General features: G+C 42.5%; 3 protein-coding genes and 1 pseudogene across 8 annotated transcripts in view; 1 reads left to right on the top strand and 3 right to left on the bottom strand.

The window, feature by feature from the left end:
• Nucleotides 1-15,079: 15,079 nt before the first annotated feature.
• On the bottom strand, nt 15,080-31,490 carry LOC110498982 (phosphatidylinositol 3,4,5-trisphosphate 3-phosphatase and dual-specificity protein phosphatase PTEN). Of its 4 annotated transcripts, none has more exons than XM_021575747.2 (10): nt 30,735-31,488; nt 27,849-27,933; nt 24,825-24,869; nt 23,389-23,432; nt 23,020-23,258; nt 22,515-22,656; nt 20,977-21,045; nt 20,406-20,572; nt 19,950-20,174; nt 15,080-19,737 (listed from the first exon to the last, which is right to left on the bottom strand). In XM_021575747.2, the coding sequence occupies exons 1-10, from the start codon at nt 30,811-30,813 to the stop codon at nt 19,552-19,554; spliced, it is 1,281 nt and encodes a 426-aa protein (XP_021431422.1). In that variant the 5' UTR covers nt 30,814-31,488; the 3' UTR covers nt 15,080-19,551. The 4 variants fall into 4 exon arrangements, with proteins under 4 accessions (XP_021431422.1, XP_021431423.1, XP_021431424.1 ...); XM_021575748.2 differs by having other exon boundaries at nt 19,959-20,174; nt 30,735-31,482; XM_021575749.2 differs by lacking the exon at nt 20,977-21,045 and having other exon boundaries at nt 30,735-31,490.
• Nucleotides 31,491-32,548: 1,058 nt separating this feature from the next.
• LOC110498983 (ATPase family AAA domain-containing protein 1-B) lies at nt 32,549-43,131 on the top strand. Of its 3 annotated transcripts, none has more exons than XM_021575754.2 (10): nt 32,549-32,632; nt 37,475-37,660; nt 37,825-37,890; nt 38,471-38,591; nt 38,718-38,918; nt 39,040-39,146; nt 40,825-40,914; nt 41,047-41,097; nt 41,183-41,319; nt 41,497-43,131. In XM_021575754.2, the coding sequence occupies exons 2-10, from the start codon at nt 37,487-37,489 to the stop codon at nt 41,615-41,617; spliced, it is 1,068 nt and encodes a 355-aa protein (XP_021431429.1). In that variant the 5' UTR covers nt 32,549-32,632; nt 37,475-37,486; the 3' UTR covers nt 41,618-43,131. The 3 variants fall into 3 exon arrangements, with proteins under 3 accessions (XP_021431429.1, XP_021431427.1, XP_021431428.1); XM_021575752.2 differs by having other exon boundaries at nt 32,550-32,632; nt 37,792-37,890; XM_021575753.2 differs by having other exon boundaries at nt 32,614-32,668; nt 37,792-37,890.
• Nucleotides 43,132-43,231: 100 nt separating this feature from the next.
• Nucleotides 43,232-49,231, bottom strand: LOC110498984 (annotated as a pseudogene).
• A 6,062-nt stretch (nt 49,232-55,293) lies between these two features.
• The window catches only part of LOC110498981 (multiple inositol polyphosphate phosphatase 1), an 8,703-nt gene continuing 6,583 nt past the window's right edge, over nt 55,294-57,413 (bottom strand). The window contains exon 5 of the mRNA XM_021575746.2: nt 55,294-56,470. Within this exon, the coding sequence (XP_021431421.1) occupies nt 56,095-56,470 (376 nt within the window). The 3' untranslated portion in view covers nt 55,294-56,094. The remainder of the gene's footprint in view (nt 56,471-57,413) is intronic.

The following is a 57,413-nucleotide window of genomic DNA, read 5'->3' as shown; positions in this document are numbered from 1 at the left end:
GAATAACTCATTTGGCAGCTCGGCATCATTTCAATCTTCCTCTGACCCTATAGGATTAATGTCAAAGTGCTTAACCATGTAGTGTAGTAACTACATAAACAGGACACAAAGCAGGGAAATGCAGGAGCGGGAAGTAGCTTAAGGGGTATTAACATTTAGCATCACACAGGGTGCTGTAATATGCACATTTGCAGAGGTTGTAGTAGTGCAGTGTCAACACATGGAGTGCAACCCCCCTCCTCTCATCTCCTTTCTCACAATCCTTCTGGTTTGGATCAGGAGCTCCAGTAGAGAGTGGGAAGCCATTTTGGGGCAGATGCCTAGTCAGTTTCCAATGTGCCAGTGATAAAACAAAACCATCTCACAGCAGTGAGGCCTGATGATACACAAAACAGTACATGAAGCAGACGTGTCCATTTTGTGTCAACCTGGGACACAGGGTTGAACAATGAGCCGAACTTGGCCCAAATACAGTGTATTTGGAAAGTATTCAGACCCCTTGACTTTTTATACATTTTGTTACGTTGCAGCCTTATTTTAAAATTGATTAAATTATAGTTTTTCCTCATCAATCTATACACAATACCCCATAATGACATAGTGAAAACAGGTTTGTAGAATGTTTGCAAATTTATAAAATCTGAAATACCTTATTTACATAAGTATTCAGACCCTTTGCTATGAGACTCGAAATTGAGCTCAGGTGCATCCTATTCTATTGATCATCCTTGAGATGTTTCTACAACTTGACTGGAGTCCACCTGTGGTAAATTCAACTGATTGGAAATTATTTGGAAAGGCACACATCTGTCTATATAAGGTCCCACAGTCGACAGTGCATGTCAGAGCAAAAACTAAGCCATGAGGTTGAAGGAATTGTCCTTAGAGCTCCGAGACAGGATTGTGTCAAGGAACAGATATGGCGAAGGGTACCAAAAATTGTCTGCAGCATAGAAGGTCCCCCAAAAAACAGTGGCCACCATCATTCTTAAATGGAAGAGGTTTGGAACCACCAAGACTCTTCCTAGAGCTGGCCGCCCAGCCAAACTGAGCAATCGGGGTAGAAGGGCCTTGGTCAGGGAGGTGACCAAGAACCCGATGATGGTCACTCTGACAAAGCAGAGTTCCTCTGTGGAGATGGGAGAACCTTCCAGAAGGACAACCATCTCTGCACCAATCAGGCCTTTATGGTAGAGTGGCCAGACGGAAGCCACTCCTCAATAATAGGCATATGACAGCCCGATTGGAGTTTGCCCAGATGTACAGTGCCTTGCGAAAGTATTCGGCCCCCTTGAACTTTGCGACCTTTTCCCACATTTCAGGCTTCAAACATAAAGATATAAAACTGTATTTTTTTGTGAAGAATCAACAACAAGTGGGACACAATCATGAAGTGGAACGACATTTATTGGATATTTCAAACTTTTTTAACAAATCAAAAACTGAAAAACTGGGCGTGCAAAATTATTCAGCCCCCTTAAGTTAATACTTTATAGCGCCACCTTTTGCTGCGATTACAGCTGTAAGTCGCTTGGGGTATGTCTCTATCAGTTTTGCACATCGAGAGACTGACATTTTTTCCCATTCCTCCTTGCAAAACAGCTCGAGCTCAGTGAGGTTGGATGGAGAGCATTTGTGAACAGCAGTTTTCAGTTCTTTCCACAGATTCTCGATTGGATTCAGGTCTGGACTTTGACTTGGCCATTCTAACACCTGGATATGTTTATTTTTGAACCATTCCATTGTAGATGTTGCTTTATGTTTTGGATCATTGTCGTGTTGGAAGACAAATCCCCGTCCCAGTCTCAGGTCTTTTGCAGACTCCATCAGGTTTTCTTCCAGAATGGTCCTGTATTTGGCTCCATCCATCTTCCCATCAATTTTAACCATCTTCCCTGTCACTGCTGAAGAAAAGCAGGCCCAAACCATGATGCTGCCACCACCATGTTTGACAGTGGGGATGGTGTGTTCAGAGTGATGAGCTGTGTTGCTTTTACGCCAAACATAACGTTTTGCATTGTTGCCAAAAAGTTAAATTTTGGTTTCATCTGACCAGAGCACCTTCTTCCACATGTTTGGTGTGTCTCCTAGGTGGCTTGTGGCAAACTTTAAACGACACTTTTTATGGATATCTTTAAGAAATGGCTTTCTTCTTGCCACTCTTCCATAAAGGCCAGATTTGTGCAATATACGACTGATTGTTGTCCTATGGACAGAGTCTCCCACCTCAGCTGTAGATCTCTGCAGTTCATCCAGAGTGATCATGGGCCTCTTGGCTGCATCTCTGATCAGTCTTCTCCTTGTATGAGCTGAAAGTTTAGAGGGACGGCCAGGTCTTGGTAGATTTGCAGTGGTCTGATACTCCTTCCATTTCAATATTATCGCTTGCACAGTGCTCCTTGGGATGTTTAAAGCTTGGGAAATCTTTTTGTTTCCAAATCCGGCTTTAAACTTCTTCACAACAGTATCTCGGACTTGCCTGGTGTGTTCCTTGTTCTTCGTGATGCTCTCTGCGCTTTTAACGGACCTCTGAGACTATCACAGTGCAGGTGCATTTATACGGAGACTTGATTACACACAGGTGGATTGTATTTATCATCATTAGTCATTTAGGTCAACATTGGATCATTCAGAGATCCTCACTGAACTTCTGGAGAGAGTTTGCTGCACTGAAAGTAAAGGGGCTGAATAATTTTGCACGCCCAATTTTTCAGTTTTTGATTTGTTAAAAAAGTTTGAAATATCCAATAAATGTCGTTCCACTTCATGATTGTGTCCCACTTGTTGTTGATTCTTCACAAAAAAATACAGTTTTATATCTTTATGTTTGAAGCCTGAAATGTGGCAAAAGGTCGCAAAGTTCAAGGGGGCCGAATACTTTCGCAAGGCACTGCACCTAAAGGACTCTGACCATGAAAAACAAGATTCTCTGGTCTGATGAAACCAAGATTCAACTCTTTGGCCTGAAGGCCAAGCGTCATGTCTGGAGGAAACCTGTCACCATCATGGCAGCGTCATACTGTGGGGATGTTTTTCAGTAGCAGGGACTGTGAGATTAGTCAGGATCGAGGGAAAGATGGTCGGAGCAAAGAACAGAGAGATCCTTGATGATATCTGCTCCAGAGTGCTCAGGACTTCGTCTGGGGCGACGGTTCACCTTCCAACAGGACAACAACCCTAAGCACACAACCAAGACAACGCAGGAGTGGCTTCGGGACAAGTCTCTGAATGTCCTTGAGTGGCCCAGCTAGAACCCGATCGAACATCTCTGGAGAGATCTGAAAATAGCTGTGCAGCGATACTCCCCATCCAACCTGACAGAGCTTGAGAGGATCTGCAGAGAAGAATGGGAGAAACTCCCCAAATACAGGTGTGCCAAGCTTGTAGCATCATACCTAAGAAGACTCGAGGCTGTAATCGCTGCCAAAGATGCTTCAACAAAGTACTGAGTAAAGTGTCTGAATACCTAGGTAAATGTGATATTTGTTTTTACATACATTTGCAAAAGAATTTACAAACATGTTTTTGTTTTCTCATTATGGGGTATTGTGTGTAGATTGATGAGGAAAAAACTATTTAATCCATTTTAGAATAAGGCTGTAACGTAACAAAATGTGGAAAAAGTCAAGGTGTCTGAATAGTTTCCGAATGCACTGTACCTGTGCTGTTAACCAATTTTCAGAGTGCTGAGATGATGGTAATGCCTAGAGGAACAGGGGCCAGAAATATCTGACAGCTGTTCCGAGCCTGTAATTGTTCTTTAATCTGCCTGGTTATGATGCATAGCTCTCCCCGGGCTTTAAACAAATGACATGGCTGCTTTTCCAGGCTACACAATCATCCTGGTACACTCCCCCAGATAAATAAATAATGGAAATTAATGTACACTGGCTGAGGCTACGGTACGACTGCTTGATTGCTCTCTCTCTCTTCTCTGTATTTCTTTTTTTGACAGTGTTTTGGCCCCGTGAAAATAGTATTTTCCACGAGCTGTCAGAAGACAGGTTCCTACATATTTGATAACTTACAGGACCCGTTTTTTCAGCCCCTTGTTTAATTTCCACTTCCTGCTTTATTCTTGGCTTAATCCAAACGCAAGACAGCTGTGCAGTGAGGCGGGAGGGTAGGGGAAGGGAGAGAGGAGGGAAGAGGGGGCGAGGAGGGCCGTCATGGGGGACGCTGGGCCGAGGAGCACGCTTCAACTGCTTTAACAGATTGTGGGAACCAGGGAGTCGTAGTGAGAAGAGCAGCACTCACACAGTGTGAGTGCTAGAGAACCGTGCACGCCATGCTACTGATACAGGCCCTGCCGCAAACACTCACCAGGTTAGAGCTAAGGGCCCAAGGGTTTTGTACTGCTCAGTCACCATATGTAGGCTGGCTGAATAGCCCACAAGGCTTTTTCACTGGCGTCTGAGGGGTCCATCTGGGCTACAGTGGTCTTAAAGATTTAGGGGACACTGATGTTAAATCATTTTGTGATCTAAAAGCAATACAGTATTTATATTTTAGATGTTATCTGCCGTTTCGCAATGTAGGGGTGAACTGATATTGTCTCATTTCACATAGACTTATCTATATTTTGAGACAATGTTTTATTCGTTTGAGTGGATAGATGATCTTGACACAAACCAATTCAATTGGTTGAGAATAATACAAAACCTTCTCCATGCTGTGACTGTTTCCCTGTTAAAGTCAACGTTCTCGCAGGGAATTCTCAGCCAATGACACAGAAACCAGTAGAGGGGAAATATATTACCAGGGACATAAAAAAAAAACGTTCAAAAAAATGACAAGGTCTTAAAGGCAGGGAGAACAATTGACTCATTGAAAAATTCAGCGACTAACACATTTCTGCTTGAAATACGAGCCTCCTGTCTGTTCCTATCTGCTCCGTCTCTCACAGAGCTTTTGATCCACTGCACTGCCAAGGTTATACGCATGTAGAAAAATAACGATAGAGAGTGGGGGGAGGGGGGAATGAGAAAAACACTGCCACACAAGTTTCCCCCTATTCATGTTTTCTATTCATAGCATGCCTTCATAGAAACAAACCAAGATAAATGGTCTCTTGCCGAGAAGTTAAAAGGACTGCTGTAGGACTCCCCAGAGGGAAGCTTCTGTGGAAAGTCTAGGATCCTCCTGCCCTCCATTGGCTGCAGCCGTACCCATTACCCTCTTCAGCCTCTTCCTCGGGTTACTGGGGCTGCTAGGGCTGGGGCAGGACCTGGTAGAGTTTTGGCCAGACAGGACTATCTCTCAGGGGCAGCACTAAGGGGCCTCCCCAGACCTTGGGATCCCATCACACTGATATATGGCCTACAGAGGAATCCAGCCCACTGGGCCTACAGCAGATGTTCCTGTTCTGGACAGAGATTCCTGAGCTCACAGCTCCTGGGCCACTAGAGGTCTGCATGGTCTTCATGGTCCTTATGATCAATCACAAGTCTCTTGGTCTCCTGGTTAAATAAAGATAACATTTAAAAAAATAAAAAAAAATCTAACAAGGATTTGCCAAGTAAGTAGCTGTGGTGAGAACCTGTAGAGGATCATAAACAACAGGCAGAAACACAGAATGCAACCATATGGCTCCAGCCGTTTGTTGGGGGAATGCATAGAACATGTGGCATTATCCTAACAAGTCAGTGTTGTAGGCTGCTTTCTGTAACCATAGCACCATCTAACAGGGAGTCTCAAGGCGTCACAGAGAACAGAAAGAACATCAAAACTAGTTATCGGATTCCTTTACATGTAATTACAAAAAGTTGCTGCACAAACACTCGGAGAAAGCAGATCAGGAGAGATTATTGCACAATCAATGTGCAATAATCAAATGGCCATTGTGCCTGATGAAGAATTGTCAATAAACAGACGTGGTGAACTTCAGCAGTCAGTCACAACAGCGTTGCCCTGCCTGCGCTCTTGTTGTGCAGTAAATGAGATTCATTGAGGCAGGGTAATGATCAGGATTGACTTTGACGTTGCTCGTCTGTCAATTTCGTGCATCGAGCTCCCCTCTGCTCATGAGGTGCAACGATTGGGCCAGTCAGGACAGTCAATAGCGCCCAGGGGCACACGCCTTCCACAATCCATACCCGAGCATGGCAGGCTTCTCAACAAAGCTGCCAGCAAGAATTGATCTCACTAGGACGCGCAGGCGGGCGTACAAAGTGATCTTAACCTGATTTGTGAACTCATACTCAATCGTCAGGCTCAGCATACAGCACATCTAAAGTGTTTCATCTCAGTATGAGATAGAAATGTTGTTTTGTAAATGCTACAGAGTGAGATGACTGAAGAAAACAGACATTGGAGAGCCGGTACATAGTGACTGTCTCCTGTCTAATGAAGTATAGTACCAGAGGCCCAGTGCTAGACTGTTCACCAACCTGTGTGTCTGTTTCTATGTGTGCGTTGCCAGAGCCCCTGTGAGCAGTATGTGTAGAACAGCTGTGTGTGTGTGTCTGTTTCTATGTGTGTGTTGCCAAGGCCCCTGTGAGCAGTTAGCAGTGTGTATAGAGCGGCACAGACGCCGGGCTCCCTCCCAGACTTCCGCCATGCTGGCAGCCGGGAACTCTGATGACTCGGCAATGTTCTTTCGACAGCAGGATAGGGGAACAGAGAGGGACTGTGACCTACCTGTGTGTGGTCTGGCGGGCACCTGACCCGCCCCTCTGCCAAGTTCTTCTACTGTGCCATAACACACACCATTAATCCTGGCCAACCATGCTAGGGGATGCAGGGGTGTTGACAAAAACACCAAGGTGCAGGTAAAATGGTTTACTTTAAATACATGGGTGAGCAATGACACACTGTCTAAAAACACACCCAGTCACATATGTGCATGGACACACACACACACACACACACACACACACACACACACACACACACACACACACACACACACACACACACACACACACACACACACACACACACACACAGAGAGAGAGGGGTTTAACCCCTAACACCACGGGAGGAGCATCATTAAGAAAAAGAAAGACAACATTGCCCATAAATGAATCTTCATTCTTAAAGGGAGCCCATACTGTACATACAGTAGGCTACACGTTTCATTGACAGTTGCTGGAATGGACCTCAGCAGATGCTTGGAGAATCAGGTCCACACGCAGCAGATGGCTTTAGCAGGCTCTCTGGATCTAGGCTTCTTCTGCATGTTCTCCCTTCCCCTCCCCCACTCTCTCTATTTATCTCTCCCCTCTTTTTCTCTCTGCATACATCTAGCTCTGTATCTCTCCCACTCTCTCTCTGAGCCTGTGGATGCTGGATCGAGCTAGGCGTGTGGGAGTCAGTTATGCCACAGGCCTCTCTGGGAGTTTACTTAGTTATGCTGCTGCTGCTTTCAGGGCCGGCCCTGGGGATAAGCAACATAGACTATTGAGAATTAGAATAGTATACACAAAGTGCAATTTCGAAATTTGGTTGTGCATCAGCAGTTCTTCTCTTGTTTTTCCTCTTATTATGTCAGTCACTCAATTAGTCATGTCAGCTAACACATTTTTGATTGGTAGTTAGTCTAGTCAGCTATCTAAACTTGTAGTAATCATGGCCAAATTACCAACCGGGAACGAAGGACATGTGCCCAGGGGCCCTGACCTCCAGCAGGCCACGATCGATTTTGTTGGTCACTCTCAATCAGATATCATATTAACATGGCATATGTCATGGCAAAATGTGTCGAATTTGGGGGAAATTAGCTGTAGAACTTCAACATTTTCTCTACGCCCCATGGCATAATGTGTAGAATTGCAGGAAATTCTATTTAAAACGTAAACATTTTCTCTCTGCCGTCAAGAGGTTGGCCACTAAAATGTTTTGCATGTGAGCTGCCCCCCCAACCAAATCTCACCTAGGGCCCCCAAAAGGCTAGAACCGGGCCTGGCTGCTGTGTTAGGCTAGGCTGAGTTACCTAACCAAACTCAGTCACCTCTCAAACCAAACATGCCTGACTGCATCGGCAGGCAACCAGGCCACATTTTATTCTGAGGCTGCAAAGCAGCATATACTGAAGACACCCTGCTCTGTTTTGAACTTGGTAGGAAACCATAGAAATATAGGGGGGAGACAACATTACCAGCCAGATTTCATGGAGGGTTAGGTTAATTGAAAGCTAATGTGCTGTGACATGGGGACTTCTGTTGTGTCCCTGTGTACCAGTGGCTTCCATTGTCATTCCCTTTCATCCTCCTCAGTCAAATCAAATGTTATTGGTCACATACACGTGATTAGCAGATGTTATTACGGGTGTAGCAAAATACTTGTGCTTCTAGCTCCGACAGTGCAGTAATATCTAACAAGTAATATCTAACAAATTACACAACATATACCCAGTACACACAAATCTAAGTAGGAATGAATTTAGACTATATACATATGAACGAGCGGTCAAAGCAGAACAGACAGTAGAATAGTATAGAAAACAATATATACTGTATATACATATGAAATGAGTAATGCCAGATATGTAAACATCAAGTAACTAAGATACCGTAGAATATTATAGAATACAGTATATACATTTGAGATGAGTAATGCTAGATATGTAAACATTATTAAGTGACTAGATACTGTAGAATAGTATAGCATACAGTATATACATGAGATGATTAAAACTAGATATGTAAACATTATTAAGTCACTAAGATACTGTAGAATAGTATAGAATACAGTATATACATATGAGATGAGTAATGCTAGATATGTAAACATTATTAAAGTGAATAGTATTCCATTCCTTAAAGTGGACAGGGATTTCTAGTCTATGCCTATAGGCAGCAGGCTCTGTGTTAGTGATTGGTGTTTAACAGTCTGAAGGCCTTGAGATAGAAGCTGTTTTTCAGTCTCTCGGTCCCAGCTTTGATGCACCTGTACTGACCTCGCCTTCTGGATGATAGCAGGGTGAACAGGCAGTGGTTCTGGTGGTTGTTGTCCTTGATGGTCTTTTTGGCCTTCCTGTGACATCGGGTTGTGTAGGTGTCCTGGAGGACGGGTAGTTTGCCCCCGGTAATGCGTTGGGCAGACCGCACCACCTTCTGGAGAGCCTGGCGGTTGTGGGCGGTGCAGTTGCCGTACCAGGCGGTGATACAGCCCGACAGGATGCTTTTAATTGTGCATCTGTAAAAGTTTGTGAGGGTTTTAGGTGACAAGCCAAATCTCTTTTGCCTCCTGAGGTTGAAGAGGCTCTGTTGCGCCTTCTTCACCACACTGTCTGTGTGGGTGGTCCATTTCAGTTTGTCAGTGATGTGTACGCCAAGGAACTTGAAGCTTTCCACCTTCTCCACTGTGGTCCCGTCAATGTAGATGGGGGGAGCATCCTCTGCTGTTTCCTGAAGTCCACGATCATCTCCGTTGTTTTGTTAAGTGAGAGGTTGTTTTCCAGGCTCCACACTCCAGAGCCCTCACCTCTTTGCTGTAGGCTGTCTCATCATCATTGGTAATCAAGCCCACTAATGTTGTGTCGTCTGCAAACTGGATGATTGAGTTGGAGGCGTGCTTGGCAATGCAGTCATGTGTGAACAGGGAGTACAGGAGGGGGCTGAGCACATACCCTTGTGTTGCCCCAGTGTTGAGGATCAGCGGAGTGGAGGTGATGTTTCCTACCTTCACCACGTGGGGGCGGCCCGTCAGGAAGTCCAGGACCCAGTTTCACAGGGTGGGATTCAGACCCAGGGCCTCGAGCTTAATGATGAGCTTGGAGGGTACTATGGCTTTGAATGCTGAGCTATAGTCAATAAACAGCATTCTTACATAGATATTCATCTTCTCCAGATGGGATAGGGCAGTGTGTAGAGTGATGGTGATTGCATCATCTGTGGATCTATTGGGGCGGTAAGCAAATTGAAGTGGGTCTAGGGTGGCAGGTAAGGTCGGGTGGCAACATGAGGGTGATTTGGGCATTCGCCAGAAACTCAGACACCATTCAGACAGGCACTGTCTGTGATTTCTGCTGAGACTTTGGAAGCGTTGCAGCTACAAAACTTTTTACGAGCTTCAACAGACATCAATAAACAGTCTTCGAACAATATTTAATTTACATTTTGTCCATATGGATTGTAAAGACACAGTCGTGGCCAAAAGTTTTGATGATGGCCTCAGTTTGTATGATGGCAATTTTCATATACTCCAGAATGTTATGAAGAGTGATCAGATGAATTGCAAATAATTGCAAAGTCCCTCTATGCCATGCAAATGAACTGAATCCCCCAAAAACATTTCCACCGCATTTCAGCCCTGCCACAAAAGGACCAGCTAACATCATGTCAGGGATTCTCTCATTAACACAGGTGTGAGTGTTGACGAGGACAAGGCTGGAGATCACTCTGTCATGCTGATTGAGTTCAAATAACAGACTGGAAGCTTCAAAAGGAGGGTGGTGCTTGGAATCATTGTTCTTCATCTGTCAACCATGGTTACCTGCATGGAAACATGTGCCGTCATCATTGCTTTGCACAAAAAGGGCTTCACATGCAAGGATATTGCTGCCAGTAAGATTGCACCTAAATCAACCATTTATCGGATCATCAAGACCTTCAAGGAGAGCGGTTCAATTGTTGTGAAGAAGGCTTCAGGGCGCCCAAGAAAGTCCAAGCAAGCGCCAGGACCGTCTCCTAAAGTTGATTCAGCTGCGGGATCAGGGCACCACCAATACAAAGCTTGCTCAGGAATGGCAGCAGGCAGGTGTGAGTGCATCTGCACGCACAGTGAGGCGAATACTTTTGGAGGATGGCCTGGTGTCAAGAAGGGCAGCAAAGAAGCCACTTCTCTCCAGGAAAAACATCAGGGATCAGACTGATATTCTGCAAAGGGTACAGGGATTGGACTGCTGAGGCCTGGGGTAAAGTCATTTTCTCTGATGAATCCCCTTTCCGATTGTTTGGGGCATCCGGAAAAAAGCTCTGAGAAGACAAGGTGAGTGCTACCATCAGTCCTGTGTCATGCTAACATTAAAGCATCCTGAGACCATTCATGTGTGGGGTTGCTTCTCAGCCAAGAGAGTGGGCTCACTCACAATTTTGCCTAAGAACACAGCCATGAATAAAGAATGGTACCAACACATCCTCCGAGAGAACTTCTCCCAACCATCCAGGAACAGTTTGGTGATGAACAATGCCTTTTCCAGCATGATGGAGCACCTTGCCACAAGGCAAAAGTGATAACTAAGTGGCTCGGGGAACAAAACATTGATATTTTGGGTCAATGGCGAGGAAACGCTGCAGATCTTAATCCCATTGAGAACTTACATTTTTTTTTAAAAACCTCAATGACAGCCTAGGAACAGTGGGTTAACTGCCTGTTCAGGGGCAGAACAACAGATTTGTACCTTGTCAGCTCGGGGGTTTGAACTTGCAACCTTCCGGCTACTAGTCTAACACTCTCAACACTAGGCTACCCTGCCGCCCCTGTGGTCAATCCTCAAGAGGCGGGTGGACAAACAAAAACCCACAAATTCTGACAAACTCCAAGCATTGATTATGCCGTCAGTCAGGATGTTGCCTAGAAGTTAATTGACAGCATGCCAGGGCAGATTGCAGAGGTCTTGAAAAACAAGGGTCAACACTGCAAATATTGATTCTTTGCATCAACTTCATGTAATTGTCAATAAAAGCCTTTGACACTTATGAAATGCTTGTAATTATACTTCAGTATTCCATAGTAACATCTGACAAAAATATCTAAAGACACTGAAGCAGCAAACTTTGTGGAAATTAATATTTGTGTCATTCTCAAAACTTTTGGCCACGACTGTACAGTTGAAGTCGGAAGTTTACATACACTTAGGTTGAAGTCATTAAAACTTGTTTTTCAACTACCACAAATTTCTTGTTAACAAATTTTAGTTTTGGCAAGTCGGTTAGGACATCTACTTTGTGCATGACAAGTAATTTTTCTAACAATTGTTTACAGACAGATTATTTTACTTATAATTCACTGTATCACAATTCCAGTGGATCAGAAGTTAACATACACTAAGTTGACTGAGCCTTTAAACAGCTTGGAAAATTCCAGAAAATTATGTCATGACTTTAGAAGCTTCTGATAGGCTAATTGACATAATTTGAGTCAATTGGAGGTAGACCTGTGGATGTATTTCAAGGCTTACCTTCAAACTCAGTGCCTCTTTGCTTGACATCATGGGAAAATCCAAAGAAATCAGCCAAGACGTCAGAAAAAAATTGTAGACTTCCACAAGTCTGGTTCCACCTTGGGAGCAATTTCCAAATGCCTGAAGGTACCACGTTCATCTGTACAAACAATAGTAATAAAGTATAAACACCATGGGACCACGCAGCCGTCATACCGCTCAGGAAGGAGACACGTTCTGTCTCCTAGAGATGAACGTACTTTAGTGCAAAAAGTGCAAATCAATCCCAGAACAATAGCAAAGAACCTTGTGAAGATGCTGGAGGAAACAGGTACAAAATGTCCACAGTAAAACGAGTCCTATATCGACATAACCTGAAAGGTCGCTCAGCAAGGAAGAAGCCACTGCTCCAAAACCGCCATAAAAAATCCAGACTATGGTTTGCAACTGCACATGGGGACAAAGATCGTACTTTTTGGAGAAATGTCCTCTGGTCTGATGAAACAAAAATAGAACTGTTTGGCCATAATGACCATCGTTATGTTTGGAGGAAAAGGGGGGCGCTCACAAGCCGAAGAACACCATCCCAACCGTGAAGCATGGGAGTGGCAGCATCATGTTTTGGGGGTGCTTTGCTGCAGGAGAGACTGGTGCACTTCACAAAATAGATGGCATCATGAGGAAGTAAAAGTATGTGGATATATTGAAGCAACATCTCAAGACATCAGTTAAAGCATGGTTGCAAATGGGTCTTCCAAATGGACAATTACCCCAAGCATACTTCCAAAGTTGTGGCAAAATGGCTTAAGGACAACAAAGTCAAGGTATTGGAGTGGCCATCACAGAGCCCTGACCTCAATCCCGTTGAAAATTTGTGGGCAGAACTGAAAAAGCGTGTGAGAGCAAGGAGGCCTACAAACCTAACTCAGTTACACCAACTCTGTCAGGAGGAATGGGCCAAAATTCACCCAATTTATTATGGGAAGCTTGTGGAAGGATACCCGAAACGTTTGACCCAAGTTGAACAATTTAAAAGGCATTGCTACCAAATACTAATTGAGTGTATAAAACTGCTGACCCACTGGGAATGTGATGAAAGAAATAAAAGCTGAAATAAATAATTTTCTACTATTATTTTGACATTTCACATTCTTAAAATAAAGTGGTGATCCTAACTGACATAAGACAGGGAATTTTTACTAGGATTTAATGTCAGGAATTTAAATGTATTTGGCTAAGGTGTATTTAAACTTCCGACTTCAACTGTATCTGATGCTAGAAGATAACCACAGACGCACACACATAACTCACATGAGCAATCCTTGGTTGCTGCCAACATGGATCAGTTGAAAAAACTGCATTGGGAAGAGAGGCAACAAAGAAAGGGGAACTGACTTGAGCTGAACTAGTGCAGTTGAGTTGAGGGGAGCTGCATGGGGAATTTAATTATCAACAGGCTAGAGAGAGAGATAGTCTCGTTCGTTAATGAGAGGCACACCACAATGCTCAAATCTCACTTCTTCTTTTTCATACTGCTGAAAATATCAGCTTCCACCGGGGCTGTGGTGGTGTTTGCTAACGACAAACGGACGCAGAGCAGTCAGTTATACAGGAGGGGAATGTTCATCTAATGACTGTCTGTATCAATGTCACTAACATCATTGGAGGGGGGGGGGGGGGGGGGGGGGGGGGGGGGGGGGGGTTCTGTTCACATGTACACTAGCAGGCAGCATGCACTTCACCACATACTTGGTTTTCACAAATCATGTTTGTACGGAAATGTCACAAATGGCAATTCCATAAGAGATGTCTGTCGTTACAAAAGATCAGGCCACACAATTCACTGTCATTTGTGGGAAAAACATAGTACAATTTCTGCCACATCACAGAACAAATACAAAATGGTGAATCCTTCACACTGACAATAGGAACCATCGAGGATATTAGCAAGCAATGAGAACACAGTTTCCTGTGTTAAAGAATCATTGAAGGACATTTGATCCATGCATTACCAAGCAATGAATGTGCTCAATATCCCAGCACTGTCCTTGAAGGCATCATGAAATGTCATCTGTATTCTATTATCAGATCATACTTAAAGTACGGTGATGGCACCATTCTTTTTTGGATAAGGAGTCTTAATGTTTCCAAAACAGAGGTCATTCAGATTTACAGGGCTTGCAGTCAGAGTATATACACCAATTCATTATCCCACTCATAGATTGACTAAGCGAGACCATCGACATGACTTCTCACAAACTTCTGGCATCTTAAAAGCAAGCTATTTACACACAGCAGTAAACATTTCCCAGCCTTGAGAGAATGTGACGCCACAATGACCATGTCTGTCCCAGCCCTGGGACCTAGAGGCTTTGCACACAAGCTCACACTCATGGTCATCCTACAACCCTCTTCTCCATAGCTAGTAGTACTGTTCATTATCCAGTTCAACTTGAATCAGAATGCATCAACATACTTAATGATCATTTGATGTGTCAAGGACCATAATAGGATACTTCTCTAATTAACACCTTTCATCTAAAAGCAAAGTTATGCTTGATACGAAAATCTGTCCGGAGTCTCCGTATGGAGGGTGTGATGCAATTGCACGGACCTCCTCCGTTGCCATGCAGAGGCCAAATTGAGCTCTGTACCGCGTCGCCGTGCGCCTCCCAAATTTTCCAACAATGCGGAAAGGCTACGTATAGCTCCGCATTGACATGATTGGTTGATTGTAGGTAGGGGGTGGGAAGTCCTGTATAAACACAAACTCCCTTCCTTGACAACAGCTCTGCTCAACGCCACGAAACATGAATGCCCTGCTATCTGCTGAGGCCGTATCACCGTAAACGCTGTCAATGCAGATGTCGGATTGACCATGCAGCACCTTTTAATAATGGAGATGAATAATTCTCATCTTACTGGTCAGCATAAGATAACGGTGGATCACAAATCAGGTATCTCACACAAACAGACAAGAATGAGACTTTATTGGACTTACGTGAAGTTTATAACACTAAGATAATGGGCAGTTTACACATACAATAACAAACAGACATCTGATTTGTATGAGCATAATTATAACCTGTACAAGTCTTTCCGTACATTGTTGGTTGTGTATTCTCAGTGCATAGCATTACACACAGAGCAACTGTTGCACAGCACAATAGTATCCGAACAGGCTGAAATGGAATAAGGCTATTTTTTTTTGTGTGTTTTTTTTTTTTTTAAGACTGAAAATAGAGTGAGTTAACATACCTTTGCACAAAATTAAACCCAGGGAGAAAAAAAATCCTAAAAATAAAAAAAATGGCGAGAGGCAGGAGCCAGGCAGCTAGCCCTGCCCACTTTTGCAGGTAAAGCCTATTTTGATTTATTGCACCCCTTTCATCTGCATGCATGACATGTCCTACAACAGTATTTAACAAGCACTTTTTTTTTTTAAACGTTTTTTTATTTATTTTTCTCAAATAGTAAACAAGAGGCACTTTGTGGCAACCACAGACAGGCATCATAACATATTGCACAAATCAGCTAAAAACGAGTGACATGAATCTTACACACTGGCACCTTTAAGATGATTTTAATTATTTTTTAGAGCTGAAACTTAATTTTTGATGCTGCCTGTGAACTCCACACAGGTTTTAGCCCGTGCCATATAAAAATGGTTCCCGTAGGTTTCCCCTTTACTATATTTGTACTTTATGTTAAGGTACTGTGGCAAAATGTTTTTCAAGTGGGGCTACAGATGTCTAGGGGATGGCTTATGGCCTTAACTTGAAGTAACTGTCCAGTGTTTCCAGATTTCTACGAATGATGTCCTATAATTATATTACAATGAGTGAAGTACTTTTCCTTACAAAAATGGTTGTTGGAATGGTGTGGGCGTACCCCAACAGAACGGTGTGGGCATATACCGGTCATTAAAAATATCAAATGAAAGTAGACAGCTGATTGGACAGCTCAGCCAATAAGGCAGGATGACATTCTCTATGAGGAAATGGCAAGCATTTTTTTAAACAGTCTGAGACAACTTTTAGGTGTTGAGTATTTTTTTCCTCCAATGTATGCTTTTGCCACAAATGAGTATAAGACAAGTCAACATTATATGGATAGGAGTTAACTTTTGAAAAAGTTTGAATTTCACTGGACAGTTACTTTAAAATAAGCTCGTTAACAGGGATGCCCTTGAATAGATTCATACATTTAAGCTGCTGAACATCCAAAATAGTAAGCATATGATCCAGATCTACTAATCGGGCTAAAAATAAATACCACCTGCAGAGTGTCTAACAGAATACTGTCATAAATAGTTTATTCATTTTTTTCCTCCAGATTGTTTTCATTTTTATATAATAAAAGGGTCAGGACATTTTTCATTCAAACACCTTTTGGTTTCTATGGGGGGATGCATGGATACAAGATTAAGGTACAACTAGCCATATTATTCCACCTTCTTTCACTGATTGCAAGGCATTTGTTTTACTGAGGGGAACAACGGAGGGGGGGGGGGGGGGGGGGGGGGGAAATACTGTGGACCACTGACTGAAACCCTGCAAAAACCTGTAACAGTGCAAAAGTCTAGTACAATATGTTGCTCTATTAATAGTAGCTTTAAATAAGTACTTGAACTATCAAGTCAGTGCTTGGGCAGAATGGTAGATTTCAAAGCAGTAGCAGAGTAAGCATTGTCAACTTCAAGTAAGGCAAAGAATACCTCCATAGGCCCCGCCTCCAAGAACAAAGAAAATGTTGAATAAAATAAGCTTACTTTTGGCAGGTTTTCAGTGAAGTAATAAAATGTAAACAAAAATATAACATCTAGATTAAGTGTTCCTGGGTTAGCTAGTGTACATTTTGCAATGAAGAAGTGTCTCCTTTCGACACCTAGGGAAAGTATTCTAAAAAAAACAAGTCGAGATAAAACAGAATGTGTGATGGGGTTGTGAAAAGAGGGAAGCCTTAATGTCAAAAGTACAAGAAAAGGCAGCTTACATCACTACCCACTGAAGATTCCTGCCCAAGAGACTGAAGATTTTTGGTCTGGCCCGTAGCATGCCACAGGACAGGTGTTACATTTTTTTTTTTTTGGCATGCTTAAAAGAAATTATGCATAATTAAATATGCTCATATAGTTTAGGGATTTGTATATATTTCTGAAGCAAAGCACAAGACTTTCTGTAAAATCTGTAGCTGCACTATTCTCATTCCTCCACGAAATGAAACCTGTTTGTAAAAAGGAAAAGAACAGAACAAAAAAACTGAAAAAGAACCCCAGCCAGGTAGGGACAGCGACTGCAGAAGTATGCACGTGGGCGTGCACGTTAACAGTTCTCACACACAGAAGTAGTGTGTGCCACTGAAATGACTTGCACCATATGATTGGAACAGATTCTTGGCTCTGTTGTTATTATTGATCTTAAGTATGCAGTTTGGCAGTTTGTAAGCACCTTTTGTTGGATATACAAGTGCAACTCCACGGTAACAGAGTGATGCAGAGTCTTAAGAGTTTTCACTTAGAATGTCAAACAAAAACCAATGATTGCAAAGTTAAACAAACAATACAAGTCTATGGACAAGGACTACTTCATTTCCACTGAATTTTACAAAAACACATTTACTTGAAGGAAAAGCTTGGTAACAGAATGATTTGTGATGTTGGTGCAATCATTCTGTTACCAAACTTTACATCTGCACTTGTCCTTCAAGTAAATGTGTTTTTGTAACATTTTCTGTGGAAATCGTTAAGTAGTCCTTGTGCATAGAGTTGTATGGTTTGTTGAACTTTCCAATCATTTGGTTTTTGTTTGACATATAAAGTGAACAATTTGAGTCTCAGCATCACTCGGTTTCTGTGGAATTGCCAACAAGTGATCCCGGATCTCATTGGACCAAGTACGATAAGGCTGCAAACAAGTCAGTCAAGGAGCCAAAGATCTGATTTCACAAGAGAAAGATACCTAGAGCGCCTAAGTTCACATATTATCCACTCCTGGGTTGATCAAAACCTGCATTAACACCCTTGGATCGGTTCAGAGACAACGCTTTACATTCAATACCTCTGCTCCCACGGTCTCTGACCAAGCATCATCTCTAAGCCTATGGGCCTTACTGAACTCAGAGTAGGTCACCATCACCACCACTTCTGGTGTGTCCAGACACATATTAAGATGACAAAAGTGCAGTTTGTCAACAACAACAACAAAAAACGACACTTTCTAGAGACTGAGGAGAAACCGACACAATCACTAATGCAGGTTTTGATACATGTTCTAGTACGGCATGTTAAAAGGTACACATTTGGAACAGCTTACCCCTCTATAAGCACATGACACACTGAAGTAGTCACCGATTCAAAACATGAACCATCAAGTCAGTCAGCACTCTATACTATTGTCTTCTGTGATGATCCCCAAAACTATCTGGTTACCATTAAAATGAGGGGAAACGCCATGTACTGTATCATAAAAACACAAGGCCATTCTAAATGGCTTGCCAAAAGACTGAAATCATGCCTGCAGATACCATGAGAATAAAGTATGTCATTTTTGACCTCCTGGCTAAATACAATCAGATCTTAAATGACTTTAGAAATCTTCGTTTTTTTGTTGTTGAAAAACATTGTATACAATTTATTAAACAAGATGGACATCGATTCCAATAACATGCACACTGTTTGTCGTTTAACTATAGTGTTAACGTTATTGCAACACTGGCTTCCCTGCAGTTCTCTGTTATATTATTTATCTTAACATAAAAACATCAACAATACACGGGATACTGCTTTTCTGCATACCTTGAACAGAAATGGTAGAAGGAATGGACATTGGTTAGATGTCATGTAGCTTAATAATAATGACAATAACAATAATCAAAATTCAACTGGAGAAATTCTAACATGCAGTTTATACTGCACAAACTCATGTGAGACAGCCTGCAAAAAGCACAAGGAGCATTCACAGTAGGTAGGATGAGGGGGGGGGGTAAGGGCGTGGTGGAGGACAATGGATGAAGGGGGAGAAAGTGACAGAAGCACTGGCCTTGGTTTCCACAAGGAGATGGAGCAGCCAAATGTAGATTTCCAATAAGCCTCTCCAATACCAGATCTCCCATCTCCTGATCGTGGAAATCTTCTCTAGTCTTTGACAACAAAAAAAAAGGTATATTACATTACAGCTACTGAACCTTTTTCCACTCAACAACGGTGTCAATACTTTTCGGATGAAAGAGTGGGGGCGGGGCAAAAAAGTAAAAAAATAAAATAAAATTGGTCAGCATTATTGTTCTTAAATTGGTGGCATTTTCCATGACGCAAATGTCTTGCTGCCATAGGTTGGTGAGGAAAAAAGTACTTGGTTTTCAGTTTATATTCAAGTTCTCCTTTTTTCCCTCTGAAAGCAGTATTTTTTTTCCTCTTTTTCTTTTTCACATCCCATAGAAATCTCTCACACTTTTGTTATTTGTGTGAGTTGCTCCTCGTCGAACGGTTCATTCTCTGGGTCAGAGTCTGTGGTGTCAGAGTATCGGTAATGGTCAGGCTCGTTGTCACTAACGTCTGGCGTTACCGAGGTGGAAGTGCTGGCCTCGGAGTTGAAGGGGTCCTCCACAGTCTTGGTAAAGTACAGCTTCACCTGTAATACCAGAGAAAACATCATTATCCACATTCTGAAACATGGTAACAAGAGCCATACCAAGCGGAAACATTTGAATCTAATTACAATTATTTGCTCTTATGAACTGTGGCAAAAGTTCATGAGAGCAATTACATTGGCACAGTCAAATTATTTCCCAATTACTAATAAAAAGGGTACCCCCCCCCCCAATGAAATTAAGTCTCAATCACCTGACTGACCTTGAAGTTGGGGGAGAAGTATCTGTTTGCTTTATCCTTGTTGGCCTTGTCCAGGTCGTTCTTCGTCAGTGAGAGGATCAGGCATTCCTTGTCGTTGTCTCCCGTTCCTCCTGTGGTTTGGATTCCTTCCTGCTCCTTCGGTAACGTTCCGTTCTCCACCTTCTCGTCTGGTCCAGGGATGAAGAAGGTGTTCACCCAGAAGTGAAACATCTTGTCCTGATGGAAAAATACATGGGGGAGGGAGGGGTGAATAAAGGCAAGACATGACTCCAAAAAGCAGTTACATCATCTCAACCGCAAAACAAATGTAGGCTATACTCCAATCCAAAATCAGAACGTGTTTTTCAGTTAAATCCTGACATTCCTCATAGTGAATCGGAATAGGCTGCTAAAACACCTAATTTAATAAGCACATAAAAATCGAAATCATATAATCAGGAACCACACCTTCTTCATCATTTTGTTCTGTTTGTGGAAGAACTCCACCTTGATGTCTCCACACACAGGCAGCGGCTGGGGGAACTCGAAGAACACGTACTTCTCCTCCCGCCGTGTGTTCACCGGGTTGGACGTGTGGATCTTGACCTTCAGCTGGTACACCACAAACTGAGGATCTGTGGGGGGGGGGGCACAACAAGTTAACGCCAGTCACTCTCCTGGAGGGTGGATAGACCACAGCACAGCAACCGGGTATCTATTATTTACATCTAGGCAAATTATGAAAAGAGGACAGCAGAGAAAGGGACAGAATTACATAGTACCACTGCCAGGAATATTAAATATAGAAAAGACTGTTACAGTAACATGCGATAAGGGCCCTAAGAAGAGAAGAGTTGACCAAAGCCAAGCTCATTTAAGGGAGCACTTCTAGTCTAGAATCAGCCCACTGGGTTGTGCAGGATGCAGAGTTGATTGTTTCCATATTAAGTTCCACCGACTCCAACAAACACCGACTTCTAAATCTACAACAACCTCCTAGTCAACATGTAAACATTGGATGAAAGCTGCTTATTATTACCCCAGTGCCAATTCCCTTTTCTGAAACCATGTGGAATCTGCTCACTCTTGTTTTTAACGGAAGTGTCCCCTTAGAGAGAGAGAGAGAAAAAAAAAAAAAAAGAGATTAACACAGAGTTCTGCTGCCCTGCCTGGACTTGGGGAGGGAGTGGGTGGGTGGGTTATCACCAGGGCTATGTACAAACATACTGTATACAGGCTTACAACCACCCATAAACCGATCCTGACTCACCATTTCCACATGCGAACAGCAACTTCCTGTTGTCAAGTTATTAGGAGCTTAACCAGTATAATAAAAATTACATAATGGCCCTTAAAATCAATCCTAATATTCATATTAATGCATCTCCTAACATATAGGCCTAAATAAGCATCAGCTAACATTTTTTCTAAGAAACTGACAGAAAACACAATCTTTACATTGCTGCTACTCACTAAGATTTTATAAAAAGGAGAGGGGCGGGTGCTTGGGTGTTGATTAAATTAAACCACTTCAAATGTTGTGTGTTGTGTCATGGGTACTGACCACATAGGGTGGGTGGGTGGGTGGGGGGGTCACATCATGCTGTGTGTGTATGTGTGTTCAGAATTGGGCCAGGGATTGACAAAGTCTGAAAGGCACTTGCCAAATCGAGCAAAGTCAGGAGTATGTTTTGATTTGCCCGAAAATGTCAATTCATTATTTACAGGAAGAAGTGTCATATATTGCTTGCCTATCCCCTACACACAGTGGGGAGGAATCAGAAATATGATAACTGGAATTCTTTGTATTTTGGTTGTTATCAGTCAAATAAATCTCAGAGCAGGCTCAACTTGCCAGACTGCCGTAAGTTGTCCGTCTTTCGCTTAAACAATGGGGAGGAACCAGAAAGATCAGTTTTAGGCTACTGGAATTCTTTGTTGCCTAGTCGTTTTCCCTTTTTTGAAAAAATATCACCTGCCCAAAGGTGCAACCTCAGAGCAACTGCTCAGTTCACTTTCCCCAGGCAATAGGTCATCCCTGTAGGGCCCGCTAAAGGGACAGGGGAAGTGTCAGAAAAATGTGGACAAAGGAAGTGAAGAGGTGAAATGCCAGACACAGCTGACAAGAGCAGCCACTGACGACAGACTCAAGAAAAGGGGGTTGTTATATCATAGTTCCTTATAGGCCTGTAGTCATCTTCTGGCTATCCAGCAAGGTATAAACTCCCTTATCTGATGATGCATGCAGCCAAGTCAAATGACCAGTGAGCCAAGCAAATAATAGCAGTGAAAATACACCATGCTGTTTTGACTAGCATAACCATAATTGCAAAACGATACACTCCACTGTGGTTAATGTCAGTGTTGCATGGAGAAAAATCGGGGGGAAAAAAAACACCAAAAAAACATGCAACATCGAGAACCAAAGCTGTGCAGAGCAAAGCAGAGGATAGGGGCAGGACAATCAACTGAAGATCACATTGTGAAAGTGTGTGAAAGCCCGTAGCACACAAGCCCAAGGTAAGACATGATACAGGAAAGAAATAGGATTGAGCGGGGAAAGGGGAAAGCACTTACTACACGTTCCGGCACTAAACATGGGCACCGTCTCGAACACCATCTTGTGGAACAGCAGAGCCACTGGTTTGTACTCCAGCTGGTTCTTCAGAAGGTGGCTGTAGTAGTAGACATACCGCCTCTGACTGGGGATTGTTACTCCCTGTGGAATGGGAAGAGAAACACTTAGTGAAACTGAAGATTTTCCCTGGCAGTAAAGGGGATGACGACAAGCCTTTATATGATCCTAAAAAAAAATGTTAAAGCCTGCAACTATTCATCATGTAGCCTACAATTAAAACAAAGATTAGCGATACTAGCAACACCCATGATGAACAGGTCTATGGTGTTGACATTATCATAATTTTATCTGTTTAACCCTTATCTTACCAGCAAGGTAAGTTGAAAATGGCCTGGGGACGAGTTTGAGTGGAGATCAGAGGGGTTGAATGAGCCAACTAGAAAATGGGGATGATCAGTTTCCATGACAGTAGGGCGGCCAGATTGGAACAATAAAAAAATGTACCTTCTTATCTCTGGTCCTGACTTCGCCGTAGAAGTCGAGAGCTTCTTGTGCTTTGAGGAACTTGCCCCGGTGTAACAGGTAAGCACAGATCATGACACCCGTACGTCCCTTTCCAGCTTTACAGTGAATCGCCGCCACATGATTGTCGTCTTCACTTAACCAAAGGTCAAGATCTTCGCAGAACGGTTTGATCAGCTCCAGCTGGGGCGGATTGTGATCCTCAAACGGATATTGTGCAACTGGAGAGAGACAGACAGAGACCGGGCTCAGTTAGTTAGCGTCACACGTGGGTTTTTAGTGAAAGATTGATTCATTCACTGACTGCCTGAAAGACAGTGATAATGGTTTCACTCTGATGTAATATCTAACCTCTGCAATTGAATTTGGTTGCGTCATAATGTCGCTCAGCGCACCTATAAAAAAGGGACAAACAAAATACGTTGTTATAATACTGGGATTCAAACAGCCGCCTTCTTTCTTTTGTACAATCTGTCAGCATATTACATGTTGATGTAAGATCCCTCTGATGTGTGCTAGAGTGTTACAGCAACTGCAACCTCAACTTCCACACAGATTCATGAAAAACTGTTAATTGTATATTTTGTGTCTACTTCCCCTCTGATTCTCATGACCACTAATAAGAGAAATGTTGTTAACCAGTAGATATGTTTCCATCCAATTGCCAACAGATTTTCAGGAGAATATTATTATTATTATTATTTAAATGTTTTAATCTGCATAAAAACAATGAGAATTTTCCCACCAGAATTGAAATGGTTGCGGATAAAAGGCTGTGCATGATGATGTAATGCACGTAAAAAATAACTTGCGGTTAAATTCCCATGTACCAAACAAAAAATACAAGTTAAATGGGTTCCAAATCGTATTTTCAACAATACTGATGCTTTTGTCACACACACATGGTCTTGGCACACACACATGGTCTTGGCACACACATTTTAGCCAACAGCTCACAGATACAGTGCGAGTATAGCATACAAGATTATATTATTATAGACAAAAATAGCAAGATGTTTATTTGTCAAACAGCAGCCCTGAATTCATAATCATGTCACCAGAATAAGACCTTCTATATTTATTGGAAAGGAGCATCAAGCTCATCAACGTTCACTTTCACCACCCTGTGAAGTTCATCTTAACTTATCTGTAGCATAATAAGCTGCAAGCTTGTAGTGGGAGGACCACACAATATATCATTGTGGGACTCCAATTTTACTTCAATATGGTTATTTTATCAATATTTGTGCATTTAAAAAAATCCCACCTGGTCTAGCGTATTTTGTTTTGTCGACATTTGGAAAGTTCACCGATAGATTTGCTGTTTCGTGACATTTTATCTGGCATATACTTTACTACTCACATAAAAAAAAAAATTGGATGGAAACCTGGTTAATGAGAAACCTGTGGTCTTTAGTATCTTTGTAGCGCGCAGTGAGTCATTCGGTTAATGCCAGTCTACTAACTAAACGACTTCATACTGAGTGAGGAAGACATTGTCGTAAATTCCCTTTCCAGGGTAAAATTATGCCAAAGGTTACCATGATATGATTGTTCTACCCCTTCATCACAATGCCTAGGCCTATCCATCAAGAACCACTGATGACTAAAGGCAAATAAGTGGCTACTGCGGTTAGCATTCTCAAAAACATGAGGACTTTTCTTCCTCCGGGCCTATACTCCACAGACATTTTCTGCATGCATCAGACATAACTTTGCAGCACAGCAACCGCCACTGACCATACAGCATATGCACAAGCAAAATAGTCAGACACCAGGGTACTCACAGATTATATATCTTGTAATGATTTTTGTGTTTAGAGTCCAGAAACCTGAGGAGAGAAAGGGAGGAGAATTACTTTTCCATCCGGCACAATTTTTTTTTTTACAGATTCTGGTCCGATCTAAACCTTTCAACACTAACTTGCAGTCTGTAATGACAGCATGTCATAGGGGCAGACTGACAGGCTCTCCGACAAGCACAATAATAGTGTTACATCATTGACTATCCAGGGTTCTACTTTTTCCAATGGCGACACTGGTGCTACCAACTTTTTCAGCTGGTGGCACTAGCGCATGATTTGGTCGCACCAGTTTTATTTTATATTTGATAAAGGCCTGGCCTGTCCCCCATAATGTGCCTGCATTCCTTCCAGAACCTGGCTAACAATGACTAGCCATCTTTTAACTTAGCCCTTATGTTCTTACATTGAAAAAAGAGACTTCAAATAAAGTGCAACATTTATTTATTGAAGATTTCAAAGTGCCATGTGTTCTTTTCTGCAAAATCCTCTAGGAGAGCAGAATTTGACAAAATGATACTTAATGACTGCAAAAATAAAATAAGGCGGGGGGGGGGGGGGGGGGGGGGGGGGCACCAGTGTTTGGCTAGCAGTATTTGTTATAGCGTGAACACCAGTGTTTGGCTAGCAGTATTTGTTATAGCGTGAGCACCAGTGTTTGGCTAGCAGTATTTGTTATAGCGTGAACACCAGTGTTGGGCTAGCAGTATTTCTTATAGCGTGAGAACACCAGTGTTGGGCTAGCAGTATTTCTTATAGCGTGAGCACCAGTGTTTGGCTAGCAGTATTTCTTATAGCGTGAGAACACCAGTGTTGGGCTAGCAGTATTTCTTATAGCGCACTTGCGCATCAATCCAGTATTCTTTTATGTAGCACATAATCATGATTCTGCCAGGTAGGCATAAAGGCTATTTTATAGTTACATTTTAATTGCCTTTTCATCTATCTGAAAACAGTTAGGCCATCATTAGTATCGCTAACGGCTACACAAAGTGGTAATGTATAGGCCCAACATGCACCACACACAGCAGGGCTTGACATTCAGGTAAATTTGCCAGTGTCAACTTAAAGCTACAGGGTAGCTTTAGTCCGGGTCAAGACCTGACAGGAAAGCGAATGATGTGTGCATAATTTCAAAAGCAGGTGATTTTCATATTTCATTTGCGGGCTGAGAAAGTAGCCTATACAGGGTTCAAACAGAGATTGGCAAGTCAAATTCAAGGATTTTCAAGGACTTTTCCAAGCACTTAATTGAAATCGTCAACGACCTACATTTTATATTTCATTGCTGTAATAGCCTAAAGAAGAAAGCTCCCTCCAATGTATGCAAAAAAACAAAAGTATGCATTACCACTAAGAATAATGCATTTTTAAATAGGCCTATCCAATGGCATTATGCATTGCCATTTTTACATTCTAAAATATGTCAGAATAATGTGGGCATTGCCTGACGAAATAGACAGCATGCTCCCAACACACTAATTATATCTGTCCATGTGGTAGCTAGTCAGTGTATCATGTTTTAAAATGAGAAGGCAACACACACAAAAAATCTGGGTATCCTTTGTAATGGAACACTTTATATGGAATGAAGCCAACATTTGATATTGTGACACTCATAATAACGGCACATGGATTTACCACAACAGACTAGTGCAACACCCTTCAATTGAAATGGCGTTAAACAAATGAAAGTGCCTACTACCCTCAGAAAAACTGATTAGAAATGAAACCACGAAATAAGTATATTGTGGCAGTATAACTTCTAAAATCAGCTACCATAAATTACTTTTCAAGGACAAAAGAGCCCAGAGGAAATGTCTTATTTTGAAGGTGGGCTATTCTATGATGACTAAATTGGACTTGGCAAATATTCTACCAAGACTTCAAACTTTTTAAATACCCATTCTTGTCTTATCATTTACTGGTAGATATCAAAACTTGGAGCATCTTTCCTACCACTACCGCTGTTGGTCTTTGCTCCACGCAACAACCAGCTGTTGGGAGAGCTGCACGCTCTCTTTGCCTGACAGATTATCTATAGGCTGTGTGTGCGCAGCAAGCGTGTGATAAATAAACAGACCTAACGAACGCTTCGGGAATCCATCTGTTTTCTTAGCAATTATAGCCTAGAATAAAAATCGCATTATTACAATATTTTTCTCACTGGCCCAAGCGGGCCTCTGACGGGGATGATCGACTGGCCCGTAGGGTTTCCAAAATCGCCCCTGTATGTTGAGCCCAGGGGCATTGCCATGCCGTTGTTGGTTTATTGTTGGTCAACTGAACATTACTGTTTGAATAAATCATGATAAATAAAAGCTAATTGTGAACCAAAGACTAAACGTGACCAGGTAAAAAAATAAAATGAAAAATACTGGCACCCTTGTGACCAATTAAAAATGTGTGTCGCTCGGCCAAGTCAAACGGTTACAAATGCGACTGTTTTGGTCGCAGTATTGAACCCTGCTATCAGTAGGGCATGTTCGTTATGTCGGTTTATTTATTTAACAGATTGGTTAACACATCTAAAAAACTACAGTGTCCGGGAAATGACGAAGGCTGCTTTTTCTGTTCACATTTCAAAAAGCCAGCAACTTTCTGTGTCTACTACAGCCTGCGTAAATCGAAGGAAATTGTTTGGACAATACAACAACCAGGGTCAGGTTAAGTTCACAGGTGACTTGCAGGTCACTCCTTTGGTTTCAGTTGACTAATTAGGTAAGCCTCTGCAGCTGGGATGACAGAATGCATTTCAAACATCCTATTCTTACCACTGTTGCCCATATAATGGTAATCCGTGAGAAACAAGATGAGACCAAAGATAGGCCTAGTTTACCAAAGTTTGTGCAAATTCTGTTATGGAATGGGTTTGGTTAAGGTAGTTAGGACATGTTTAACTACCTGCTGTTTTCATTTACATGTAACCCTTTTCATTCATTTACATTCTAAGAAACCCCTTCATTATTTCGACTGGGACATCCACATTTGTTTTTTTTAAGTACTTACCGAACTACGTCATCGATGTTGTTTCTGTAGACACCCTCAAGTCTTTCAGCAGGAAAGCCCATAGCAATTATGTTTGGATAAATATCTGAACGCAGGAGTCAAAGAAACCAGCAGTTTGGCTGCTGAGGTCAGAGACTAACGGGAAGAATCACACCTAGGCCAATATTAATCACCAACATACACATACAATTATGATTGTCTAGCAAATCGTCATTCAATTCACATACAAACAAAATTCACACACAAACAACTCCTTGATTTGCCCAAACATAGATATCGTATATCATATCTTACACCATACTGTACATACATTGCTTATTATGCCAGACCAATCATGACAGAGCTGTATGGAGAACAGGACAGAGCATGTGTAATATGGAACAGATGGTGCTCTCTCTACGAGACCCAGTGACGGACATATAACCTACCAGGCCCCACAAGGGCACCAAATAAATCACATTGTGCCACAGCCAACTGCCCCCGCCCTTCCCATCATCTCTCCGAAAGAGCATTACATCACTCACATCATCACTTAGATATATGTATAATATAAACGCACACATCGGTCTAATTTCCTCATGTCACTTGGGAAATATATCCAAGCACAAAATAATTGAATTCTTCATACAAAGAAAATGACCTATTTTGTCAAACAATTCATCAGAAATAGGCTACTACTATATGAAATACAAAACGTGATCTCTAAATGATTATTCTATTACTGTTAATTTACTGAGACCCGGGCCATCTCGTCACATGCTCAACTCCTCCGATAGCGTACTTTACATTTGAACTGGCATAACATCATAATGACATCATGCTCAAAAAGTACCCGAGACTACTGCAATGACAAACGCAACGTCAGCATGAGCCTCACATTTAACTGTTCCTATCAAATAAATAGTCAATGGACTGAATGGGATCAATTAAATTGTTCCAGAACATAGGTATCTAAAGGCCTACTGCCATTTTCCAGCAACACCATTTAGGAAATTAACGTAGAATCATCATATTCTTAAATAGCACAGATGTAGGCCTATAATAAAATATATTTAAAAACCTAACATATCATTACAAAAACCTCTTCTAGTCCCATGAAGACGAGGAGTTTCAAATGGCAAATGTCAGTTAAGGCCTAAACCTCTGCTACTAGTGTGGAGGGAAAGGCTTGCTGCTGATGTGAAATCTCATCACAATTTTAAGGCCAATTCCTAGAACTGAATTCATTACATAACAACCATGGCTACATTGCCTTCCCAAACACTGACCAACAATGCCTGGCACTATAGATATATCAAAACAAAGTGATTTAGCTATAATACCACGTTTCACTCATACAATATCTAACTCACACATTATCATAGTTGCTTAGTTAGGAAAATCCTAACCCCTTGGTTCCAAAATGTGGGGTTGGGAAAATGTAAATGGGGTACACTTAAGAAATCTGTACTCTTATCGAACAAAATAATAACTTTCTCTTCAAAATGAGTATAGAATACAACCTTTTAGTGTCAGCCAATGGCGTTATACAATATGTTGGGACAGCCTACAGGAACAACAATTTTGGGAATATGAACACAGGGCGTTTACTAGGGAATATAATGTTTCCAAATGGGGTCCCCTGCATTTTCTTACATCAATTTGCATTTGCGTGCAGAAAATATATGGGAACCCCTGCCCTAACCCTATTCCAGTTCTAGTTTTTGCACAGTGCTTTCTGAGACCACTGAACCAAGGGACCACAGGCACAAAAAAAATGGCTTTGACCATTTCAAGTGCAAGACAAGAAGACATGACAACTGAACATGCCAATAGTACCCGGCACTTCCTCCAATCGCTCATAACCTTTACCTGGCTTTAATTTGTGCATTCGACATGCACCTATACTTTCACAATTTGATTGCATACCTTGGTTAGGTGACCCATTTCAGACAAATCTAGCATCTGAACACTTGTCTTTTAAAGAATGCTCTTCTTCGGTCATTCATAACTAAACATTTTATCCCTGACACTGTTCAAATCAATACAAACAAGCTTACCTCATTAAGACAAGCAAACCAAAGGTCTACTGATTACGTTCATTCTAGCACCATGAAATTGGTACATCCCACTAATGAGCAAGTACTTTTACCATTTCCCCTCACGCTGATAATGATTCAATGCTTTTGGTCTTTGTGTGGCTAGCAGCAGCAACACTGATTGTGAATATAACGTTAATCCATTAGCTATAGCTTGCTAGATTATTTTGTAGGCCAGAGAACTGCAACAATGCGTCGCAAAAGGTTGATCTCTTTGTTCCCCATCCAGGAGTTAGCTGGCTATATTAGCTAACTAACCAGTTGACCAATTTACAGTTGACAACCAAATAATTAATCAAGACTTCACATTATCAACATCAATTAACTACAGAACATTAGCTAGCCTAGATACATTTTCCTTATGTTATGATGTTGAATCTCTCATTCAATCATGATGATGTGCAAACTACTAGCTAGCTAGCGTTATGCAAGTTATGGGATATATTTAGCCATCAAGACTGCATTTAATTGAACAGGACAGACACCTTTATCAAAAAGCAATTTAGCAAAGAGTAGGTTAGTGTCATTAGCTCCCTAACGTTAGTTAGTTATTATTTCACTATATATTTAAAACGTTAACTAGCTAACGAGATATAGATATATATATATTCGAAGTAATGTTCACCGACTACGTTAGCTAGCTAATCATCTTGTGGATAAAGGTTAAGTTATCAATATAGGCATCCATGTGTTAGCTACAGTAGCTAGCTAACTGGATACAGTAGCTAACAATTTAATATAGACAATGATGAACATAGACACATTACTGTAGCTAGCTAATATTACAGACATTGAACAAAAAGGATACAAGTCAAGTCCAAGTCAAACCCATCTTCCTGGTATCTCCTTTTGTTTCGGCTGACAATTTCTTTTATGATTGCAGCCATATCTGTGGCAGGAGTCTTTAACGTTTTTAAATTAAGAGAAAGTATCGTTGCCTTTGTATGAAATGTTGCCAATATTTTTCGCCCTCTCAATCCCGTTGGTGTCAAACGTTGACAGCTAGCTAAGCTAGCCCCGCTAGCTAGAATAGTTTCTGCTGCCGATAGGTCATAAAGGAGGGCCTCACTCCGTTCCACCACAGGCCCGGCTTCACAGGTCCCGCAATTTCACATAAAATCCCCCAGATGAATAGGTGATTAATTATCCAGCCCCCGGAGCGTTGTATTTCAAGAGAATACCAAGTATCTGATTTCGCCAAAAGCGCCGTGATTATGCCAGAAAAGTGGAGAGAAATCTCCCCGATGTTCCTTGCCCAGAAAAGTGACTGACACACTCGATCTCAGCACACACGTAGCTAGATATGGCTAGCGCATAGCATGTCAATTCTTTTAAAAAAAAGAAAAAAAAAGCAGTCATCCGACAATTTTTTTTTAGGGAAAATTGACAGCCTCCAGTTCAAAGACTACAAATGTGTTCGATTTTTTATTTTTTTTATAACACGCCTGCCGTTCTTCCCTGAAACGTCCCTTTCCCAGTACTGACTCGTTTCTCCCAGCCCCAGGCTGCACTCGCGAACTTCCATCATGGCTTCCGTAAGTTCCGTTCCAATTGAAAAGGGCTACGATTGGACAGAACGTTATGCCGCAGTGTAAAATAGTTCATCAAAGACATCTATCTCTACGACAAATTGTAAAATATTGTAGAATACATTGACAAAGCTATCATTACATGTCTCTTTAATCGAACAATTTAATTTATAATTAATTATTTTAATCGGTGTTGGAAGGACATGGGTACTGTAATTGGGGAAGTTACCAATATTTAATTTAGGATTCATGACATTGATATGTATATAATCAAATCAGAGACTTTGCGTTGTGCAACTATATACTCGATGTGCTGGATGCATTTGATGTAGCCTTTTTAAATAAGTACATTTCATTGTCTCATGGCATTGTATAAAATAGATGTCTATGGAGCAAATTGCAGGTGTATTTGATGAGGAATAAATGCATTGTCTGTTGCCTTCTCACTATGCATAGACTAGGAAACAAAAATAAACAGTACTTGTTTATGCATTGCTCTCACCATTTCAATGTTTTGATACTTGACAACTTCAGAGTTGTTGCACATTATGCACCTTTTTCACAATGCATTACAGACTAGGAAACCAAAATAAACACAGTTGTTGCAGTGCGAGTATCTTGACTTTTCCTAGTTCTCTACCCAGACTGGAGTTTGTAAACCAGTGTAGATGACAAGTACTAGTTGTGGTCACTGGACTTGCTGTGTTAGGGCGCCTCCTGTCAGATTTGCATGGAACATGATGTAAAGTACCTATATACACATTAAGTAACAATAAAACAATACGTTTTATGAGAGGGGAGTACCTTCATTTGCACAATATGGGTTGTAGCCACCTCATTAAATCTAGTTTAACTTGTGTTGTTATTTACCTTAAATTGCATCGGTCTGTACTTTCCTATTTATATTTTTGCCAACTTTTACTTTACCACATTCCTAAAGAAAACAATGTACTTTTTACTCTATACATTTTCCCTGGTACCCAAAATGACTCGTTACAGTTTGACAGGGAAATGGTCCAATTCATACACTTATTGAGTACTTTTTTTCCATCAGTCCCATGCCACAGAAATATTGAGGAAATTATTTTAGTGTCTATTCCAAAACAGTAGGGGGCACCTATCACGCCGAGCCTCATGCTGACAACTCCCGGACAAGAGTAAGAGTCGGAAGCGCGAGGTGAGTGTCACACCAGTCCGTCCACATGAGCAAACGGTGATGGGTTATTTGTTTTTCTACATATGTTAAATGTTCTTATTAGAAATAGATGGATTAATCCAACACATTTCACAAGGTGTCCGGGCTAGCAGGATTTTTTCCCCCCTACAAAGTAACGACTAATTTTGGCAAGTGGCTGCATGCTAACTGGAAGGTCAAAGCTAGCTCTCAAACCGTTCTCCATTTGTAGGGTTTTCAGCGGTTACATTCGCCCACATTTGGCTCCATGTGAACTACAATTCCGACGCTGTAGTTTAGAAAAGGGGGCATATCAGTAGATTGACATATCAGCAAGACAGAATCACTCATAAAAAATATACTTACTCTAGCAGTTTTGCACAGAGCCACAAGCTGTGTGTGCCTCCAGTTGACGAACTAACTTGGGTATAAACAAAGGTGTTCAGATCACGGTAGATGGCTAATTAGCACAGATGGCCGCCTATGTCTTCCTTAAACAAGCGATGTAACGTGAAGATATGGCCATGTGGGAATACTAATGCCGTGTTTACATGATAGTAGGAGGTAGATGGCAAACCGGATGTCATTGTTTTCAATGAGAGCACGACTGTAAATGCCGGCGGTGAATCCCGTCAGCCGCCACGGTAGACTGGACTTGCCGCCAAAGTTCAAATAATTTAACTTCTGCCGTAGGTTCTAGAATTGTTTTCTACCGATGTTGATTTGTACTGATTGTTTACTGAAATCACTATAGCAACACATGTTTGCTTGGCTTTGCTGTCACCCTCCTTCTTACATGCTTGATCCGTTATGCCGGTTTTTACGTCCCTCGTCTAAACGCAGCATAACCCTAACCTAGCTTTCAAACTGAGGCATTCTGCCTTAGTTTTCAGCCATTAGCTTCGCCCACTTCTACCTCTTGTGAACTACAATCCGATACTTCAATAATCATTGCTTTCAAAACACATGGCCCTTATCTTTCATCAGCGAGAAAGAATCCTTCAAATAAAAAAAAATAAACTTACTGTAGCAGTTTTGCATAAATCCATACAGCAATGGATCCGACAAAACTACACTTCCGCTACAGTTCCAGAGTTACGCTTGATACACAGGTGTTCAGAGCATGCTAGGTAGCTAATTAGTACCGCTGGTCGCCTCTTGTCTTGTGTAAACAAGCGCTGTAACATGGAGATATGGCCTTGTGGGAACACTAACCTGATAAATGTGTAGTAATTTAACTTTTCGTTTTTTAAGTATTAATTGGGGACTTATTTGTGGGGAGTGTATATTTTTTTCTGGGTGATTTATGATGTTTTATGCCATGACTGTTTTTGTATTTTAAAAGTGTGTGTGTATATATATTTATTTATTTTAAAAGGCTCCTGAGTTGCACAACGGTCTCAGGCACTGCATCTCTATAGACACCCTGGTTCGAATCTAGACCATCACAACCGGCCGTGATTGGGAGTCCCATAGGGCGGCTTACAATTGACCCAGCGTCGTCCGGGTTTAGCCATCATTGTAAATAAGAATTTGTTTTTAACTGACTTGCCTAGATAATTTAAAGTTGTTTTTATTTTTTTAATATAGAGATTTGATAAATGTTGTAATATTGACTTATTTTTAGTTTTTGTTGATATTTTTAACATTTTATTTAATTAGGCAAGTCGGTTAAGAACAAACTCAAGGGCCGACTGATGTCGAGATGTTGCTTCAATATATCCACAATTTTTCTTCCTCATGATGCCATCTATTTTGTGAAGTGCACCAGTCCCTCCTGCAGCAAAGCACCCCCACAACATGATGCTGCCACCCCCGTGCTCCACGGTTGGGAGGATGTTCTTCGGCTTGCAAGCCTCCCCCTTTTTCCTCCAAACATAACGATGGTCTTTATGGACAGTTCTATTTTTGTTTCATCAGGCCAGAGGACATTTCTCCAAAAAGTACAATCTTTGTCCCCATGTGCAGTTGCAAACCGTAGTCTGGCTTTTTTATGGTGGTTTTGGAGCAGTGGCTTCTTCCTTGCTGAGTGGCCCTTTAGGTTATGTCGATATAGGACTCGTTCTACTGTGGATATAGATACTTTTGTACCTGTTTCCTCCAGCATCTTCACAAGGTCCTTTGCTGTTGTTCTGGGATTGTTTTTCACTTTTCGCACCAAAGTACGTTCATCTCTAGGAGACAGAGCGCATTTCCTTCCTGAGCTGTATGACGTCTGCGTGGTCCCATGGTATTTATACTTGCGTGCTATTACTTGTACAGATGAACGTGGTACCTTCAGGCATTTGGAAATTGCTCCCAACGATGAACCAGACTTGTGGAAGTCTACAATTATTTTTCTGAGGTCTTGGCTGATTTCTTTTGATTTTCCCATGATGTCAAGCAAAGAGGCACTGTGTTTGAAGGTAGGCCTTCAAATACATTGACAGGTACACCTTCAATTGACTCAAATTATGTCAATTAGCCTATCGGAAGCTTCTAAAGCCATGACATAATTTTCTTGAATTTTCCAAGCTGTTTAAAGGCACAGCCAACTTAGTGTATGTAAACTTCTGACCCACTGGAATTGTGATACAGTGAAATAATCTGTCTGTAAACAACTGTTGGAAAAATTACTTGTGTCATGCACAAAGTAGTTGTCCTAACCGACTTGCCAAACCTAGTTCAACAAGAAATTTGTGGAGTGGTTGAAAAACGAGTTTAACTGACTCCAACCTAAGTGTTTGTAAACTTCCGACTTCAACTGTAAATATAACGTGTACATTTGTGTTGTACAATACAGGGCGCATTTGAAAAAGAGACCTAGGTTACATAAATACAAAACTTTGTTTCCAAAGCCGTACCGCAAGCGATGCGTTTTAATGTTCAGAACAGGCATTGAGATCTTAACAAAACACCCGCGGTCAGAAGATACTATCATCAGTAGGTGAAAAGGTAGTTGGCGGCTATGAATGAGTTAGGTCAAGCCAAGCTTTCGATTTTGTAACACGCAAAGTGAAACAACTAGCTAGCAAGTCATCTTTTCACAGTTTCAGTTATTGTCAATAGTCTGTATTGTAAAATATTTTTGGGGTAGACTTTTAAAAGGCCCAGAGCAGTCAATCTTGATTTTCCTCTGAACAACAATCTAAACGCAACATGTTAAGTGTTGGTCCCATGTTTCATGATTTGAAATAAAAGATCCCAGAAATGTTCCAAAGCTTATTTTTCTCAAATTATGTGTAAACATTTGTTTACATCCCTGTTAGTGAGCATTTCTCCTTTGCCAAGATAATCCATCTACCTGACAGGTGTGGTGTAACAGTATAACTTTAGACCATCCCCTCGCCCATACCCAGGCGCGAACCAGGGACCCTCTGCACACAACAACAGTCACCCTCGAAGCATCGTTACCCATCGCTCCACAAAAGCCGCGGCCCTTGCAGAGCAAGGGGAACTACTACTTCAAGGTCTCAGAGCAAGTGACGTCACCGATTGAAACGCTATTTAGCGCGCACCGCTAACTAAGCTAGCCGTTTCACATCAGTTACACTGGCATATCAAGAAGCTGATTAAACAGCATCATGTTACAGGTGCACCTTGTGCTGGGGTCAAAAAATGGCCACTCAATTGTGCAGTTTTGTTACACAACACAATACCACAGATGTATCAAGTTTTGAGGGAGCGTGCAATTGGCATGCTGACTGCTGGAATGTCCACTAAAGCTGTTTTCAGAGAATTGAATGTTAATTTCTCTACCATAAGCCGCTGCCAACTTATTTTTAGAGAATTTTGCAGTACGTCCAAACAGCCTCCAACAAATATCTGGCGTCGTGTGGGTGAGGGGTTTTCTGATGTCAATGTTGTGAACAGAGTGCCCCATGGTGGGGTTATGGTTTGGGTAAGCATAAGTTACGGACAACGTAAGGCATTTGCATTTTATCGTTGGCAATTTAAATGCATAGAAATACCATGACGTTATCCTGAGGCCCATTTTATTTTTATTTTATATTTTTTTAAGCTATCTGTGACCAACAGATGCATATCTGTATTCCCAGTCGTGAAATCCAAATATTAGGGCCTAGTCAATTGAAATAAATTCATATGATTTCCCCATATGAACTGTAACTCAGCAAAATCTTTGACATTGTTGCATTTATATTTTTTGTTCAGTATATATACACTGAGTATACCAAACATTAGGAACATCTTCCTAATGTTGAGTTGCACCCGTCCCCTCCCTACAAAGTTTACTCTACAAGGTGTCGAAAGCTTTCCACAAGGATGCTGGCCTATGTTGACTCCAATGCTTCCCACAGTTGTGCCAAATTGGCTGGATGTCCTTTGGGTGGTGGACCATTCTTGATGCACACAGGAAACTGTTGAGCGTGAAAAACCCAGTAGCGTTGCAGTTCATGACACACTCATACCAGTGCGCCAGGCGCCTACTACCATAACCTGTTCAAAGACACAAATCTTTTGTCTTGCCCATTCACCCTCTGAATGGCACACATACACAATCCATGTCTCAATTGTCTTTAGGCTTAAAAATCTCCTTAAACCGGTCTCCTCCCCTTTATCTACACTGTTTTGAAGTGGATTTTACAAGTGACATCGATAAGGGATGATAGCTTTCACCTGGTCAGTCTGTCATGGAAAGCACACGTGTTCTTAATATTCTGTACACCCAGTGTATTTCCACACTGAGGTTGGAATAATTCTGTGAAATTGTGAAAATTATTCTAATGCCCTTTTAGTGTTTTGGTTGGATGGAGTTTTGGCCATAGTAGCTACTAGCCAAGCTTTATTGTTCAATTTCAACTGTGATCAAGTTGGGAGAATTCATTTTTTTCCCCCATCCTGCAGACATCTAAGAAGATGGTATTGAAGGAGATTCCAACTGAAAGTGTTGCCCGGCCCTTGGGCCGGAATGAAGTTATTGGTTTACTCTTCCGACTGACTATATTTGGTGCAGTCACCTACTTCACCATAAAGTGGATGGTTGATGCCATTGATCCCACAAGGAAACAGAAAATGGAAGCACAGAAACAGGTGAAGTTTTCAAATATAGACAAGTTTGACCTGTTTGATTCTGAGCATCTTCTGTGGATTATGTATCATGTTTGTTGGGACTGTATTGTAATGTGCAAAGGTAGATGGCTATTTACAGTTGGGGTTTTTAGGCAGAGAAACTCATGAAGCAGATTGGTGTGCAGAATGTCAAGCTCTCAGAGTATGAGATGAGCATCGCAGCACATCTGGTGGACCCACTGACCATGCAGGTAAGAGAGCTGCATCAATACACAATTTCTTGAACCCAAAACCTCATGAAAATAGTATACAAAACATTAAGAACACCTTCCTAATTTTGATTACCCCCGCAATTCATTGATGCATGAAAAAAAGCGTTCCACAGGGATGCTGGCCCATGTTGACTCCAATGTTTCCCACAGTTGTGTCAAGTTGGCTGGATGTCCTTTGGGTGGTGGACTATCCTTGATACACATGGGAAACTGTTGAGTGTGAAAAACCCAGCAGCGTTGCAGTTCTTGACAAAAACCGGTGCACCTGCTACCATACCCCGTTCAAAGGCACTTAAATATTTTGCCTTGTCCGTTCACCCTCTGAATGGCACACATACACAATCCATGTCACAAGGCATAAAAATCTTTCTTTAAGCTGTTTTGTCCCCTTCATCTACACGGATTGAAGTGAATTTAACAGGTGACATCAATAAGGGATCATAGCTTTCACCTGGATTCACCTGGTCAGTCTGTCATGGAATGAACAGGTGTTCTTAATGTTTTGAAAACTGTGTATGTTTATGCCTCACAACTAATCAATGTGATGCTCTCTCTACAGATCACATGGAGTGATATTGCTGGCCTAGATGAGGTCATCACTGAGCTGAAAGACACTGTCATACTTCCCATCCAGAAGAGACACTTGTTTGAGGGATCCAGACTGCTTCAGCCACCAAAAGGTGAGTCTCTTGTTTCATAAAATATTAGCTTATTGAGACCAGTAGTGATAGACACAATGCATGTGAAGGTTCAACAGACCACCGTCAGTCTTTAACACTCCTCGTACCTATTTATTATGATAACAGGTGTGCTGCTGTATGGACCACCTGGCTGTGGAAAGACGCTGATTGCCAAAGCAACTGCCAAGGAAGCTGGCTTCCGCTTCATCAACCTGCAGCCTTCCACCCTCACAGACAAGTGGTATGGAGAGTCCCAGAAACTGGCTGCTGCCGTCTTCTCTTTAGCCATTAAGCTCCAGCCCTCAATCATCTTCATCGATGAAATTGGTAAATGCTTATTTTACTGTTGGTATACAGTACTTTGAAATCTTGTCTGGGTACTTCAGTTAAGCCAGTTTATGTAGTGATCATAACCACCTCCTGTTGGTCCTGTAATTTTCTGTTCCAGACTCTTTCCTGAGAAGCCGTTCCAGCTCTGACCACGAGGCCACAGCCATGATGAAGGCTCAGTTCATGAGCTTGTGGGATGGGCTGGAAACTGACTACAACTGCCAGGTGGGTCCATCATGAATGAAATACAGTGGGGCAAAAAAGTATTTAGTCAGCCACCAATTGTGCAAGTTCTCCCACTTAAAAAGATGAGGCCTGTAATTTATCATAGGTACACTTCAACTATGACAGACAAAATGAGGGGGAAAAATCCAGAAAATCACATTGTAGGATTTTTTTATTAATTAATTTGCAAATTATGGTGGAAAATAAGTATTTGGTCAATAACAAAAGTTTCTCAATACTTTGTTATATACCCTTTGTTGGCAATGACAGAGGTCAAACGTTCTCTGTAAGTCTTCACAAGTTTTTCACACACTGTTGCTGGTATTTTGGCCCATTCCTCCATGCAGATCTCCTCTAGAGCATTGATGTTTTGGGGCTGTTGCTGGGCAACACTGACTTTCAACTCCCTCCAAAGATTTTCTATGGGGTTGAGATCTGGAGACTGGCTAGGCCACTCCAGGACCTTGAAATGCTTCTTACGAAGCCACTCCTTCGTTGCCCGGGCGGTGTGTTTTGGATCATTGTCATGCTGAAAGACCCAGCCACGTTTCATCTTCAATGCCCTTGCTGATGGAAGGAGGTTTTCACTCAAAATCTCACGATACATGGCCCCATTCATTCTTTCCTTTACACGGATCAGTCGTCCTGGTCCCTTTGCAGAAAAACAGACCCAAAGCATGATGTTTCCACCCCCATGCTTCACAGTAGGTATGGTGTTCTTTGGATGCAACTCAGCATTCTTTGTCCTCCAAACACGACGAGTTGAGAGTTTTTACCAAAAAGTTATATTTTGGTTTCATCTGACCATATGACATTCTCCCAATCTTCTTCTGGATCATCCAAATGCTCTCTAGCAAACTTCAGACGGGCCTGGACATGTACTGGCTTAAGCAGGCACTGCAGGATTTGATTCCCTGGCGGCGTAGTGTGTTACTGATGGTAGGCTTTGTTACTTTAGTTCCAGCTCTCTGCAGGTCATTCACTAGGTCCCCCCGTGTGGTTCTGGGATTTTTGCTCACCGTTCTTGTGATCATTTTGACCCCACGGGGTGAGATCTTGCGTGGAGCCCCAGATCGAGGGAGATTATCAGTTGTCTTGTATGTCTTCCATTTCCTAATAATTGCTCCCACAGTTGATTTCTTCAAACCAAGCTGCTTACCTATTGCAGATTCAGTCTTCCCAGCCTGGTGCAGGTCTACAATTTTGTTTCTGGTGTCCTTTGACAGCTCTTTGGTCTTGGCCATAGTGGAGTTTGGAGTGTGACTGTTTGAGGTTGTGGACAGGTGTCTTTTATGCTGATAACAAGTTCAAACAGGTGCCATTAATACAGGTAACGAGTGGAGGACAGAGTAGACTCTTAAAGAAGTTGTTACAGGTCTGTGAGAGACAGAAATCTTGCTTGATTGTAGGTGACCAAATACTTATTTTCCACCATAATTTGCAAATAAATTCATTAAAAATCCTACAATGTGATTTTCTGGATTTTTTTCAATTTTGTCTGTTATAGTTGAAGTGTACCTATGATGAAAATTACAGGCCTCTCTCATCTTTTTAAGTGGGAGAACTTGCACAATTGGTGGCTGACTAAATACTTTTTTGCCCCCACTGTACAAGGATCACGTGACACCTGTCTGGTTCAATCTGTTTCTCACTTGCCTCTCACCTTTTCCACATGCAGGTCATCATTATGGGGGCCACTAACCGTCCACAGGATCTCGACTCTGCCATTCTGAGGAGAATGCCCACAAGATTTCACATTAATCAGCCTGTGAGTATGTTCACAAACTGTACACATGTTTATCAGTACTATGAATATGTTCTATGATATGATTATGCAGTACTATATGAGATTACCTAAAATGTATTTACGTCCTGCTAAAAAAGTATTGTTTTCTTGCAGAATGTCAGGCAGAGGGAAGAAATCTTGAAACTCATATTGGACAATGAAAATGTAAGTTCTACGTCTAAATCATGCTAATTAAGTTATGCTTTTTGGCAGTGTGTGTTTTCACTAAACTTCCCCATGCATTTCCCAGGTTGAGCCCACTGTTGACTTTGTTGAGATAGCGAAGGAGACTGATGGATTCTCAGGGAGTGACCTCCGAGAGTTGTGTAGGGACGCTGCTCTGCTCTGCGTGCGGGACTTTGTCCATAACACCCATGCCAATGACAGGTACCACACCCCTTATTGAGCCCTTCCTCGAGGACCAATTACCACTGTCTTACATTGCCGTTTTATATATGAGCATTCGTAGTGATTAGAGATGTCACACAATTCCAGTGCCTTCTGCAGTTACCAGCAATATACTGACCTTTTCTTTGTCTCCTGGCTCCCTCCTCCCCCCTCCAGTCTAGAAGAGGACTGCATCCGGTCCATCCAGCAACAAGACATGCAGAGGGCCATCCAGAAGATGAGGAAGTCCAAGTCTGCAGGGGGACAGAGCGTACTGATGCATGCTGCTATGGATTGAGACTCGATGTGCAAAAGAGAACTATTAAGCCTCTGGATATGTTTTCCTTATGTATAAAGAGTACTGTTTGAAACCATGAAGAGATGCACACAATGTAATGTCTATCATAGTATCACTTTGTAACATTTTTACTTCAACAATTAATTTAGAACATTTGGTTTGTTGCATTTATATTAAATATAATGCAATTTATTATCTTGGAAGTTAGGAGTTACATAATACTTGTATTGGTGTTCGTTTCTTATCCATATCTGCTCAACCGAGGTCTCACCGAAGCATGCTCTCAGACTGCAAAATATGAGCACAGCTTTGGATCCGTTCAGGTTTGACAATACATTTGCTCGTCCTTATTACACACACAGCAATATTGATTTAGCCTTGGGCCTTTCACCTTCCATTTTTATCTGAACATGAAATGTTTCTTTTGGTACTGTATATTTAGAAGTATTATTCTTTTTTCAGGAAAGCTGTTAAACTAGCTCGTGTTACATCTGTATTAAAATATGCTACTTTTAGTAGGCACTGTCATCCTTTGACTATTAGCTAAATGTTATGCAATGAGTGGTTCTCGGATGTCTGAATTATATGCGTTAGATCATACATTTTATCATGCATGATAAAAGTTTCTATATCAGAAAGAGCAATTCAACTTTTCACCAAAAGTGAATTATCGCTGTGGATGTTGTGAAGAGAACATGATGCAACGATGCTTGAGGTAAAGATTACAGTGTCATGTCCTTCCATTTCCTTCTAGTAAATACATAAGGGTAGGTTAGAGCTGTAATATCGTGAGCTGCTAATGTTAAGGTATTATTCATTTATTATTCAAGTTGACTTTTGTTTTTAAAACTTCAATAGATCAGGAAACCTGTGTGACAGGTTGTGTGTCTGTTGTGCTTTCAGGTCCTTTTTATGTCCCCTTGTCAGTCCAGGTTTCATTAACAGTAGAATATAGAAACTGCTTGTGAATACTTCCTGTGCCGTTTGCCTCTTATGCTGCATTCATGTGCTAGTCGGAACTAGGAAACTCGGAAATGTCAGACTTGCTAACTGGTTGTAGTTTAATAACCAGTTAGCAAGTCAGAAAATGTCACGAGATTCCTAGTTCTGACTAGCACGTGAACACAGCATTATAGTTTCTGTTTATCTCTTATGATGACCAGGATGCTTAATTGTTGGGTGATTGATTATTTATTCATGACAAACTTCTAGTATCTCCCACAAGCAACAGCCATTAGAACTTGTAAATCTATTGAATGTGTGATTGCCAATTCATAGTTTACTTGAATGACAAGTTCTGTGGACATATAGTTTTGGGGATTGGTGGAAAGTTTTGTTTAGATAAAATATGCTTGCTTTTCTTTTTTCTTTTAAATAATGGTATTGTTGATAAGCTCCTGATTGTGACTAATATGTTAATTGAATAATGTTTTTTCAGTTAACAAATCGGCCAATGTGCTTCGTTTCTATTACCCTGCATTCTGGTGTCTGCTAAAATATATTACACAAATACATCTTTTGATGTCATGTCATTGATTTGCTTGACATTTCCTATACTCTGAAAAGTATTCTGAAATATAAGAAGGTAAATACAGTCGTAGAACATGAGTTAATATGGCATCACTTGATATAGTTTCATTCCATTATACAAAGGTAGTTAAAACCCCTTCCACTCACATACCACAAACGTCTTGGTCACTCATCAATGGAATTACATCATTTGTCTTCTCACAGCTTAAAAAACATCTATCAGAAATGTTTTAAGTTACTACCTTGGCTGTTCAGATGCAGTTAAGATGCATAGATGGGTAACAAAAGTGATCTGTTAATAAAATATTCATATTGACTTCAACTTAGGTGCTTACAGATTCCCTTTGACCCACTCATAAAACTAAATGATATACAGTTATGAAAATAAATGTTTTTAAAGCTATCAGGCATGTATTCCATTTATGCCTAGATTTCTACAGTACTTGTTTGAAAATGAGAATATAAAATAGGAAGGAGTGATCCGTCTGTTCAAAGCAGGATGTGTAGGTGTTCATTTGGCCTTCTGCAGGGAGCTGTAGTACTCTGTGAGGACCTTCCAGGCCTTATTGGTCACCCAGAGGGTTTTCCCCACTGCACTTCCCCAATCCTCATCTTGGTCACTGAGATTAACTAAAATTCCTGGTGTCTGGAAAGGAAGGTAAGAGAAAAAAAGTGAAGCAGCTTGACTCTCTCAGAGATAGTAAATTTTTTCTTGAGCCCTAGTTATTGCTTACAACTAGATCCCAAGAGATTTTCCTGGTCAGGCCACATATAGTAGTCCGGAAAAACATGGCCCAAAAAAATTGCTATGTCTATGAACCTCTCCTTATCATAGAAGTCCACAGTTCTTTGAGTCTTGTTGTAGGCAGAGGTGAGGCCAGGGGCCATGGGAGCTCATACAGGTCCTGTTTGGTTTCTGGGTGAGGCATGGGCCCGACCCACGATGTAGAAGTTGGCACCAGCTATCATCCGTGCCCTGCAGTGTGGCTCAACTGATGTGACCTGATTCTACTGAATGAAACAATACTTCAGAAATACTTCAGAGATTAGTGTCCAGTAAGTACAAGTTAAGACCAGTATGTACAAGTAAGTTAAAATATATTTAAGATGTAGTGCAGGTGGAAACCATTACTCTACCTCAGTGGGTCCGGCGTACATCATGGGGGAGGGGAATAAGAACCAGTACAGGCAGTATTACCATCCAGAAGAGTGTTGATGTGCAGAACCTGCAGGAACTCCCGCTCCCTCCAGAAGCCCTTGAGGGGGCTGGCCCAGCCATCCGCCACCACCTGCACCCACTGGAGGGGCAGCTACAGAACATACAGAAGAAGAAAAAACTGCCATGAGGGTGAGGTCAAATCAGGTGTTAACTACTCAACATGAAGGGTCAGCAGTTAAGTCTCCTCAAGATTGTACGTATCAAACCCCAAAAACATGCATACGAGAAGGATTCGTTACCTTGGTAATGATGACGGTGGGCGGCGTCTTGGCGTCGCTCAGTGCCAAGTCAAGCTTGTTCTCTGGCACAAAGAGCTCATTAACTTCCTCTGTCACACTAGTTGGCACAATACAAAACAAAGGGATCAATGTGTTAGTACATTAACAAACTTACACTGTTCAAAGGAGCCTGAAAATACTTATTTGAATCATTTCGTCCAATGACTAGGGCATTTTCGTCATGGTAGAGATAGGGCAGTACCAGTAATTGGAAAATACTAAATTAGCTACACCACAGACAGACGAGGCCCAACAAGGTCTCAGGGACCATAGATAGACAGTCCTATTACTTCAGCAGCTCGACCACCTGCTGGATGCACTCATTCGCTGAGATCTCTCCGGTCTTCAGCACAAGCTCAGGTAACTCAGGCTTCTCCAAGAGTGAATCGATGCCCTTAAAGCCTAAGTGGAGAGGGTTAGGATACCTGTTCAGGACCTTGTCAATAATTGACACCTCTTTAGTGCTGTAGCTGTACATTCTATGACCCACTCTCTTTGCTTGTTTAATAGCATAGCATGTAAAGTGGTAGACTTTAAAGCCATATGATCTTTACAGTTAAATGTAGCTCTGTAATGTAATGTAAAAGAGAACTGGAACACTAGAGGGCAGAGTCAGTCAATCAATCAATCAATCAATCACATTTATTTATAAAGCCCTATTTACATCAGCCGATGTCACAAAGTGCTACACAGAAACCCAGCCTAAGACCCCAAACAGCAAGCAATGCAGATGTAGAAACACTGTGGCTAGGAAAAACTCCCTAGAAAGTCAGGAATCTAGGAAGAAACCTGGAGAGGAACCAGGCTCTGAGGGGTGGCCAGTCCTTTTCTGGCTGTGCCGGTTTGAGATTATAACAGTACATGGCCAAGATCTTCAAACGTTCATAGATGACCAGCAGGGTCAAATAATAATAATAATAATCACAGTGGTTGTTAGAGGGTGCAACAGGTCAGCAACTCAGGAGTAAATGTCAGTTGGCTTTTCATAGCCGAGCATTCAAAGTTAGAGACAGCAGGTGCGGTAGAGAGAGAGAGTGGAAAACAGCAGGTAGCATATCCAGTGAACAAGTCAAGTTCCATAGCAGCAGGCAGAACAGTTGAAACTGGAGCAGCAGCTTGACCAGGTGGACTGGGGACAGCAAGGAGTCATGAGGCCAGGTAGTCCTGAGGTATGGCCCAAGGGCTCAGGTCCTCCGGGAGGGGAGGGAAAGGGAGAGAGAGAGAGAATTAGAGGGAGCATTCTTAAATTCACACAGGACACCGGATAAGACAGGAGAAGTACTCTAGACATAACAGACTGACCCTAGCCCCCCGACACATACTATTGCAGCATAAATACTGGAGGCTGAGACAGGAGGTGTCGGGAGACACTGTGGCCCTGTCCGACAATACCCCTGGACAGTGCCAACCAGGCAGGATAACCTCACCCACTTTGCCAAAGCATGGCCCCCACACCACTAGAGGGATATCTTCAACCACCAACTTACTACCCTGAGACAAGGCTGAGTATAGCCCACAAATATCTCCCCCACGGCACGAACCCGAGGGGGGCGCCAAATCCAGACAGGAAGATCACGTCAGTGACTCAACCCACTCAAGTGACGTACCCCTCCTAGAGATGGGATGGAAGAGCACCAGTAAATCCCGGTTGAGAGAGGGGAACCGGCCAGGCAGAGACAGCAAGGGCGGTTCGTTGCGCCAGCGTCTTTCCGTTCACCTTCACAACCCTGGGCCAGACTACACCCAATCATAGGACCTACTGAAGAGATGTGTCTTCAATAAAGGTGTCTTCAATAAAGACTTAAAGGTTGAGACCGAGTCTGCGTCTCTCACATGGATAGGCAGACCATTCCATAAAAATGGAGCTCTATAGGAGAAAGCCCTGCCTCCAGCTGTTTGCTTAGAAATTCTAGGGACAATAAGGAGGCCTGCGTATTTACGGCAGGACCAAATCGGAGAGATAGGTAGGAGCCAGTCCATGTAATGTTTTGTAGGTTAGCAGGAAAACCTTGAAATCAGCCATAGCCTTAACAGGAAGCTAGTGTAGGGAGGCTAGCACTGGAGTAATATGATCACATTTTTGTTGGTTCTAGTCAAGTCTAGCAACCATGCTTAGAACTAACTGTAGTTTATTTATTATGTTCAACATAGGAGGGCCAAGCACAGGAAGCAGCTCTTTCAGTAGTTTAGTTGGAATAGGGTCCAGTATGCAGCTTGAAGGTTTAGAGGCCATGATTATTTTCATCATTGTGTCAAGAGATATAGTATTAAAAACCTTGAGTGTCTCCCTTGATTCTAGGTCCTGACAGTGTTGTGCAGACTCAGGACAACTGAGCTTTGGAGAAATACGCAGATTTAAAGAGGAGTCCGCAATTTGCTTTCTAATGATCATGATCTTTATATCAAAGAAGTTAATGAATTTATCACTGCTGAAGTGAAAGCCATCCTCTCTTGGGGAATGCATTTTAGTTAGCGTTGTGACAGTATCAAAAATTAAATTTGGATTATTCTAATTCTTCTCAATCATGTTGGAAAAATAGGATGATCGAGCAGTAGTGAGGGCTCTTCGATATTGCATGATACTGTCTTTCCAAGCTAGTCGGAAGACTTCTAGTTTGGTGTAGCGCCATTTCCGTTCCAATTTTCTGGAAGATTGCTTCAGGGCTTGTGTATTTTCTGTATACCAGGGAGCTAGTTTCTTATGACAAATGTTTTTAGTTTTTTGGGGTGCGACTGCAAATTTAGTTCCTCGGTTAAGTGGTTAACTGATTTTTGTACTCCGGCATCCTTGGGTAGGTGGAGGGAGTCTAGGAATCTTTGGGTTGTCCGGGAATTTATAGTACGGCTTTTGAGGATCCTTGGTTGGGGTCTAAGGAGATTATTTGTTGCAATTGCAAACATTTCTGGTCCGATAGTCCAGGATTATGAGGAAAAACATTAAGATCCACAATATTTATTCCACGGGTCAAAATTAGGTCCAGAGTATGACTGTGGCAGTGAGTAGGTCCAGGGACATATTGTAAAAACCCACTGAGTCAATAATGGCTCTGAAAGCCTTTTGGAGTGTGTCTCTGGACTTTTCCACGTGAATGTTAAAGTCACCAAAAGTGTGAATATTATCTGCCATGACTACAAGGTCCTATATGAGTTCAGGGAACTCAATGAGGAATGCTGTATATGACCCAAGAGGCCTGTAAACAGGAGCTATAAAAAGTGATTGAGTAGGCTGCATATATTTCATGCCTAGAAGCTCAAAAAACAAAAACGCAGTAATTTTTTACATTTGATTGAAATTTGCTATTGTAAATGTTAGCGCCTTTGCGGGATGCGCGGGGGGATATGGTCACTAGTGTAACCAGGAGGTGAGGCCTCATAACACAGTAAATGACGCCATTCCTCATTTACGGCGATGTTTCAGTCAGGCCAATCACATCAAGATGATGATCAGTGATTAGTTCATTGTCTATACTGCCTTGGAAGTGAGGGATCTAACATTAAGTAGCCCTATTTGGAGATGGGCGATATCACAATCTATTTCAATAATGACAGGGATGGAGGAGGTCTTTATTCCAGTGAGATTGCTAAAGCGAACACCGCCATGTTTAGTTTTGCACAACCTAGATCGAGGCACAGACACGGTCTCAACGGGGATAGCTGAGCTGACTACACTGACTGTGCTAGTGGCAGACTCCAACAAGCTGGCAGGCTGGCTAACAGCCTGTAGCCTGGCCTCCACCCTATCTCATTGTGGAGCTAGAGGAGTTAGAGCCCTGTCTATGTTCATAGTTAAGATGAGAGCACCCCTCTAGCTAGGATGGAGTCCGTCACTCCTCAGCAGGCCATGCTTGGTCCTGTTTGTGGGCGAGTCCCAGAAAGAGGGCCAATTATCTACAAATTCTATATTTTGGGAGGGGCAGAAAACATTTTTCTACCAGTGATTGTTGCGAGACTGCTGTAGAGCTCATCACTTCCCCTAACCGGGAGGGGGCCAGAGACAATTACTCGATGCCGACATCTTTCTAGCAATGAACACCTCGAAGAACGACAGCCCAGAGCAACCATGGATCTTCCTGGCTTCATCTCGGTCCTACGCACAGGAGGAAGAGACTGGGTAGCAAAAATCAACAGGATTGGTATCTTGATTTGACTTCTATAACAAAAACAGGTTTTCAAACCCAGATAGTAACAGAATTGAATGCAGAGACACAGTATAGCAGCTATACAAGCCAGTGCTCAGATCCATCACAGTGGATGATTTAGAGATGGCCCTTTGATAAGTTCCCAACTATCTCATATCAAGTGCGAATTGAACAGTCTGTCTGTTTATCCGTTTCACTCACTCACCTTAGTGAATGGAGCAATGAAGCTGGTGACGCAGGATCAATCCTGCGTCTGCAAACAGCTTGGCCACCTCAGCAATGCGCCCGATGTTCTCCCTGTCCACAGAGGTGAAGCCTACGTTGCTATCCAGTCCCTGTCGGATGTTATCCCCCTCCAAGGAGTAGCAGGGAATGCCAAGTACTCGTCCAGGGCAACGCCAACCGTTTTCTTTCCAGCACCTGACAAACCCTTAGTACACAGTGACATAGTCAATATTGACAACACATCCATTATCCAACAAGGCTTATGTGAAACTCTGTAGTGTAGTATTGGAGAGAGGGTTTTCTTTGCTTACCTGTGCATCAAGTCATTCCCAAGACAAATATACCTTCACATATGTTTAATTTCCAAGCAGAGCAATATGTCCGTCTTTGTCTAGCTTTGATAAGAGAAACTAGAGAACAGCAGTTTATTGTTCCTTTGGAAAGGGCCCTGTGCATAAATGAGAAGGTGGTGGGAGAATGCAAGTGGCGAGTGACACCTCATAAATGTCTTATGATCCATCTATAAGCTTTACGTACGTGAAGTAGCTGAAAGGAGCCATGCACAGTGAGCTGCACTACTCTGGACTCCCCTGTACAGCTGGCTACTATTACTCTGAATGCAATGGGGAAGGAAAGTAAAGAGTTTACAGCTCATTGGGTCCTTGTTAGAAGTTTAAAAAAAAAGGGATCTGACTACTGACCACCAGGCAGAGACTAGAATGACATAGATGACCCAAACCCAGGGAAGCTTTAATTGGATAGAAGAACAGTCTTTCAGATCTGGAAATAACAAGGTACACTATTGTCGCTCCAGCCTTTTCTAGTTATACTGTCCAGCCTCACTAGGTGCATCTCTGTGGCTTCGCACGCTGTGTGCAGGCGGACCATGTTGGTGGGGGCTGCAGAGGGACAGGGGGAAAACAAAAAGGCCTATTCATTCATACATTCCTGCAGTGTGGCAGTCAGGCCCACTGCTCGCTGGCTGCAACCCCTCACACACAGGCCTGGCTGTGCCTCTCCCAGGTCTGCCCAGAATGAGCTTCATTCATTTGGCCCATGGGCTCAGTGACTCCCGTAGTACATAGCGGCTTACTGATACCGTTAGACACAACTTCTCAATGAGCCCTTGTTAGGGACATGGATAAGCTTAATCAGAATTGGTCAAACTGGCACAACTTTGCGCACTGTTTAGCAGCCATAACCCAGATCCAGGTGTGTAGCCTAGATACCTGTCACTAAATATGCCACAACCTGTAATAGCACACATCTCAGCTATTTGAAACAGTTAAACACATCATACACTATCGTATCATATAGTAAACCATAGTACATTCTATACAATAACCTTCATTATGTTGATATTATACAGAGCAGTCTCAATTCGCCAGAGCGTGTACTCTGCAAGGTGCCGAAAGCGTTCCACAGTGATGCTGGCCCATGTTGACTCCAATGCTTCCCACAGTTGTGTCAAGTTGACTGAATGTCTTTTGGGTGGTGGACCATTCTTGATACACACGGGAAACTGTTGGATGTGAAAAACACAGCAGCGTTGCAGTTCTTGACACAAACTGGTGCTCCTGGCACCTACTACCATACCCCATTCAAAGGCACTTAACTCTTTTGTCTTGCCTTTTCACCCTCTGAATGGCACACGTACACAATCCACATCTCAATTGTCTCAAGGCTTAAAAATCCTTCTTAAACCTGTCTCCTCCCCTTCAATCCACTGTTTGAAGTGGATTTAAGAAGTGACAACAATATGGGATCATAGTTTTCATGTCATGGAAAGCACGTCTTCTTAATGTTTTGTATACCCAGTGTATAACACAGGTGGCATATTATTTAATGTGGATGTTTAATATTCTTGTCGTTATTCAAAATGAATTTCTTTGCCAAGAATCAGTTTGCATGGCAGTGATTTCCAGACAGGCAAGTGTTGAGTCAATCCACAGGTCTACTGAACCCCCAACGCTGATTTGTGGCAGAAACTGGGTCACTTTCTTGTGTAGGCTACTGTAACTAAAATCTCAGAAACGCAGGTAAGAATTCTTCTATTATAAAAAATGTCAAACAGCTGTGACAAGAAGCAACGCCAGAATCGACTCCAAAGTATCTCTTTCTGTGATTGACAAACGAAGCCTACATTTTGAGATACAGTGTAGCAGGAGAATGTTTTCTGTCTGTCTGCCCCAACCGCCACAGAGATCCAAATGAAATAATTAGGCTGCATCTTAAAAAGTAAGACAGAATGACACACCAATAGAACTCGCATAGAGGTGGGTCCAATAAGGAAGTAAATGGAAATACATGTATTGTAGGGTCATACCCAAGAAGACTTGAGGTTGTCGTCGCTGCCAAAGGTGCTTCAACAAAGTACTGAGTAAAGGTTCTGAATAGTTATGCAAATATGATATTTTTTTTATTTATTTTTTATACATTCACAAAAATGTGTACAAACCTGTTTTTGCTTTGTCATTATGGGGTATTGTGTGTAGATTTGAGGAGGAAAAAACGATTTAATACTTAGAATAAGGCTGTAACTTAACAAAATGTGGAGAAGGTCTAGGGGTCTGAATACTTCACGAAGGCACTGGCTCAAACTGAATAACACGTTGTTCGGAGGCAAATCTCAGGTATTTTCAGAGTGCTGGCAGAATGGGGATATGGAAGTATGCGTCTTTCAGGTCCACTCTACTGAACCAATCCCCTGGTAGGATGGTTTTGATTCTAAAAGATGATTCAGGCACCTTAGGTCTAGGATCGGACGGAGGCCTCCGCCGTTTTGCGGCACCAGAAAATAGATTGAGTTGAACGTGCAGTTTTGTTGCACTGGTTCCATCTCTTTGATTGCATGCCTTTCCAGGAGCAAGGAGACTTCTGAGCAGAGCTTTTGCTTTTGAGTAGGGTTGCGAGCCGTTGCTTTCAAGACATCCCTGAAGGGTTGGGGGTCGCTGACAAAATTGTAGTGCGTAGCCCTGTGTTAGAGTGCATAACACCCATTTGTTGGCCGTTGACCTTTTCCTAGCTGGAAAGGTGGTGCTCGAGGAAACAGTCTTGTGCTAGCGAGTTAGTCCCATCAGGACAGAGGCCCTCTGCGCGAGGTGGTGCATAGGGGACACGGTCTGCATATGGTGCACCTCTGCCTCTTTGGGGAGCCTGTTCTCCACCTCTTTGGTAAGGCCATTAGTGTCTGTTCCACCATTCCTGAGCAGGTACAGTGTGAGTCTTTACCCCTTTTTCTCCCCAATTTCGTGGTATCCAAATTTGTAAGTTACAGTTTTGTCTCATCTCTGCAACTCCCGTATGGACTCAGGAGAGAAGGTTGAGAGCCATGCGTCCTCCGAAACACAACACAACCAAGCCGCACTGCTTCTTGACACAATGCCCACTTAACCCGGAACCCAGCTGCACCAACTCCGTACACCTGGCGACCGTGTCAGCGTGCACTGAGCCCAGCCCGCCACAGGAGTCACTAGTGCGCGATGGGACAAGGACATCCCTGCCGGCCAAACCCTCCCCTAACCCGGACAACGCTTGGGCCAATTGTGCGTCGCCTCATGGGTCTCCTGGTCGCGGCCGGCTGCGACAGAGCCTGGACTCGACCCAGAATATCTAGTGGCACAGCTCAGTGCCTTAACTGCTCCACTCGGAAGGCCCTAGTACAGAGTGAGTCTGAGCCTGGTTTCTTGGCTTCCCAGTTGGGGCTCTGGGATGGGAGTAATAGTTTGCTGGCTGATGCATTCTAGGCTTTGGAATGAGAAGCTGAAGCTCCATCTGTGCTTCTCGGTCTTCCTTAGACACTTGGAGGAGGTGGGCCACTGTTGGGTCAAATGTCTGGCCAGGTGATATGGGTACACCTAGGAGTGGAACCTTCCCTTTGTTAGGGAGCTTGGACTGCGCTAACCATAGGTGGCGCCATGCAACACAGTGTTTCTAAAGATTTCCCAACCATCTGAGTATTGCCTTGAAGGCATTGGATGAGCACATCTGTAACTAAAGACAGTTATTTTATGGTCTCAGCATTGTAGTTTGCGGAGAGGCATTCCTGCAGCTCTTTCTGATAGTATCGCTGCTGAATTTCTAACCTAATCCTGGCGGCTGAATCAGTGCTGTCATTTTTCCTGCCTTGGAATCAGAGGAGGCTGGTGGGAGGAGCTATAGGAGGAAGTGCTCATTGTTATGGTATACTATACTACAACGCACAAAAGTCTTTGAACAACAGGATAGATGTCTTATTCTTTGAAGAACTTAATCAAACTTGGATGTGGACACCATGGCAGTAGGTGCATGTTCCCTGTTGAGGTTCCTGCATGCCATCGCAAAGATTTCAGAGAAGGGCCTCCCGAGTGGCGCAGCGGTCTAAGGCACTGCAGCGTCACTACAGACCAGGGCTGTGTCGCAGCCGGCCACAACCAGGAGACCCATGAGGCGGCGCACAATTGGCCCAGCGTCGTCCGGGTTAGGGGAGGGTTTGGACGTCCGGGATATCCTTGTCCCATCACGCTCTAGCGACTCCTGTGGTGGTCCTGGGCGCATGCACGCACACACGGTCGCCAGTTGTACAGTGTTTTCTCAGACACATTGGTGCAGCTGGCTTCCGGGTTAAGCGAGCAGTGTGTCAAGAAACAGTGCGGCTTGGTAGGGTTGTGTTTGAGGACGCATGGCTTGACGACCTTCACCTCTCCATAGTCCGTACGGGAGTTGCAGAGATAGGACAAGACTGTAACTACCAATTGGATATCACAAAAAAGGGGTAAAAATAAGTAAATACACTTTCAGAGAATGATATTTTCTAGTTGACCGCCACTGCCAGGAAGGGAATGGACGATGCTAGAGCTGTGGTACAGAGCATCATCATCAGAGTGCTCATAGTCTGTGCCATAAGAGTGGGAGGCTCGTGGACAGTACGTCAGTGTCATCTGATTCAACAACCACACTCCGTTCAGAGGTAGGGGTTGGGTTTGGTACCAGCGGGGGAAGCCTGGCCAAGATGTGCTCGAGGCCAGACTCATTGGTTGCCATACAACAGTGACAATCTCCTTGTATCTCAGTTGAGGATGAGCGATGGCATTTATTGGGCAGTGGCTTGGAGCGTTAGACTTGGAGCGTTTGGAATGATCATTGACCTGTGTGGCAGACTCATTTGATGAGAATCCAGAGGCACCACCCCTAAAGCTCACAAGTCAAGAATTCAATGCTCTTGGTTAGAATTTCTGACAGTGAGTCCAAGAGCTGCTACCCTGTGCAGCCATTTGAGCATGTTCATTTCCCAAGCCAAGAATGCAAAGTGTGTGCTCATCTGATGCTGGGAGTTGTTTTTCACGCTGTTGACATTTGTGAAACATCAGCCTGTGTACAGCACTGAATCAGTGTGCAACAAATAGATTCACATAAAAAAATATAAAAAAATTCTGGTGTATGCTTTGATTGCTCTCGGTACCGGCTTCAGATCCTTTGAGAGAAAGTTAGGTTTACCGTTGGCTCCGACCAGTCGTGCTTTGGGATCGAGACTCCCGCCTAAATATGTATCAAGGTCCGGGTTCGAAACTCCCACTTATATAAAGTCACCTGACTGGCACAGTCAAGCTTGGACTGTCTCTGTCAAGCAAGGACCGGTAGCCTACATCACTGCTGAGCTCCTTGATCACAGCAATACTTCAAGCGAGGGAGTGGTAATGCTGGATCAATGGGCTGGTGTGGCAGTCAAGCGGGGAAAGGCACGACACCGCGGGTCAACAAGCGCCAACAACAGGTACAACAAGCAAACTAGCTATGGTTGCTATGGATGGCTAACTTCTGGGGTAATAGGATAGACTCAAAGCTAACTAGCTAGCCAACGCACAAGGATGGAAAATGCTTGACAAAAAGCAAAAATAGTTAGCTAGTATGGGCAGGCACAATAACGAGACGTGGGGAGATTGTAGATTAGATAACAAATAAACTACTTCAGCACCTCCGAGTCGTTGAAAAATCCGTAATTCTGTAGAAAGGTAACCTAAAGACTATTAATAGCAGTCTCGTAATGTAAAACACAAACGTGCAAGTGAAGAAAAGGCTGTAGGTCACGTCACACTGCCTTTTGCATTGACGTATCACGTGGGTTCAGTAAGGGTGTGGCGTAACAGTAAACATATTTAATATTCATCTCAATCGCATCACGTGAAGGGGAAGGAGTTCCCATAGGTAATTTGCTGATCCGTTGCAAAATCGAAAGAAAACCATGTAATCAAGAGAACCCATGAATGGCATTTGATGCCATTTACAAATAACCACTGTCATGGAACATTTGAACCATATGACATCATTTACTGATTTTGAAATGGGTTGCTCAATTTGCATTTGATACAAAAGTAAATATGTCAAAATCTCAAAGCATTTACTTTAATCTGAAATATTTCACAAACAAATGACAATGTAGAAAATAATTAAATAAAGCTAAGGTAACCCCAAATTAAAAGCTTATTGTTCAAAATATATATTTTGTTCACAATGCAGTCCAATGATGTTTGAGTCCATATTTAAAAAAGGCAAACTTTGGAGTAAATGTTTCTGAAAATGAGTGCAAATATAAAATCAGCCCAAACAAAATGACTCATTACAGAGCAAAAAAATTTAACAAACAAACAATTTCAAAGAGTTTCTCAGCAAGTAAACCCAACCCACTGCATCTATCCAGTGGCAGACGTTATATTCTACTCATTGTTTCTTTCTGCGTTTGGAAAATGCATACTGTATGAAAACACAAAAAGGAACCTGAAATCTGCAATATAATATAAATCAATATGAAACCGTGAAATAACATAAATATAAAGCTCTCCCTCCTCTAAAAAGAGTGAATTCAATTAAGACCCTGGATGACCCTAGAAAAGAAAGCAAGCATCATGATAACTTGTGCTAAAGTGACACCTGGAAAAAAAAGGGGCCCAGTAAAAGCTATCTGTGAAACCTGTTACTTCTAAAAAGATGCCAGAAAAAAAGGAACTGGTTCAGACAAAACCTTTAAAACACCCTCTCTTGTATGACACAGAAGTTGGAGTCTTCAAACCCATGTATAGAAAGAGCCCTCCACCTTCACATGCCCCAAGCTCACAGCTCACAGTTTCTGTTGGGTCTGGACGGCTCGCACTCCTTCTCGAAATTGCAGCCGTGCAGCAACTCTCTGTAGGTCTCTCTGACCGTATTGTACAGAGGAGCCTGGTGGTTTATATCGGGGAATTTCAGAGGTGTCTCGTTGAGTAGGAACTGCAGCCGGAGGCCTTCACTGCAGTCATACAGCACAAAGACCAAGTTGGCTGCGTAAGGCACGATGCGGCTGGTGCGGAAGGTGCGGCCATGTTGCAGGTCAAAGTTGTCGGCGGTCAGGGGCGTCTCGTCTCTGAAAAAGCCCATGAGGGCCAACAGGGGCAGGAGGGTCTCGGCATGGCCCACCTGAATGGTCACAGCCTCAGATACATGCCCAAACCTGAACAGAAAAAAAAGGGGACTTAATCCACAATTCAAAAATCATGATGATAACCAGCCACACTTACTATGTTATTACAATGAAGTGAGGTGAAATGCATCAGAGGGAAAAACAAAGGAGAAATTATCAATTGCCATGTAGCAGTTTACTTCAATGACTTTCCCCATTGTAGAGAGCCCATTTTTAAAACAGGTGTAACAATTAATGGGAGAGGAAGTGATGGATATACCCTCAGGGACCCAATAATTTTTAGAACACATTCAAGAACCTCCAGAAGCTAACCAGCTAACTAGCTACAAGCTATTTAGTCATTGTTAGCCACTGCTAGCGGCTTTTACCTTCTGCACAGCCAGACAGTTTTTTTTTGCCTGGATAACTGTCTCTCCACAACAACGCCGGATTCCTGCCGTAATCCCTGGACCACTACTTCTGATCTTCACAGCTAGCTTGCACGCAGTACCGAAGCTATCCCTGAGGCCCACTTCCCGGCCTACTCAGCTGTTCACCCGAACCACACTCATACACGGCTAGAGCCCAATACTCCACCGGATCCTTGCTGTAAACTTGGCTACATAGCTGATGACTGCTGGACTGTCCATTAATCACGGTACCCCATTCTGTTTGTTTATGTTTTATCTGTTATCTGTTTGTTTTACTCACTGCTTTAGCACTCTGCTAACCCTGATGTCCTTGCCGTGTCTGAATCCTGGCTTAGGAAGGCCACCAAAAATTCTGAGATTTCCATACCCAACTATAACATTTTCCGTCAAGATAGAACTGCCAAAGGGGGAGGAGTTGCAGTCTACTGCAGAGATAGCCTGTAAAGTAATGTCATACTTTCCAGGTCCATACCCAAACAGTTCGAACTACTAATTTTGAAAATGACTCTCTCCAGAAATAAGTCTCTCACTGTTGCCGCCTGCTACCGACCCCCCTCAGCTCC

This window comes from Oncorhynchus mykiss, chromosome 20 (assembly GCF_013265735.2).
Source record: "Oncorhynchus mykiss isolate Arlee chromosome 20, USDA_OmykA_1.1, whole genome shotgun sequence".
Classification (NCBI taxonomy): Eukaryota; Metazoa; Chordata; class Actinopteri; order Salmoniformes; family Salmonidae; genus Oncorhynchus; species Oncorhynchus mykiss.
Note: the sequence above shows the minus strand (reverse complement) of the source record. Positions and strands in the feature narration are given on the sequence as shown.

What these genes read in the sequence shown, in the direction of transcription:
- LOC110498982 (XM_021575747.2), bottom strand. Translation starts at nt 30,813, where the DNA reads ATGGCTGCAATCATAAAAGAAATTGTCAGCCGAAACAAAAGGAGATAC. An exon ending in TCAGGACCAGAGATAAGAAG is followed by an intron (nt 22,657 to 23,019) that starts GTACATTTTTTT and finishes CCCATTCCACAG; the next exon opens with GGAGTAACAATCCCCAGTCA. An exon ending in AGAACAAAATGATGAAGAAG is followed by an intron (nt 20,175 to 20,405) that starts GTGTGGTTCCTG and finishes TTTTTCCATCAG; the next exon opens with GACAAGATGTTTCACTTCTG.
- LOC110498983 (XM_021575752.2), top strand. Translation starts at nt 37,487, where the DNA reads ATGGTATTGAAGGAGATTCCAACTGAAAGTGTTGCCCGGCCCTTGGGC. An exon ending in AAACTGACTACAACTGCCAG is followed by an intron (nt 39,147 to 40,824) that starts GTGGGTCCATCA and finishes TTCCACATGCAG; the next exon opens with GTCATCATTATGGGGGCCAC. An exon ending in TCATATTGGACAATGAAAAT is followed by an intron (nt 41,098 to 41,182) that starts GTAAGTTCTACG and finishes TGCATTTCCCAG; the next exon opens with GTTGAGCCCACTGTTGACTT.